The sequence below is a fragment of the Myotis nattereri genome (genome assembly GCF_964212035.1).
Source record: "Myotis nattereri genome assembly, chromosome: 14".
NCBI lineage: Eukaryota > Metazoa > Chordata > Mammalia > Chiroptera > Vespertilionidae > Myotis > Myotis nattereri.
In genome coordinates, this window is record NC_138089.1 from 16,745,830 (window position 1) to 16,809,381 (window position 63,552).

A 63,552-nucleotide genomic window follows, 5' to 3' on the forward strand; every position below is an offset into this window, starting at 1 on the left:
GCTGCTGCTCACTGGGAGCACGAGGCCGAGACGCCGGCCATGCACCACCCCACCCCGCCCGCGGCACGCTCTGTGGTCATCCTCCTAGTGGGTTACGGAAAAGGAGCCCAACAGGCCGTCAGCGGCACCACCAGAGCCCACCGGGGAGGCAGCATGCTAGAACCAGCCCCCTGGGCATGCAAAGTGGCCAACATCTGCCAGACTCAACATAGTTCCCAGGGCCCTACAGGGACCCCCCCATTGCTCAGGTTGGGGCAGGTCAGAGCCCAAGAAAATGGCTGCAGAGAGCTGTCTGTGTCATTGAGCCAGTTTCCTCACACCTCTGTTGTTCCTCACCTGCTACGTGTCAGCAACTAGGTGGCACTGGAGACACTGCAGTGAGGATACCCGGGCACAGTCCCTGCTCGTGGTCTGGGGTGGGGAGAGCAGACCAAAAGCAGCCTGGCTTGGGAAGGGCCACATTGGGAGAAGGACTGCAGAATCAGGGAAGGCGTCCTGGAGGAAGCTTCGGGAATGCAGAGGAGTTCGCCTGGCAAAGAGGGGAAGGAGGAGTGTGCCAGGCAAGGGAACAGCATGAACAAGGCCTGGAAGGGCAGAGGGCAGGTGATAAGGGCCGAGTGGGCAGGAATGAGAGCCTGAAAGGCCTTGTGGGCTGGGAAAAGGAGCTTGGACTTAGTCCAGGGGCCACAGAGATACAGAGATTTAAACTGGGGAACAGCATGATCAGATTTGCATTTTTTTAAGTCCCTCCTGGCTGCTGTGGGTAGAGGTAGTAGAGGCAGGAAGGCCAGGGAGGAGGCTGGCCTTACCCAGGGGGACAGGGAGGTGGCAGGGACTAGGAGATGGCATGGGGATGGACAAAAAAGGACCAGCCCTAAGGATATTCAGGAAGTGAAATGGGCAAGACTTGTGGAATGATTTTCTCATCATCAGGGTGGACATGTCATCATCTGGAATCTCTACAAGCTGCCCATGGTCTCAGAATGTGGGGCTAGTATTTCCCTGCCCTCCTGGTCAACATGCCTTTGCTGTCTGCCAGGGGCGTGAGGATGGGCGGGGAGGGTTCTCACACAGCAAGCGCTTCCCAGTGGCTGTAGTTCTAGACCTTGCCACTAGGTGGGAGCCCAAGATAGAAAGGGAAGGGCGGCCAGGTTTCCCCGCCCACCAGTTCTTAGGAAAGGTTTTGTGCTTAATGGACTTGCCAATGGACAGAGGGTTTACATCACTGTTATTAACAGCATCGTAACAGCAGCACCTGACTTCTATGGAGCATTGCTGTTGTCCAAACATTCTCTATGCAGAGTTTTACATGAATTACTTCATTTCATCCTCACAGCCCCGTGGGCTTGGGGGCCATTGTTATCCCCTTTATACATGAGGAAAATGAGGCTCAGAGAGGTCAAGTCACTTGTCCAAAGTCACACAGCCAAGGAGCCTCAGAATAAGGATTGGCATTCCAGTCGATCTCCATCACTCCAGGAAACAGACTTTTCAGAAACCCTTCCCTAAAACTATTCTGAGGTGAGCATTGACCCCAACCACCACCTCCTCCTTCTCCCCCTGTCCTTCCTCCTCTTCCTCCTGAATGCCGCTGAAGACATTTGAAAATTGCTCAGAACCTTTGAATCAACATTCTCAGTGCACACAGTGCAATATACAGATCTTATAACATAGAAACACACACCTGAAACTTATATGATCATGTTGACCAATGTCACCCCCCAATTTTTTTTTAATTTTTTTTATATGTATTTTATTGATTTTTTTACAGAGAGGAAGGGAGAGAGATAGAGAGTTAGAAACATCGATGAGAGAGAAACATCGATCAGCTGCCTCCTGCACATCTCCCACTGGGGATGTGCCCGCAACCCAGGTACATGCCCTTGACCGGAATCGAACCTGGGACCTTTCAGTCCGCAGGCTGACGCTCTATCCACTGAGCCAAACCGGTTTCGGCCCCAATTTTTTTTTTAAAGACAGAATCAAAGCACCCACCATCACTGCTTTGGGAGAGGTGGGGAGGGAACATCATTGAGAGATTTGGATCTCCTCTTCAAACCCCTCCCACATCTCTCAAGCTGGCTTCCTTCTACCAAGTCATGGGTCAAGAAGGAGCCGTTGTTTATCCCCATTTTGCAGATGGGGAAAAAGAGGCGAAGAGCTGTGCGTGGGCCACACGGTGAGACAGGGCAGAGCTGGACCTGGAACACCTGATCCTGGACCCTTCACCACCAACTCCGTGCCAGGCCCTAGACGAGGCTCCGAGACCGCCACCCCACTTTTCCCGCCCGTGGCGTCAAGTCCAATGTTGCATTTCGGACCCACATCTCGCCAAGAGCCAGGCTTCAGACTTTCAGCCAATGGAGGCCCCCAGTCAACCAGGCTTTCCGTGCAGCTCAGAAGTCATATTTCAGCAGGACTCCAAGCAGATGCGGGGGTGGAGGGCTTAATAAATATGAAATTCCTTTTAACTCCTCCCACCCCACCAAGAGCCAAGCTGGTGGGTACTTTTGGGATGGCTGCCAAAGGGGCTGGACCTTCAGGTTGACTTGCGGCATGTTTACTGCTGGTCTGACTGCCCATTCAGTCATTGCCCTTGACTACTGGGGGGGGGTGCTCTTCTTACTACGGGAAATCAAGGCTGGGCCCCAGCCATGACTGGAACAGAAGGAAAGGACAGGGCGCAGCAGCAGCAGGGGCTGGACCGGGAGAAGGGGCAGAAGGAAGGAGCCACGCTTTTGCTTGGCTGGAGGGGACGCGGGTGTGGAGGGACGCACAGCAACAACAATAACAACAGCAGTAGTCATGGCTGTGCAGGGAGCACTTGCGATGAGCCAGGGCTGTGTTAGGCACTCTCCATGCTTCGGCTGTTTTATTTAATCCTCCATCGTTTCCCATCCGCTCCACGGTGTTTACGGAGCGATGGCTGTGTGCCAGCCACTATTCTAGACCCAGGGGTAACCTGAGGAACAAGTCAGACCAGTCCCAGTCTTTGTGGAGCTGCCACGGCAGGTGGGGGAGAGAAACAGGAAACAGAAAAGATATCATTTCAGTTGCTGATAAATCTATGAAAAAAACAATAAACAGAAAGTCTGGGGAGCTGCTTTGCACTGGGGGTCAGGGAAAGCTTCTCTGAGGAGGTGAGCATCGAGCCTGAAGCTTAGAAAGGAAAGAATTATGCAATTTTTAAAAGATGGAGTCCCGGGAGAGAGATGGCAGGGAGAACCGCAAGTGCAAAGGGCCTGCGGTGAGGGGCCAGGTGGTATGACCCGGGAGCTATCAGGGAAAGAGGTGGCGGGAATGAGGTCGCAGGGCGATTCTGTGTGCGCCGAGAACACCTGGTGACCCCTGGGGCACGGGCAGAGCCGGAGCTGGTGTGCCTGCCCTTATCTCTACCACCAACGCCCATTTCACAGTCCTCGCGACCCCCCTGGACCAGGCCCTGGGCCAGAAGGAAGGGAAGCTCAAGTCTCCCCCGACCCGCCCAGCTCTTGGGAAAGTGTTGTGCTGAGTGGGTTGGTTCCCTTGGGCTTGCCTTGGGCCGCGGATTTACCACCACTGTTATTAACAGCTTCATCACAGCAGCACCTGACTCCTATGGGAACTGCTGGTGTCCGGGCTCTGTGCAGAGTCACATGATTTGCCTCATTTCATCCTCACAGCCCTGAGGGTGGGGCCATCCTATGCCTCTGTGGCCAAGAGGAAGGTTACAAAACAGGGAATAACATGATCCAATTTATGCTCTAACAAAACAATGGCGTCTGCTACACACGCCCTCCCCTCCAGCCCCAGAGCCACGCTGTGCGGTTGATGATCTGACCCCACACGCAGATGGAGGTCAAACAGGCTCAGTCATGCGCCCTGGCCCACACCACAGTGAGAAACAGCTGCGACCAATGGGCTTCCAGCCTTGATCTCGCCCCGTGTTGACGAGGGAGAAGGAAGGGGCTGGCGAGGGCGGAGGAGGGGACTTCCAGGGGGGACTCTGAGAACTTGTCCCCTGGCCTGGAATCTGGCCTCCAGATATGTCCCTGCCTGCACGCAGCCCACCCCGCTGGCCACTGTCCTGAATGGAGCGCTCGGCCCTCAGAGCGTCTGCCTGGGACAGCCCGGCCACAAGTGATTTCCATCTGTTACTAATGGGCTGTTTCGCCTGAGCCTCACAGCCCCACGCAGGCCGCCCAGCCCGTGCCCCGGCGCCCCACGCAGCCTCCGCCGTCTGGGTGAGCGGTGCCCAGCCTGCAAGAAGGCCAAGTCCTGCCCGCTGGGCCGGCCAGATGTCACCCGCTGCCCAGAGCTGCCGGCTGCAGTGTGAGAGGACTGCTTGCTTCTCCCCAACCCCAGCGGCCTCCGTTTCCTTCCTGAGAGAGGCCGGGGGCTGGTGGTGACGACCACAGAACCCCCAGGAGGGCATGTGGGCCGCCTCGGGACACCAGGCCCTCTGTCAAGGCCAATCGCCCTGAGCCCGTCTGAGGAGCTGCAGGCCCTGGAGCAGCTGTGAGGCACCGCTGTGCCCAAGGAGCATGATCCACGAGAGGCCAGGGGGCCCTGGCCCAGGGAACCCCTCAGGCCCCAGCTCCTGAGCTCAGCACCAGCAGGACCACCCCCAGCCTGGCCCCCGAGGCCCACCCAGGCCTGGTGCCCACTTCGTGCCATGGGAGCAACCCAGGGGAAGAAGGTAGGAGCTTTGAGGGTCCTTTGGGGCCCTGGACACGGGAAGGGAGACCAGATCTGCCAGGTGGCAGCCTCACACCCCACCTGCCAGCTCCTCAGAGCCTCAGCCAGGCACTGCCCACCCACCCCCTCCCTGAGCTCGCCGCCCGAGATTTGCATCTAGAAACCTGGCTGGGGCTCAGGGCAAGGCTGGTGACTGGTCTTTCCACCTCGAACTGACCTGGGGGCTGGCTGATCCCTCAGCACCCCGCTCTTACTCAGGACCCGTGAGCATGGCTCTGCCTCCCTGCACACGGGTGCCTGGCCCCCTCCCCATGTCCCAGGGCCTGTTGGTACCGGTGAATGCAGGGGCAAGATAAAAAATAGGATCCTTATCGTCAGTTGGCTAACCGGTTGTTACCAGATATAGGGCCGTGGGCAAGTTGTTGAAGCTTTCGGTAACTCCCTCCCTCCTCTGTCAGGTGGGGGAAATGGCAGTCACTGCCTCAGAGGCTCGCAGTGAGAATTAAATGAATTGAAATATGCAAAGTGTCTGAAACAGTGCCTGGCGCGTGGTGGGCTCAGTGTGCACTGTGCTCTGTTGTTGGTAGAATGCTTTGAGATCATTATCCAGCACCTTTAAAGCCGGGCTCTCGCTGTGGTTATGAGAATGTGGTGGGCAGACGCCCCGGGCCAGCACTAGAGATGGTGTGGGAGGGCCTGACCCAGACCTCCGGGGTCAGCTCTCCAGGGATTCTCATTCATGCTCACGGCTCACAGGGGCCCCAGCGGTGTGGGCAGGCCGCCCTGGTCCCAGCTCCTCCACCCGCCTGCTGTGGTGAGGACCTGAACCCTCTGTAAGTGGGGCTGGTCCCACCTCCTGGGAGACTCAATGAGATGATGCCCGACACCCCAAGGGCCCCAGGAAACAGGGCTCTCGCTTCAAACAACCCACGATGACCTGGTACATTAAAGTTGGGGAACTGCTCAGGGGAGGGGGGAGCAGGAGGCGAGAAGGGGGGGGAGGCAGGCTCTTGGCCCCGTTCTTCTTGAGTCCAAACTTTCCGCCAACCCAGAGCACCCCACATTTTTTTAAACTTGAAGTGGAACGCATCAAGGCCCCCATGGAGGAAGCTCTCTGGACCTCACTTCCCCATTTGCAAAGTGAGGGTGGCGGCCAGATAACAGCCAGGGGTCTCCTAGTGCTATCTCTGCTCCTGCTCCCTCAGCAGCCACCAAAGTCACTCTCCTCAAAGCTTAATGTCCTGGGACTCACTCCCTGCCTCACAATGCCCCCTGCTGCCTACAGGGGCCAGTGTGGGGCATCCAGCCCCACGGGAGGCCCAGCCCTGCCCCGACCGATCCACTCTTCCTGCTCTCCCTCTCCCCGGGGGAATGAGCTCAGTCTCCAGATCCTAGCTCTGCTGAACATGAATGTGGGGAGAGGGTCACCTTGGAGAGCAGCTTCCTGGGTCTAGGAAAGACCCTAACAAGGTCTAACCCAGAAATAGCAAAATGCGTCTCATGCACTCCCTCTCCCACTTCCCTCACCATGGCAGACATCACAAACCAGTCCCGGTACCCTTTCCCACTGCGTCCTGACAGCCTCAGAATCCTTCTCCACACAGCATCCCGAGGCTCCCCCGTCAGTCAGAACTAGCCCCCAGGGGGAGAGCCAGGCCTACCCTGGCCCCGTCCCGCCCCCGGCATTCAGGGAGAAGCCCTCCCGGGGGGAGCAGGGCACTGTGATTGAGAACATGGGCTTAGGGTCAGGCAGGCCCTACTCAGTTCCTCCGCATCCTCTGTGACCTTGGACAAGTCGCTGTACCTCTCTGAACCTCTGCCTCATAAGCTAAAGATAATAGTCCTCACCAGCGTGCTGCAAAACTTAAATGGCGTCATGCCTGGAGCAGAACGGGCGCCCAGTCAATGTTGTCCTTCCCCGAATGTGATCCTCTCACAACTGCACGCTCCCCTGAGCTCACCACTGCTATTTGGGCCGTGAGGGTATCAATATCACCCCAGTGGCAGATGAAAAAGCTAGTCAGTGGTGGAGCCAATGCAGAGAAGAGCTGTGAGCAAGCCCAGGCCAGGCCCCCTCAGCTCCCCTACCCATGGACCTCCCCTACCCAACCCCCCACCATGCCCATCTCTCTCCGGATTTCTGGAGGCGGCAGCTGGGTATGTCTGTGACAGGCCTGGCTGCGTGGAACAGAATGCCAGCTCCCAATCACTTATCCTCCCGGTAGCTTGTCCTATAAAGCTCACTCTACTGTCCTCGGACCCCATCCCACAGTACAGCTTAATCAGAGTCATAAAATAAAAGCTCTGGAAAACCCTCGGTGATAGGGTCCAATCCCCTCCCCATTATACAGATGGGAAGATTGAGGCCCAGGGAGAGGAAGGACTTGCCCAGGGCCATGCAGCCTGGGCCAGGGCATTTCCACAATGCCTGGCAGCCCCAGGCCAAACTGCAGAAGCAGACGGGAAGGCAGTGGTCTCCTTCCTCAGCACCGTGAAGGGCAGAACCAAGCTGGCCGTGGAGATGACCCGTGTCCACCAAGGCACTTTCTCCCGGTACATCACTCTGTCTGCCAAATCCTCGTTTGCTCCCACTCCACCCTCCCACCGAAAAACAAAAAAAAACGCTGAGTACGTGCCACCCTGTGCTGAGAGCTGGCCCAAGGGTGGAGAAGCAAGGTCCCTGCCTCACCGCCTTCCCTACTGGTTGGAGAGACTGACCATAAGCAAATAATGATCGTCATAGTGGAGACAGGGGTGGCTGGCCAGTCGAGTAGGGACTGTGTGTGAGGACTCCAGGTAGGAGAAGGCTGTGGAAATCCCATAACTCAGATGTTTGTTTAGGACGTTGTCCACTCTGAGGAAAGGAAACCCAGCTCCAGCTAGCTTAAACAATAAGGAAATGTACTGCGTTCTCTAACTGGAAATCCAGTGGCTCAGTAATGTCTCCAGGACTTCTCCCAGAAGCCCCCAGCCAAGGTTCCCCTGAATTTCCTTGGCTCAAATTAAGTCATACTCTCATTCCTGACTTGCCCCCTGGGGCCACTGGCTTTGCCTGGAACCCTGAACCTGTCAATGGCAAAGGATGGAAGTGGGACTGTGGGACCAGAGCCCCCCTTGAAGCTGGAGGTCAATTCCCCAATGGCAGGGCTACTGTTCCATGGGAGGGGTAGGCTGGATGCTGGACTTGTAACCATAATGCCCCGTCCTAGGAGAGAGGGGGTCGTGCCTCGGACCAAGGTGCGTACAGAGGGAATGGAAAGAACTTGAGAAGTTTGAGGGTGTGGGAGAAAGAGTAAAAGGCCAGAAATCGAAACACAGACATTGTTGCTTCTATTCATCCTGTTAACTTCCTTTGGATGTGGCATTTTTTAATCTGCAAAGTGGCACCCTGACCGCTCTCATGATTTTTGCAACAATCAAATGAAGATATGTTCCATACGTGGAAACAATGTCTCTGTCTGGAATATTCCTGAAGCTGCAAACATTGGCCAGTGGGCACGTGTTGATACCAGAGAAAGGAGTGCAGCAGCATGTCCTAGATAGAGCCTGTTTCGAGCTCTTGCCTCACCCAGCGGGGCCACAGCTCCTTGGGCACAATGGGACTAGGAAAAGCAGCTCCCCTGGGCCTCAGACACGAGCTGAACATTCAGAGACCGCAGGGTCTGGGTGCTGTGTCCCCAGCCCCATCAGCAGCCAGTGTCTCTCCCCGGGGAAGGGGACAGGCCAAGCTTCCATAGGCGATTCCTGCCTAAGTTCAGCACCCCAGGCCATGACCTTAATTCCAGCCTTAAAGAGGTTGATACCAAAAGAGATACTAAGTCATACCCTGACGCCAGCTTTTGCACTCATCCTCTGATTGAATCTTCCAGCAGCTCTTGGAGGTGGGTGCTTTTATTACCCAAACGACCCGAGGCCTGGAGAGAATGGTCAAGAGGCCAGGGCCACGCAGCTGGAGTGCCGTCTAAAGAGCCGACCTCTCAGCCAATGCGCTTCAGTGCCGGCGCTCGGGAAAGGGGGCTCCGGAGCAGGCAGAACAGTGGCCAAGTCCCGTCTGGGACCCCTTTTTGGGCAACTTGCTTAACCTCTCTGAGCCTCAGTCTCCCCTCTGTCAAGTGGGAGGATGACTTCGCCTTCCGCACTGGGACGAGGAAGGCGCCCGGGGACCGTGGGGGAGACTTAGTGCTGCTCTGGACGCTGAAGGTGGCCTTTCCGCCGCAAGGGGGCTGGCGGGGCCCCAGAGGCAGCTGTCTTATCTCCCTGAACCAACCCTGTGTTCTGCCTGCTGTTTGTCAAGACGTCATCGCTTTGCATCCGTCTTCATTAGCAGAACGTCCCCTGGCTGAAACAGACGGGAAGACCTACGGGAGAGGTGGCCAAGTGTGATGAATGAAATGGCCGGGGAGCGTGTCCTTACAGAGCCCTGGAGGCGCACAAATGGCCGGGCCCTGCTGGCCCTCCGAACGGTGAGCCCCGATGATGGGTGTTCCCGCTGGCTGGCACCCAGCTCAGTGGGGCGTGAGGACCTCGATAGGAGGCTCGCCCCGCCATGGACTGAGCCCTGCCCACCCCCTCAGACTGCTTCTCCAAGGGGAGCTGGGGCCAAGCACCCCACTCCTCAGCTGGGTTCCCAAAGGGCCTGGAACAGGAGGCTTGGGGACAAGAGGAGAAGGTTGTCGGGACCCCCCTCACCCCCGACAACAGCAGAGCTCAGGCCCCTCCCTGAGCCCCGTCTCCCCGTCTCACTCAGCCTCCCAGTCTTTACTCACACCAGGTGCCCCTAGACTGCCCACCCCCCAACGCCTACCCACAGTCCAGTAGGTCCCTGAGTCCCAGGCCCGGGGCCGCCCACCTGCTCCTGTAAGTGTTCCTGGACCAGGTGTGTCCTGGGCTCTGACCGCACAGCTAACAGATATTCCGTCACAAGGTGTGAGAAATGCGGGGGGGCGGTCTCAGCTAATGAGCACCCCCCTTGGCAGCCACTAAGCCAGGTGTTTTCACCTGCTTTCCCTCCAGGCACCCCAGCGAGGTAGAGGCTACCACCCCATGTCCATATCATGGCTGAGCCCTCTGCCCTCCCTGCCTGCTCTGGGCCTCGGGGCAGAGGCCTCGCCCCACCTGGCACTGAGCTCCACACTCCACCTACTTTCCTCACCGTCCCCACAGAGGCCCCAGGAGGAGGCTGCTGCTCTCATCCCCATTTTACAGACCAGGTCACTGAGGCTCAGCAGGCACCAGCGAGGACGTGGCCGAGCCGAAGCTGCACTGACATCTACCCGGCCAGTGGGCACTCACCCAGGCAGGCACGTTGCATCCTTATCCCAGAGCCTCCCACACCGCCCCCCCCACCCCCCGGCCCCATTCCACAGAGGAGGCAGCTGTGACCCACGTGTCGGGCTCGGGTTCCAGGAAAGCACGGGCCAGGGCGGAGGCCTGGGTGGGACTGAGGCTCTGCCTTCACTCCCTGGGGTCCATGCCCGGCTTCTCGTCTGTAAATGGGGGTGAAATGAGCACCGAGTTGGCGTGATGGTGTCAGGCTGCAGTGAGGAAGTGCCTGGCGCACCCTGGACACCTTCTTCTCTCCCTGGGTCTCACTTTCCCCGCATGGGAGCTGAGGGGTTTGGGGAAACGATTCCCAGCCCTGGTAGAAGCGACAAACTGCAGTTGATTTGGGGAGCAGGCGGGCCCCTTTCCAGACCTTGCAGCTGGGGGCAGAGATGGAGTTCAGGGCACTGACCTTGTCCCTTTGTCCAAGCAGGACTCAGTGCAGAATGAAAAGACGGGGCCCCTTGTGCAGAAGTTATTACGGATCATAAGACAGCGGCCACAGGGGATTAGTCCAAGCACCAGATCCTTCTGAGCCCATTTTCGAGGGCAGGGGTCCCAGGCCCGGGTCGTTAGTGCCAGCCAATCGGTAGACACTGTCTTTCCCTTCAGTGTGAGCTGTCCCCCCACCTCATTCACCCACCCTCAGAACAGCTGGCCAGAAACCCTGGGAGAAGTCGGAGTTGCAATGTCTCCCCCGGGGAAGCCAGGGACAGGGGTGGGGTTGGAGAGCTGCAGGGGTGCCGGCAGCAGCTGAGCGGGTATCCGAGGGCAGGCAGAGGGGCCTTTGGAAGCAGGAAAGGGCCGCTTTCCCGCCCCCGAGGCCACGGGGTGGGCTTTCCTTCTCCTCCGCCAGTGGCCTCCCCGAGGTTGGTCCAGGAGTTGGGTGCCCCGGGGCTGCCTCAAGCACGCGGACCGCTCAGGCCCTGCACAAAGCAGTGGCGGAGGGTGAGCAGGTGGGAGTCCGGGCACCTCCCCCGGGGGAGCCTTGGAGCAGGTGCTGGCCAGGTCTGCCCAGAGGAAGAAAGGCTGCTCTGTAAGCAGATAATGGCATCACTTACTCCCTGCAACCATCTCTTCCAAAAAAAGCTTCTCTCCATCCTTATGGCTGGAAGCCTGGCTGGGGAGGAAAAGAAATCAGAGGAGAGAAAAGAAGACAGAAGCCGGCTCAGCTGGCACCTCTAGGAAACCTTCCTGAGTGGATCTCAAATAGCTCCACGGGGGAGGGGCTTCGGTCCGGGGAGAGGGGGCACGCTGGTCTCAGAGGTGCGTTTGCAGAACTAGCCTCAGGTCTCACTGGGCCTGCAGATTACCAGGGGCGCTGGGAAGGGGCGGAGAGATCAGAAGCGGTAAGGCTCCCTCAGGGACCCCAGGGCACCACCTCGCACCCTGAGTTCCCCCGACGAGGGCAAATCCCATGATGATCTCAATAGGCTCCACCACTCCGACCACAGCTGTAATTTCGTCTGTAATTCTGTGACTTACCCATGAGGGAGGAGAGACTGCGTTTGCCTTTTGGCCCACCATGTGTCCCTGTACCCAGCACACAGTAGGTGCTCAGGAAGTTCAGGAAGAAGAAGCAAGAGAAAGGCGGGCTGGGCGCCCGGGAAGTAACATGGGGTGGAGTTAAAGACCACGCTCGTGCGAGGGCCCCCACAGGGCCTCCGGCTGGGGGAAGGGTGTCCTTTATCCACACGCCCCTCCTGCCTTCCCATAGCTTTCAGGCTTTGACCCAAATTCCCACCTGCTGACCACACACACATGGTTGTAATGGAGTCTGGAGCGATCACTGAGTTAATGCAGGGCAGCCTTCAGACTCCTCCAGCCCACACCTCGGGCTGCAGAGACTTCACGCAGCACAGCCCAGCCGTGGCCTACACCCACAAGAGGGACGGAAACCTCCCAAATGGTTCAGAAGCTTAAGCAGCCAATTCTTCTCAGGCCTCTGCCCTCATCTGTAAAATGGGCACTTCTTAAAGATAAGAATGCCTTCCTGCCCAGCTAGGATAGCTCAATGGCTGAGCATTAACCCATGAACCAAGAGGTCCCAGGTTTGATTCCCAGTCAGGGCACACACAGGAGGCATGCAGGAGGTAGCTGATCGCTGTTGCTCTTTCATCGATGTTTCTATCTCCGCCCCCCTCCGCCACTCCCCACAATCAATTTTTAAAAAACATTTAAAAAAATAAGGAGAATGCTTTCCAATAACTGAACCCCCACAGAAACCCCACCACAAACCCAGCCTCAGAGGTAGGAAGTCCCCATTCGCCAACGCAAAAACCCAGACAGAGAGGCTGAGTTCACCGCCCAAGGCCACAGTCAGCGAGTACCAGGGCTGGGGCTGGAGCCCAGATACATCTGGCTCCTCAGCCACGTTCTCGGTGACTTGTTTTTCAAATGTCAGGATGAAACTGTGCGTCTCAAGCCAGAATAAATCTCCACCTTGCTGGGTCGAGTCACTAGCCCGTGGTGGCTCCGGTCCCGCTGGGAGCAGCGCCGGAGAAGGGACTTAAAGTTCAGTCGAATTTAATTTCCATCGTGAAAGGGCTTGGAGGTGGGGCAGGAGGGGCCAAATCCAAAGCCGGCTTTTGAGAAGGCAGAAACCCAAAAACGCCCTCACTGGGCCCCAGGGATCCGCTTTCAGAACACTGTGTCTCCTCGGCCTGTGAACAGGGCCTTTGTTAGGGAGAGATCGGATCTCAGGGCCCGGGGCGGAGGGAACCGGCCAGGAGCTGGGGCTTTGCTTTGTGATCTAAAACTCCAAGAGGAGGCCAAAAAAATCAGCAGGCCTGTCCAGGGAAGCTGGGAGGGCCCGGCTCGGTCTCAAGGAGACACAGGGTGAAGCCTGGCACGTCCCGTGGGGATGTCACACACAGAACCTTTGAAGCTCAGGCAGAAACTGGGTGGTGATGCTGTTCTGAGGGACCATCAGGGCCTTTTCCTGATGCGCCCGAGCTCTGGGGGACACTTTGGGGTCGTTTGGAGTAAACAGTGCGGCAAGTTCATGCCAAATGGACGATGTGGCAAAAGCACACCTGGTGGATCTTCCCTGTGCCTCCTGGGACTGGCTCCCTCGGGGCTCATCAGAGAGGCCTCCTGACCCCCCAGCTAAAGGAACCCCATCTCGGTCCCTAGTCCTGGACTTGCTTCTCCAAACTGACCACCATTTGGTTCTTTAACTGTTTCACATCTGGTTTCCCCAACCAGCAGGGACCTTTCCTGTCATTCACTCTGGATGCTCAGCGCCCAGCACAGGTCTGACATATAACAGGCACGGGGGAACCCATAGCTGCCAGACAGGGAACTCACTCCTCCATTCCACAAATATTCCCTGAACCTCCACTTGGGAGCCAGATGCTGCCCCCAGCCTGGGGCACAGCGGGCAGCCCAGCCCCAGGGCCACTCAGCTGTTTGTCTGCTCAGGGAGCCAGACTGCACAGGCCGCAGGGAATGGCTGACAGGTGGGGGTTAGGAAAGGTGCCTACCTCACGGGCCTTCACCCTCAGCTCCCGGGAATCGTAAGATCACATTGTATTCACCGTCACTACGGTTGAGTGCCAGCATGGAGGTTCCCCGCAGACCAGCTGCCCCCTTCCTGGTGCCTCGGTACCTCCTGCCCAGGAGCCTTCTACCCTCAACAGCCCTGGGGCAGAGGAAGAAAAGGCAGGATCTCAAACTCGTGCCAATGTCGTTTCTGCCGAACAGCAGGCTGGGGACTTGACTGTCCCTGGCATCCCTGAGGAGAGCAAGTCTGGCCCCTGGCTCGCCCGTCACAGCCTCCAGGCCTGCTCAGGGCCACGGCGTCCATGCAGCCTCCGTTGTGGGCAAGCACCCGCTGTAAATCCCAGGGCCTGCGAGTTCCTGCCGGCAGGACTCTCCTGGGAACCGGCGTCAGCCCTGGCCCCGGGGAGGCCCCAGGGAGGCCACACCTGAGGTTAGTTCTTGTCTTTCTTTTTTTTTTTTTTTTTAAATATTTTTATTGATTTTTTACAGAGAGGAAGGGAGAGGGATAGAGAGTTAGAAACATCGATGAGAGAGAAACATCGATCAGCTGCCTCCTGCACAACCCCCACTGGGGATGTGCCCGCAACCAAGGTACATGCCCTTGACCGGAATCGAACCTGGGACCTTTCAGTCCGCAGGCCGACGCTCTATCCACTGAGCCAAACCGGTCAGGGCTAGTTCTTGTCTTTCTTCCAAAATCCCCACTTGGGTCCTTTCACATAATCAGGTCCAGGCTTTCCTGGGGAAAGAGTAGAGAATACACTGGTCCCCGCATAACATCTGTCACATTTTTCCTCAAAGATGGTTTTTGGATAGATAAACAAATGTGTGTTATAATTATTAAATTCTTTAAATCATTTGAACGAAATATTCGTTACAAAAGACTGCTTGGGAAATAACCATATCTAAGGTCCAATGAAGCGTGGCCAACAAACACCCGGGATCTGACCACTTAGCTAAAGGCAACAGCCCCTGAGCATCCCCTGGGAGGAGCTGGGCCCTGCCCACGCTTCCCCTCTCCTCCCTCTCGAGGCCACTGCCCTCCTGGCCTGGGCACAGAACCCTACAGCGCTGAGGTTCCCGCTCTGCACAAATGGGAGTGGTGTGTGCGTCTGCAGCTCCCTTTCTTCATGTCCCATGTGTTCCTGAGTGCCATGCGCAGTGCTGTGTGTGTGTGAAAGGTATGTGCAAGGTCAGACAGTGTCTCACTGTACAAACGTGCTGCGACCACCTAGCCACACCCCTGGGGGGGGGCACTCGGGTTGTTCCTGAACTTCATCATGAGAATGTTGCTGTGCACTTACTTCCCTGGGCCTGTCTCAGAGTGTCCACGTGTCTCCCAGGCGTGGGCCAAGTTGTGGGACCTGTCAGGAGGCCAGACGTTACCTCTCCCTCAGGGTCGGCACTGGGCCTGGGAATTAAATCACCCTAAGGCAGGTCAACAGGTAAAAAGCTTACAGAGTTTTTCTTATGTGAGAGTATGACCCCCACAGTGGAGAGGCCCAAGTTAGTATGCACCAGGTTGAACAAAAAATAGCAACTGAGGAAAAGTAACTGAAATACTGTCCTTCGCACCTTTACTAGAAAAAGCCAAACTGGTGATAACAAATCACCTCCCACTGTGCTGTCTGTATTCAGCTGCCCCACATTCTTAGCAACATTTTCTATTTTCCAAACATCTTCACTTTTTTTTTTTTAGTTGATTTTCTACAGAGAGGAAGGGAGAGGGATAGAAAGTTAGAAACATTGATGAGAGAGAAACATTGATCAGCTGCCTCCTGCACGCCCCCCACTGGGGATGTGCCCGAAACCAAGGTACATGCCCTTGACCGGAATCGAACCTGGGACCCTTGAGTCCGTAGGCCGACGCTCTATCCACTGAGCCAAACCGGTTCTGGCAACATCTTCACTTTTGTAAAGCTCATAGATGTATCTCATTATGGTTTTGCTTTCTTTTTTGAAAGCGGCAGGCTTGGTTTAAAAGATATATTTAGAAGCCTATACATTTTTTCAAGCACTCACAGAGCATGTACAAATACTACACATTCTAGGTTCCAGACTCAGTCCAGGTACCAAAGAATCAGACACATGTGTCAACAGCATGATTAAAGGCAACAACACAAATAAAAAAGAAACTGAAATATGTTTGGAATATATAACACTTGTAAAATGACCAAAGAAAATATTCAAGACGATATTTAGACCTGAATGATAATAATAATACCATAAATTGAAATGCGTGGGATGCAGCTAAAATGACATTTAAGGAAAAGTTTATAGCCTTAAATGCAGATAGAAAAGAAGGCTGAGATTTAATGAGCTAAATGTCAAAGTTAAGAAGTTGGTAAAATAACAACAGAATCAATCCAAAGAATACAGAAGTAAGGAAAAAATAAGAGCAGAAACTAAAGAAGTGGAAAACAAATGTATAATAAAATCAATATGGCCAAAAGTTGGTTCACTTTATAGGATAGTAAGAATGATGTGGCAGACTTTATGCCTGTAAAATTCTAAACTTTCTAGAAAATACAGTTGAACAAAACTGGCTTAACCTGAATAGTTACTAACATTTAAAGAAATTGAATCACTAGTTAATCTTTCTACCAAGAAACCATAGGACTATCAGGTTTATTTTAATGTATATATATTTTTAATTCTCACCTGAGGACATGCTCATTAATTCTAGAGAAAGAGGAAAGGAGATAGAGAAACATTGACTGGTTGCCTCCTGTATGCTCCCTGACCAAGGATAGAACCCACAACCTGGGTGTTTAACCAGCAACCTTTTTGGTGCATGGGATGATGCTCCATCCAACTGAGTCACCTAGCCAAGCAAGACTATCAATTTTATAGGTCGATTCTATTAAACATTAAAAGAATTCATCAATTTAGTTTTACAAAAAGTCTCCTAGATAATAGAAAATGAGGAAACACTTTCTGCCTCATTTTATAATAATACTAGGTCCAGTGCACGAAATTCATGCATGGGTAGGGTCCCTAGGCCTGGCCGCTGATCAGGGCTGATCTGTAGGGTGGCGGGGCAATCGGGGGGCCCCCAAAGACACCCACCTTGGCTGGCCTGGGGCCTGCATGCTGGGGGCAGCTCCTGCATTGAGCGTCTGCCCCCTGCGCATCATAGCGACTAGTGGCTCTGCCATTTGGTCAATTTGCATATTAGGCTTTTCTTATATAGGACAACTTTGATATCAAAATTAAACAAGGACAGTGAAGGAAAAGTAAATTACAGGCCAACCCACCCATGAACATTGATGCAAAAAATCCCAAGCAGGACTCCAAAACCCCACCCAGCACCTGGTGGCACGGGGACTGTTTTTAGCCCTGTCATCTGCCTGTGAGTCTGGTCTGGGCCCGAGCAGCAAGGGGTTCAGGGCTCCCTCTCCTCTGGATTTCGTCACTCCAGAGTGGCCCAGAGTCCATGGAAAGTTCCAGTGGCAGTTTTTCCAGGGATGTCTCAGCCAGGCTCAGCCAGGTGGACACTGGAGAGGGAGGTGACTTCACTGGCCTAGTCTGCAGCACTCCTCTGGCCCTGGCCTGCTCTGCCCCAGCCGGGAGCCTCTGGCCACAGAGCCCTGGCTGCCTCCCCAGGGGCCACAGGCTGCAGGGAATCATGGCGCCCTCAGGAGCTGAGCCAGAAGGCTGTCAGGTGTGACATGAAGACCTGGGACTGGCCATAAGGCCTGAAGCTTCCTGCCATCTGCCTCCTGCCTGGAAAAGGCTCCACCATCCCAGGGCAAGGACTTGGCAGCTGTGGAGGCTGAGCACCTTAGGAGGGATGGGGAGGGTCAGAGAGCAGGGCCTCCTCCAAGCTCACCCCACACAGAGGGGTAATGGCCCCAGGGCACCCAACCCTAGGCATCAGGGAAGGCTTCCCAGAGGAGGTGCCATCTGAGCGGAGCCCTGGAGGAGGGAGCCAGGCCAAGAGGAGGATGACAGCATTCCAGGTGGAAGGGAAAGAGGCCTTGCCACCATTCAGGGGACTGCAGGCAACTCTGGGCAGGGCCAGGGCAAGTGTGAATGCTGTAGGATTGAGAACAACAGGGGTTGATGGGGCTGCAGAACCAGGCCAGGGAGCTTGGTATGATAGGCCTGAGGTCAGCAGTTGGAGTCAGTTCTAGCATAGTATTAGGAGGCTGGGCCGTGAAGTCAGAACTATGGTTTGATTACTGGCTCCGCTACTCACTAACTTTGTCACCTTGGCCACCTCCTTGACCTCTATTGGCCTCAGCTTCCTCATCTGTGAAATGGGTTAATGAAAGAACCTATTGAACACAATAGGTACTTGGCACTCAGTAAGAGTTCAACCAAAGGCTGCTATTTCTGTTGTTATTTATCTGGCCAAAGAGTCAGCCGCTCGCTTGGGCTGGAATTCAGGGGCAGTCGTGACTGGTGATATGGAGCTGCCAGCCATCAGCAGTATGTGTCCTTCCAAAGACACTATAACTGAAGCCCAGAGGCAACGAGGGAATGGAGGTAGAGCCATGGAAACAGACCCCTGAACTCCTCCCACTGCCGAAGGGCGGGAGTGGAGGGTCACGCAGAGTTGCGGCCTCGGTGAAAACAAACCTGACCCCACACGGTGCAGAAAGGTGGGTGAGACTAGAGATGAGGGAAATAGGGATGAGGGGAAGGATAGCTGATTTGGTTTTTTTTCCTCTTTATTTTCCAAACTCTCTGCAATACTCCATTTCTCTCATTTAAAAAAGTAAACTTTGCTCCTGTCCTTTTTAAATACCTTTTTATTCTTTATTGCTCATATAATACATTTTTGTAGAAAAATCGGAAAATGCTGATCAGAAAAGAAAGAGAAGTAAAATCACCCATCAGCCTTCCATCCAATAAAACCACAGCCAACACGCGGCGTGGACCTGGCAGACCTCTGCCAGCCCTCAGCACCTGTGTTGTTAGAGCTGCGTAATGACTTCCTCTCCACACTCCGCGACAGACCGTGGTACCTTTCCCTTTCTCGTGGTTGTATTGTTTTCCACTAATTTGGACAGGTCACAATTTGCTTGGCCAGTCCTCGATTTGGGGGGTACTTGGGGTGTTTTCCTTATTCTTTCGCATCCTGGTAGATATATTTGGGTGCGCGTCCTTTGTCCTTTCCTTGGGATAAATTCCACGTTTAGGCTCATGGGTGGGTTTCTTTGGAGTTGGATACAAAATGCTGTGTGCACATGAGGTTGTGCAGACTTTCCAGGAAGAGGGAGCATGGCCAAGTCAGCTCTTTAAGGAGCTGGTTTCCCAGGTCTAGAACCTGCACTGCACAGGACACAACCTGCAGGATGTGGCCTGTGCCTCCCTTTCTTCATTCTCACACAGAGCACTTGGGCAACTCAGACCACAGGGCTCCAAACAACCTCGTTTCAAAGAAATAATAATTTCCCACTTAATTAGTAATTATTATGTGCCGGGCACATCAGAGTCCTTTACATGGACCATCTCACAGCAACGGCAGGAAGTCGGTGCCCCTGTGATCCCCACTTCACAGCTGGGAGACTGAGCTCAGAGAGGTTAGGTGCCTTGTCCACGGTCACACAGCAGGTCAGTGGTGAACCCAGGAGTCAGTGCCCGGGATCGAGCCCAGAAGCAGCAGTGCCCCTGCTTCTCCCGATCAAGTCGTCAAGGCCCTGGGCTGAGTTTCCCTCAGGGACCTGCCTGTAGCTGCAGAAACCAAGAGTCTCTGCCTGAGGGAAGGAGCCGTCCAGGTGGGCAGATGCCACATGGGCCTGGCTGGTCCTGCAGCTGCCCTGCTACACCTCCCCCTGCTCAGAGCAGCACCCTCTCTGCGAGGACAGGGCCGCCGTGAATAGCTGCCGGTTCCTCATACTGACAGGGAGGGGGAAGTAGAGTGGATGGAGCGTATGTTAGGGACTCTGGGGCACGACCCCTCTGCCCTGCCACCTCCTTTCACATTGGGGCCCGTGTCTGCAACAGCCTAGGCCAGTGGTCGGCATACTCATTAGTCAACAGAGCCAAATACCAGCAGTACAATGATTGAAATTTCTTTTGAGAGCCAAATGTTTTAAACTTAAACTCTATAGGTAGGTACACTGTTATTAACTTAATTAGGGTCCTCCTAAGGCTTAGGAAGAGCCACACTCAAGGGGCCGAAGAGCCGCATGTGGCTCGCGAGCCTCGGTTTGCCGACCACGGGCCTAGGCCAAGGGCAGCACAAAGCAGCCAACTCCACATTCCGGGAGGCCAGTGCCCGTGAGCTAAACCAGCCCCTTTCCTTCCGCACAACCCCTCAGGTGGCTTCGAGGGGGGACTCGGAGTCGGGGTTTGTCGCCAGAGGGCTGGAAACAGGAAGGAGGATGTGGCCGGTGCTGGGGCCCAGGGCCTAGGGAAGTGCCCAATACAGGTTTCTTGACCGACTCTATGTGAGGGTTCCATTTTCAGAGCACAGTGGCTCAGGCACCGGGCTCTCCCAGCCGTCTGTTTTATGCGTGCACAGAAAGAAGACTGGAAGGCCATATGCCCAATGTGAATCCTGATTACCTAATTGGGGAGGGGCATTGGGGGACTGTAATGGTCATCTTTGTGGGTTGTGGGGATTTTTTGAACTTTCTTAAACAGTGGTTCTCAACCTTCTGGCCCTTTAAATACAGTTCCTCATGTGGTGACCCAACCATAAAATTATTTTCGTTGCTACTTCATCACTGTCATGTTGCTACTGTTATGGATCGTAATGTAAATGTCTGATAGGCAGGATGGTCTTAGGCGACCACTGTGAAAGGGTCGTTCGCCCGCCAAAGGGGTCGCGACCCACAGGTTAAGAACTGCTGGAATGAACAAGTATTAATTTTACTCTCTGAAGAAAACACACTTTTCTGTGAGTTTAGAACTCATCCCATTTTACAGAAGAAGAAGTGAAGGCCCAGAGGGGTTAAGCCATCTGCCCAAGGTCCTACGACAAGGAGGGGGTGGCTAGGACAGACCCAGGTCTGCCATCCCGCTCCCTGCACCCCCAGGGAATGCGGGCCCTCAGGACTGGAGTCTCCTTCAGCAGCTGCCTGGTGGGGCCTGGGTTCTCCTTTTCCCACACCCACGCCCCAAAAGCGCGCCCTCCCAGTCCTGCCAGCTCCCCATCCCCTGAGAGCGGGATCCCTGCAGATCCCAGGAAGGCGCCCAGTGGAAAGAAATACGTGTGACCCCCCTCCAGCTCCACAGACGCGCTGCTTATTCATAAATAAAAGAATGCCCAGGCTATTTTGGGCACCTGTAATTTTCTACTTGAATAACCAGGGAAGTGGCTGCCTGCCCACTTCTCTGCCCTGCTCACGGTGCCGGAACAGGGGAAATGCGATCTCCCCTGGTGTAATGAGATCTGGGGCAGGCCTCGCTGCTGATTTCCTTGCCTTTGCCCCGTTCCAGAAAACCCAGGTGTCCCAGGCCACCTCCTCGGGGGTCTGGGGAGAGAGAATCCAGGCAGGTTTGGAGGCCATGGACTAAGTGGTTCCTTCCAGATGTAGGAGGCAAATCCCAGCTCTGCCACTTGTCAGCTGTGGGACTTTGGGCAAGTGACTCAACCTCTCTGAGCCTCCGTTTCTTCATCTGTAAAATGGGAATAATTGCATCACCTTGCAGATTTGGTACAGTTAAGGGCCTGGCTCTTTGGGTTGTTGTTGCTGCTGCTGCTGCTGCTACTTCAGGTATGAGGAAGGATTCTCAGGCTGTCAGCTGGCTCTAATGCTGACTAGGTCTGGGCTCTTACATAAGTCAACTCTCCCCTTAATTATTTTAAGAAAAATTATTTTTTTTCTATTTACCAAAGCAATCCATGATAGGTGTCAAAAAAAACTTAGAAAAATAAAGAAAATTCAAAATCATGATAACCCTTAACTGCTACTATTTATTGAGTACCTACTCTGTTCCAGGCCACATGCTAGGTGCTTTCCATCACTCGCTCCAATTCTCCCAAGTCTACACCTGTTGGTAGATGAGAAAACTGGGCTCAGAGAGGTGATGTGACTCACGTAAGGTCACAATGCTGGTAAGCAGGGCAGAAATCAAAGCCGGGTCTCTCACTCTCCACAGCCCATTGCACTGGTTTTCTACTGCGGTAACAAATTATCATGCTACCAGCAGCTTCAAACAACACACTTTATCATGATTTCCATGGGCTGGAGTCCTGGCCTGGCATAGCTGTGTCTCACAAGGGGCTGGTCCTCAGGCTGTGTCCTCATCTGGAGGCTCAACTGGGGAAGAATCTGCTTCTGAGCTCCATCAGTTTGCAGCAGGATTCATTTCCTGTGGTTGTGGGATAGAAGATCCCAGATGTTTGCTGGGTGTTGGTTGGAGCCTGGCCTCAGTTCTAGAGGCTGCCAACAATTCCCAACACTTGTGCTTCAGTTCCTGACCACAAGGGCTCTCAGCATGGCTGCTCACTTTACCAAGTCAGCAAGGAGAATCTCATGCTAGTGCATGCTGGCAAGACAGCCACACACATACACACACACACAGAGACACACACACGCACACACAAATGAAAACAAATCCTATATAATAAAAGGCTAATATGCAAATTGACCAAACGGCAGAACAACCGGTCGCTATCATACACACTGACCACCAGGAGGCAGATGCTCAACATAGGAGCTGCCCCCTGGTGGTCAGTGTGCTCCTATGTTGAGCATCTGCCCCCTGGTGGTCAGTGCGCATTATAGCGACCGGTCATTCTGCCATTTGGTCAATTTGCATATTAGCCACAAGGGAAACGCTCCTCAGCCAGAAGCTGGGATCACGGCTGGCGAGCACAGAAGTGGTGGCAGGAGCCTCTCCTACCTCCACAGCAGTCAGACCTCCCCTGAGGGCATCCCAGACTGCTAGAGGCTGCGGGCCCCCCACCCCAGTGCATGAATTTCATGCACTGGGCTTCTGACACTACCATAATTATGAGAGTGACAAGCCACCACCTTTGCCATAGTGTATTGTTAGAATCAAGTGAAAAAAGGGAGAGAGAGAGAGAGAGAGAGAGAGAGAGAGAGAGAGAGAACAAACCTAGGTGTGAGCTAGACTTTGACTTCTGGCCATGAATGAGGACCAGGTACCAGACCAGCCCTCCCACCAAAAATAACAACACTTTACAAAATAATAGGCAACTGTTGTCAGGCAGTGGAGAGCAGACCGTGTAGAGCAGGTGCTGTGATTCCGAGGGGAGGAAAGCTCATCGGTAAGCTCCCTCCTCACCTGGGCTCTCCTGGGATAATTTCACCAGCGTGGCACAGGGCAAGGGACACCCAATACTAGTTAGAGCGTGACAGTCCCTCTGAGCTTAGGAGGCAAAGATCAGAGTTTGGGGCACTGGGGCAACAAAAGCAGAAGGAATCTGTGGGAAAGGGGGACCCCAGAAGTCTGTGTGGGGTCCCAGGACCCAAAAGTCTTTGTCCAAAGCCTGGGCTACAATATGCATAGGGTGAGACTATCCAAGGTTTACCAGATAGCAGCTGTTAGGAGCTTGGGAGTGAAGTCACTACAGGTCAGTCAGTGCTGGGAGTTATTGGAGAGACCTTCATCCCAGGCATCGAGCTGAACCAGAAAGGCCTTAGGAGTGAGGACCACGCTCTAGTGTAGGGGCTGCTCTGGACCTGCCCTAAGAAAGCCTGAAGCCAAATCCTTCAAGATCTTTAGGGGGAAGAGTTTGGAAGTGAGTCCTGCCAAGTTAGGAAGGCTTGGGAAACAGCTTGAACTTTGCATGAATCCTCCCTAACGAAGTATAAAACTGAGCCCATGGGATTTCAAAGGGATCAGCCAGTAATTGTACTGCCTGCAAAAACAAAATGTAATCCTCTTCAGAAGAAGAAAACAGATTCCAGAGTCTCTACAATACGTCACATACCACATATCGTATATGATCAAAATTTTCTAGACCTACAAAGAAACAACAAAATGTGGTCTTTAGTCAAGAAAAAAAAAAGGTAGTAGAAACTGACCCCAAGATAGTCCCGAGGTCAGATTTAGCAGGTGACGAAGCTAAAGTCCCTAACCCCCGGTTTGGCACATAGTAGATGCCTAAAAACGTCAGCTGCTCATCTCCATTTGAGCAAAGTAATCATTTGTCCCCCACAAAGGCTTTGAAACCCAACGATGAATAAAGGGAAACACAGCCAGTCCTCACACGCTGAGCTCCTGCTGTCTCACCATACAGGACTCGGGGCAGCGGCTACCTTGTGCAGTAATGAGAGAGACGGATCAGGACCCCTCCACTAACTCACTATGTGAGTCTCCCAACTCCTTGTGCTTCCGTTTCCCCGTTTATGTGACCGGGAGAGCGGGCAGGTCATCCCAAAGGGCCCTTTGTCCCCAGGGTTCTGAGTTTGTCTCGCACAGAAACGTTTCCAGCCAGGATACGCTCCAAGCTGGGGCCCAGAAAAGAGAGTCAGAGAAGGAATTAGACCTACTTCCAACACCTGGCAGGAAACACATGCTGGATGTCTCTCTCCCAGGAGTAATACCTGGGTCTGTGGGCAGAGCCTGAGCTCATTTTCCAAAGGAACCTTTCTTGAGAAATGTCTCCTAGCAACCAGCTCTACCAACAACCTTCAGGGGCCTCTGCAGAAACGCAAAGGCTTTCTGTGGCTCCCTTCTTCAAAACCCCAAGTTGGAACAGCTTGTCAGCCAAGATACCAATGTGAAACACAGAGAGTAGATGGAGGGGCCACTGTGAGGATCCAAAGAAAGAATCGCATGAAGTCCCAGCCAAGGCCTGGATGCAGTATGTGCTCAGTGCATGGACCTCATGCTCCTCCTCATTCTCTTCATCGTTACTATTGTAACCACAGTCCTGGGATCGGAGGGGCTTCTAAAGCAGACAAGAGCTGGGACAGTCTTGCATTTAGACTGGCTACTACAGCTGAGACAGCGGCATCCGCTTTCTAAACTAAAATATTAACACATTACTTTTCCTATTATGATAGCAATGCAAGTTCATTGCCAAAAAGAAAAACCCTCAGGACACTTAAAGAACTAGAAAAATGAATTAATGACTAAATGAATGAAAAAATTTCCCACCATTTAAATATAATCACTAAGGAGATTTTCTTTCATGTCCTTCCAAACATTTACTACATAAATGCACATTATATACATCTATAGACACACATATACACATATATCTGTATGCAAACATATGTATTATTTATAAATCTAGAGCAAAACACTACATATGTAATAATACATATAACCAATTTTGTTTCCAAAAAATAGAACCACAAATACTATTCTACAACCTGTTTCTCCCCACTTCTGTGGGCATCTTCCATTTTAGTAAACACAAGTCTACAGCATCAATTTTAGCCACAGATTGCTATATTTTTTGGCGATAACACAGTTTATTTAACCAGCTCGCTACCTCTGGACATTTGCCTTGCGGCCAGTCTTTTTGCTGTGATGCACAATGCTGGATCATGCACATCGTTGTCCACATGTCCTTGTGCATTTTTTCAGTTATTTCCTTTAAGCCGTTTCCAGAGGTGGGATAGCAGCGACATGAGAAAGCCGAGTTTCCTGCTAGCGACCCTCCCTCCACGCGTGCCCCTGTGTGTCCACTTACCCACACTAGGCATCAACACTCCAGCACAAGGTACCATTTTGTTTTAATCTTTGCCCATCTGATAGGTGGAAAATAATACTCCATTGTTGCCTGAGTGTGCCTTTCTTTGGTTTCTGGGGAGGCCAAGCATCGTTTCTTACGTTTGTGGGCCGTTTGGATTTCACCTCCTGGGACCCGCCATTGTCCAGTCCTTGGCGAGGCCCTCTGGGTGTCTCCTCCCTCCCCACCCCCCTCCAGAGCCCCAGGCTGTGGCTCCCTGGGGTGCTATTTCACAAGCAGCAAAGCCCTGCTTCCTACTGGGTCGGCCTCCCAGGGAGGACAGTGTTGGCCCTCAGACCCCAGCAGCCAGCCAGAGCTGGGGTTAGTGGGGATCAGGTCCGTGACCTGCAGATGCCCCCTGGCTAAGTCCTCTCTCCTGGCCCTGTCCACATCCCTACCCCACAGAGACTTTAGAAACCAGAGCTGCTGAAAGAAAAAATCGGCTTTCTCCAGAACTCCACACCCACCCAACAAATACCTTCCAGGGGTGTCTGCCAGCATGACTTAAGGAGTCTTTTCAGAAGAACACCCTAGAACACTCCTTTAAAGTTCAGTGCTCCTGAGAGGTTTTCAGTGACATTGAACACGTGCAAAGATCTATTACGGTTTAAAATACCCCAGCCACTGCCCCAGGGGCTCTCCTGGCGAAAACAGCCCCTCTGGGTGAGTGCTCTTGCCCACAAACAGAAGGGCGTGTGTAAAGTGCTCCTTGAAACATCACTCGCAATAGCAAAATAAGTGGTTAACAACCTACAGGTCCAGCAGGAAGGACCTGCAAAATTAGTCATGAATGACCTTCGCCGGGAAGCCCTGTGCAAACAGGAAGACACCGCGGTAGAGCTGAACCTGCACGTGTGGGAAAATGCCCTCGAGATTTCTTAAAGTGACAGGAGCACGTTGAAGAATAATGCACGGAGTGGGGTCTCTTTTGTGCCTTTCAAAAGGGTCGATTGGAGTTGTTCTAGGTGTTTGTGGAAGCGGAGACATATCCTGGATGAGGGCATAGGAAACTACTTACAATGGTTTCATCTGGGAGGGGGTAAAGTATTTAGAGAGTTTCAGGTCAGGCTTTATACCAGCGGTTCTCAACCTGTGGGATGTGACCCCTTTGGCGGTCGAACGACCCTTTCAAGGGGTTGCCTAAGACCATCCTGCATATCAGATATTTACATGACGATTCATAACAGTAGCAACATTACAGTGATGAAGTAGCAACGAAAATAATTTTATGCTTGGGTCACAACATGAAGAACTGTATCTAAAGGGCCAGAAGGTTGAGAACCACTGCTTTATACCCATCGGCATTGTTTAAATTATTACCATAAATATGCTTTACCATTATATAATGAAAAAACATAAACGCTTAAAAGTGAGCCTATACTCCATCAAAGCAATTGTGGTAAGAGTATGACCACTAAGCAGCTTATTGAATGCCAAGTCTGAATTCTCCCATTTCATCTTTAAAAGCATTTTATACCTGAGGAAACAGGTTAAGAGACTTGCTGAGGCCACGTCTGAGCACGAAGCCCTGGCTCTTCCCACGGGCGTGGTTCTGGTGCCCAAAGTGAGAGCTGGCTGTGTGGGCGCTTTGTCAGGACCTCCCCCGTGGGTCCCTCCTGGTGGGCTGGGTGGTTTCCCACGAGGGCAGCAGCTCAGTCATCTGTGCCCGCAGCGCTTCTCCGCCCGACCTGACCCCTTAGAGTTGCCCTGTCCAATACAAGCGACTTAAATTAATTAGAATTAAGTAAGACTAACACTTTGGTTCACTAGCTCTACATTTCAAGTGCTAAACATTCTCCGGGGGCTAGTGACTACTGAATTGTCAGCACAGACATCGGACATTTCCATCATCGCAGGACATGCTGTTGGATAGCACTGCCCCGTCACAGCTTTAGAGCCAGCAGAAGGCCCCAACCTTGCTCTTCCACTCATGGGGTGAGCTGAGCAAGTTATGTAACCTTTCCGAGCATCCGTGTTCTTATCTATACAATGCGATCACAGTTTAGCTCCCTCACTGGGCAGTTGCAAGGATTCCTGGAGATCATGCCGTTGGCACGGTTAGCCCAATGCCTGTCACGTGAGCCACTTACAGGGTAGCGAGGAGGGTAGGACTCTGCAGGCAGGCAATTTCATGACCTTGGGCAGGTCACCTCTCCACTCTGAGCCCCGTCTCCTTCTCTGTAAAATGGGGTAAATGGCACCTACCCCGAAAGGCTGCTGTGAGCATACGGGCATCTAGTCAGTGCGCAGGGAGGGTCCAGCCCTGTTCCCCTCCTGAAAAGGGGGTTCCTCTGCCAGGTGAAGAGCTCTCCCAACACCCGGGAGTAAAATAGTCAGGAAGGAATCCAGGAGGCCAGTGTACCAACAGAAAAAGGCTCAACCTCCAAAATAAAATGACCATGGGATGCTATTTGGTCGCTCATCAGCTTGGGGGAGGGAGGAAATAGTTTGAACTTTTTATTGAAGAATAACATACATATAGAAAAGTGCTCCTATCACAGGTGTACCACTCAATGAGTTTTGAGAAACTGAAAATATCGGTGTAACCACTACTCAGATTAAGAAACAGAACATTAACACTACCCCAAAGCCTCCTTGTGCCCTTCCCATACACTAGCCACCGCCTTCTCCCCCCATAAAAGCTAATCCTGACTTCTAAATCCATAGATTCGTTTCTGGTAGACAAATGTAAAGATTCATGACACCGAGGGTGAGTGAGTGTAGACAGTCCAGTAACCTCAGATGCTGCTGGAGGGCGTGTGAAGGGATAGAGCCATTCTGGAAGGAATTCGGTTGCATCTACTAGAATTTATATACATGCCTAGCGTTTCCACTTCACAGTGTCTGCCGGAGAGAAGCACGCACATCCACGCAGAGAGGCAAGCACAGGGACACTGGAGCTTCGTGTGGGACTACACGCTGCTGATCACAGTGAAGTGGATTCCATGTGTTGACACAGAAATAGCTACAAGACATACTGCAGCATTTAAAGAGAAAGCCGTAAAAAAGCGACCACGTACACACACAGCACCAGACAGTGACTACACTAGGGAAGGGGTGTTGGGGGAAGGGGGGGTGCAGTGAGGAGAAAGGCCACTTTTAAATTCACGTGCAAAAATAAGACAAGAGGAAAAAATTTTAAAAATAAATTTACATGCATTTGGGTTGTTCCAAATGTTGAAAGCAGCAGTGGGTTTATATATTACTTGTGCGGACTATTTTACAAGCTTTTAAGGAGAATTAAACAGCCCACCCACCAAGTCCAGGCGAGGAGAGGGAGGCGCCTTCTGTTTCCTTTGGGGGTGAGTCCCAGGGGACTGGCAGGAATGACACAGTGAGAGACCCTGAGACCGGGATCAGGCGGCTTCCTCTGATGGGGACGGTGCGCTCATTACCGCACCTCCACTGAGAACGCAACCCCAGGGCGATGCAGGTGCACCCGGAAAGGAGCAAGTCGCAGGGGCTGGCGCCTGCTCCAAACAGTGCCCCGTACTTTAAAGGAAAGAGTTCAGGGTTTGGGTCTCTCTGTCCCCCGGATAAAAGAGAGGGAGGCCGCAGTTGTCCCTCACACAACACGGTGGCTTTGTGAGAATGGGGAGCGGAGGCAGGGGCTGAAGGGCAGCCCTGTGACACCCGGTTGCTCTGGGCTCAGGAACGGGAACAGGAGGAGGTGGCAGCAGTCACGGGTCCATGTGAAAAACATTCTGGCTTTAAGAATTAGCTTGGCGGGGAGGCTGGCCCAGCTGACTCCACAGAGAGGAGTTCCTTAACCTCAGAGCCCTTTTCTGTGAAATGGGGTGCAGCCCCTTGCCACTACCCACACACTCATGCACACACATGCATGCGTGCACACACACACATTGTGAATGGGATATTTTTTTATTAATACTTTTCTTCCCACCTTCTAAGTCAGTGATGGCGAACCTATGACACGCGTGTCAGAGGTGACATGCGAACTCATTTTTTTGGTTGATTTTTCTTTGTTAAATGGCATTTAAATATATAAAATAAATATCAAAAATATAAGTCTTTGTTTTACTATGGTTGCAAATATCAAAAAATTTCTATAGGTGACACGGCACCAGAGTTAAGTTAGGGTTTTTCAAAATGCTGGCACGCCGAGCTCAAAAGGTTCGCCATCACTGTTCTAAGTTCTTCTGGCTGGGCTGAAAAGCAAATTAACAGAGACAGATTAACAGGAGAAAATAAAAATTTAATACATGCGCATGGGAATTCACATGGACATGATAAATCCATAAAGATTCCCAGAGACAGGGAGGCAACACTGGGTGTATAAGACATGTTGGACAAAGGAAAAATGGGCGGGTATTAGATTTCAGAGCGAGAGCGGGCGATTTACCTGTTTACCTGTAGCGAGGCTCTGAGGCGGACTGCCTCCTGGTTGCAGTGCTGCCGCATGTCAGCCGTCTGTTAACCTGTCCCAGGCTCAGCTTCCTTCCTCATCTCTGATTCAGGAACCTCACTCCTCCCTAATCTCAAAGGACCGTTATGAGGCTTTAGTGAGACCCTAGGGGTAAATCTCACCACAGTGCCCAGCCATAGGACGTGCTCAATAGACGTTTGCTATAATTATTAAGTTGGTTTTCCTTGACTAGGCACCTATGTGCCAGCAACTATGCTACACATTGAAGACACCCTGAATAAGTCACTGTCCCTGTTCTCACAGTGTTTACAATTTACTGGGGGGCGAAAAAGACACCCGAGACACGCCCCCCTCTGATTCACTCCAGGTTACAAGGACAAACACTCTCAGATTCCCCCCTCATCTCTTCCGAAGCCAGAACTCGGGCCCATTTAAGTTCATAAGCTGTAACTTTGCTAATACCTCCTGTGTCTTCACCACCAATCCAAGGCATTGTGCACAGAAGTGACCTCAATGTTTCAAAAACAGAAATCTATGTTGTGAAGATATCAAAAGCACAACACGTAAATTGATACAATCACTGTTGACAGTATCTACCATAGCTGAACATTCACCGACCTTATGACCCAGCAATTCCACGGCTGGTGTTTGCCCAACGGAAACCACACCGTGTTTACCCAAAAACTCCTAGAAAGATGCTCAGCGTCGCGTTATTAGTCAGAGCCTCAACTGGAAACCACCCAAATGTCCATCCATAGGAAGACAGACAACCACACGGTGGGATGGGGCATACTCACCAATAAAGAGAATGAGCTGCTGATACAGGCAACAACATGGATGAATCTCCAACATGTTGTTGAGTGAAAGCAGCCAGACTCCAAAGAATAAGTTTTATGATTCCACTTATATGAAGTCCTAGAACTTAGAACTTCACAGAGGCGGGTCTATGATGATGGGAGGCAGAATACCGCTTACTCTGGGAGAAGGTGGGCAGTGACTGAGCAGGGGCAGGGAGCCCCCTGGGGTGCCGGGAATGTTTTGTGTCTCGACCTTGGAGCGGTCGTGTGGGTGAACACATATGGCTCACTCCACAGAGCTGCGTACTTGGAATGAGTACACTTTATGGGTGTGTGCTATACCTCAGCTGTTAAACGTTTACACACAAAGCCAGGTCCCGTATGTGTTCCTTGGTGCACGCATCTTGTAGGGAAGACTAAGGAGGATGTGTGATGGGTCCGTGGTCTCTGACGCGTCTCAAATAGAGGCATCAGCCTCCAGAAGCAAAGTGAAGCAGAGGAGGGGATAGGCTCATGGAAGGTCACCCAGGTCCAACCCCGAGAACGTTTCCTCAACAATCGGGGCATGAAAAGGAAGCAGGCGGTGGCCACAGGAAGGACAGGAGAAATGCAAATGTCTTTGGCCTCAGCCAACACTGGGTTGTGTGCAGACATAGTTGGGTCCATTGTACAATATACAATAGCATCTCCTCTGGTATTGTATTGTGTGTGCTACCTCTCACGGACCAAAATTATAACTAAGCCAGCATCTTCCAATCCCTAAACGCTGAGAACAAATGAGGATTGGCCGTATTTCACAGCACAGTCCTTAGAAAAGACTATCAATTACCTGTAATACGTCAGCAAAGATCCAGGTGGCTTTTCAAATTAGCTTCGCCTTCACAGGGGGCTGTGTGCAAGTGAGCATTTTCTCCTCACCAAGCTCCAGTCATTAAAGGGACAGAGGCCTCTGGTCACTGAGCTCTTACTGGACATAGGTTGACCTGATTTCCCAATGAGTCTTTCATGCAAGCAGGGGGCTGGGGGAGGGGGGTGCGGGGGTGCGGGGTGCGGTCATGCAAGGCACAGTTGTTCTGGGAGCTGCTCCTTCTGCAGTCCTGGCTTTGTGATGCTAATGCTGCCCTAGGGACCCAGCCCCACTCCCTAGGTCTGTGTGGGGAGACATGAGAAGAACTCTGGAGCCCCTCAGAGCCCTCTGAAGCAGGTCCTTTTTCTATGTCCTGGAATTTTCTTTCACAGATGAGGTTACTGGTCCTCTCAATCCCTTTGTTAAAAAACACAAAAGAGGCTTGGCCAAAGCCCAGAAAACACCCTCCCTCTTCTATGGCCTCCTCCGTAGCAGAGCTCAAAGTGGGAGCACCCCGGGAAAACATCAGGACCCCAGGCCCTTGCACCCACCCTGAGCATTCCCTGGGGAGGCAGCAGGCGGCCTCTTTGCCTACATAGCCCAGAGCTCCCCGAGTGCATGCATTCATTCATTCGCTCATTGCATTCATTCTTTCAGTACATTGTTATTGGGCATCCAGTCCAAGCCCAGCTCTAGACTAGGCCCTTGGGAGACAGTTACAAACAGGCAAGAACAGTCTAGCTGAGGAGCTGGGGCTCAGACCATCATAATTCGGTGGTGAATATGAATATCAGGGAAGTCCGGGGTGCTGCGGGAGCACCTGATCAAGGGGACCTCCTTGAGGAAGTGGCATTGCAGCCCAGCCTACAGGGTAAGGAGAAGCAGGCCGAGCTGCTGAGTGCCTCCTGAGTAGAGAAACCACTGTGTATAAGCAGGAGTGAGAGGCAGCATGGCTTTCAGGGAACCCAATAGTCCTTTTTTAAAAAAATATTTTTTTATTGGTTTCAGAGAAGGGAGAGGGAGAGAGAAATAGAAACATCAATCATGAGAGAGAGTCATTGATCGGCTGCCTCCTGCACACCCCACACTGGGGACTGAGCCTGCAACCTGGGCATGTGCCCTGACTTGGAATAGAATTATGACCTCCTGGTTCATAGGTTGACACTCAACCACTGAGCCATGCCAGCTGGGCCCCAGTAGTTCTTGGGACTGGAGTATGGAGGTGGGGGAAAGGAGCCCCATTTCCTCGCTGACCTTCCCTCATATGGCTGCTCCTGTGTCCCCTCCACTCCAGCCACCTTGGCCACCTTGCTGTTCCATGCTCCAGCCTCAGGGCTCTCGCTCTAGCTGTTCCCTCTGTCTGTGCACCCTCCCCAAGATAATCTGTTTGGCCGACTCCCCGCCCCCCCTTCCTCCGAGGTTAGTGCTCACCTCTCACCTTCTCAGTGGGACTCTGAGCAGCCATTTATTGTCCCACACGGCCCTTGCTTAGCACTGACGCCCCTACACCCGCCTCTAATTTTCCTTTGGTCCACAATACGTCACCTTCTAACATACTGTCCACTTCACTTACTCATTACTGCCTCTCTCCCCCACTAGGATGTCAGCTCCACAAGGTCAGGGTTGTTTTCTTCGCTGAAGCATCCTGAGCCCTTGAACATTTGAAGAAACAAATGGATGAGATCTGAGAGGCTGGCAGGGAGGGTCCAGGTTGCAGGGGCCTTGAAGGCCAGGGGAAGGCGTGCGAGTCTGGTTCCAAGTGTAAAAGGAAGGTACTAAAGGGCTTTGAGTAGGACAGGGTCAGGGTTTGAGTTACATTTTAAAAGCTTGCTCTGAAGTTTATGTGGACCATGACCTGAAGGAGAGCAAGCTACTGCAGGCATCCAGGCGTACGGTGGGGGCCGGGGCCGGGGAGGGGGTGGGCCTTGGCCAGGGTGGAGGCATCGGGAGGAGTGGATGGATTGAAGAGATCCCAGGTGATCCCACCAGGCCTCGGTGACCGGAGGACTGTGAGTTTCAGAAAGACAGGGCAAGGCAGACCCCCAGCTCCTGAGTGACAGGGCCGAGAGCCACCTGCTAAGCTAGAGGTCCGGGGGTGAACAGGCTGGGGCTGGAGTGGTCAAGGGTTCTGTTTGGGCCACTAAGTGTTGGGCCTATTAGACTCTCAAGTGGAGATGTCAGGTAGCCTGTTGGACAGCGTTTAAGCTCACAGTGAAAGTCTGGGTTGGAAATACACGTTTGGGGATCTTTGGCTTAGAGCTCTTTTTAAAGTCATGGGTGTAGAGGGAGAAAAGAAGGCGCCCAAGAACTGACCTTGAAAAGCAAACCCTGAAGCCTTCTGAGCTGACCCTTGAAGGAGAAGGAGTTAGCCAGGAAGGTGGGGAGAAGGCAGGCCAGGAAGAAGGAACTGTGTGGATAAGGTCCCAACATAAAGAAGACATGACTCTCAGTACTCTTCAAAATTGTCAAGGCCGTCAAAACCAGAGTCTGAGAAACTGTCAGAGCCGAGAGAAGCGTAAGGAGACATAGTTTTAATTATTAATAATATATCAAAATTAGTACGTTAATTGTACCCAAGTGCCTACTACATACATGTACAACTACATACATGTAAAATATTAATAATAGAGAAACTGGGTGTGAGGTATAAGAAATTCTCTGTATAATCTTCTCAATTTTTCTCTAAATCTAAAACTGTTCTAAAAAGTAATCTATTTTTTAAAAAGGGCATGAGTCTCATAAATGCCCCCGAACACACACACATGTGCACTCTGAGGACATAGTAATGTGTTTCTCTGAATAGTATGAGTGGACAGTAGGAGGATCTTGACCCTGACCAGTCCTTTCTGTAGTCAAAAGACTCAGGGACATCGACTATTTCCTCACTCCTCCCCTGCCAAGGAACAGAGGGGCTCACCTCCGCCTACTTGCTTTCTGTTCACAGAAAGAATACTCTCCCCGGGCCATATTTCATAGTGAAAATGAGAAGCAGAGACTAAAGGGCTCAGGTAAGTCAGATCCACCTAGGTTCCCTGGGGGAAGGGGGGGGCGGGGATCCAACCTGAGTTAATCCTCTGGGAATGCTGTCAATGCACATTCCTTAGCCACAACTTTCCTGAACACCCCCCCCCCCGCCCCTTGTTCAATCCTGGCTTGGTCCCCCCCCCCCCCCCCCCGCAGCCAAAGCATTGGTGCCGTCTGGGTTCAAATTCCAGTTCCACAACTAACTAGTTATGGGATCTTGGGCAACTCACTTGAGCCTATTTCCTCACTTCTAAAAGGGCCATAACCATACGTTACCAAAGAGTGGATAAAATGAGATGAATGGTAAACTGAGTGCAATTTCATCCTCTGAAGAATGGATATGAGATAGAGAATGCCAAATGTCTGGCATGGTGCCTGGCACGCATGGCGGCTGGTTGTTGATGACAGGCATGGTCAGTCTGGCCTATCAGTGAAGTCCCTGAAGATCCAGTGTGTCCCTTGGTCCCTGGGACCCAGGGTGCTGACTGCGGATCAGAGAAGTACAGGGATCTCTGAATCAGAGCAGAAGCTGGTACTGGGCAGTGGACAAGGGCCCGCCAGAGAGGGCTTTGCTGGCAGATGATGGCCTGGCAGGCTCCAAGGCTGGAGAGGACTCAGAGGCAGATGGAGGTGATACTGTGTGGCGGAGGCCCCAACAGCCAGCTCAGGATCCCCTGGCCCACTCAGGTGCAGCCTTCACAGATGCCATCCAGTACCCTGGACAGCTCCAGGGGGTCTGTAGGTTTGGGGGGCACTAGTGTGTGGGTGGAGAGTGGATTGGGTCTTGGCACCTCCATCTGGCTGTATGAGCAGGAGCCAGTCACCTCACCCCCTGCGTCTCAATGATCTCATCGACAACACCTGCCCTTCAGCGCTTTTGTAAGAGTCCATGAAAGAACAGCAGCCCATGTCTGGGGTCAGACCACTTGAGTTTGTATCCCAGCTCCACACTCTGTGATGGCAGAGAAATTGTTTAACCTCAATGAGCCTCAGTTTGCTCATCTGCAAAATTGGAAGGGTAACAGATGCTAATTCATAGGGCTGTGAAGATGAAACAAAATAGGACGTAAAGCACACGGCAAACGTTTGCTTTTTGTTTTGGAAGAGAGCACAGCACCCAACACAGTAGATAAGCAACACTGTCAGCTTCTTATACAGTCTCTTCCGAACCCGCCTGGGTGACTTCGCCTCTTCACTTTTATTTATTATTTATTTATTTATTTATTTAAAATATATATATATATATATATTTTATTGGTTTTTTACAAAGAGGAAGGGAGGGAGATAGAAAGTTAGAAACATTGATCAGCTGCCTCCTGCACACCTCCTACTGGGGATGTGCCCGCAACCAAGGCACATGCCCTTGACCAGAATCGAACCTGGGACCCTTCAGTCCGCAGGCCGACGCTCTATCCACTGAGCCAAACCAGTTAGGGCTGCCTCTTCACTTTTAGATTCTTTTGGTTGGTCCTCCCATCTCTACTGTTAAAGATTCCACAAAGCCAGAGAAATCAATCTTATGCAGTCCACAGGCTTCCCACCACAACCCTCTTCCCTGGTGAAGCCCCCTGCTTCTCAGCACCACCCACCCCAGTATACAGTGTTCGTTCCGTCCTAGCCACTGTTCTAAGATATATCCGTTACCCTCACAACCCTGTGAGATAAGTACCCATTTTTCAGATAAAAAAAAATGGAGACTTTGCGAGGTTAGGTAATTGAATCGTGGGGTCACACAGCTATGAATTGGTGGCGCTGGGTTCCGATCCCAAGGATGGCACCTCAGAACCCCACACCTGCTTGTTCGAGCACTGAGCGAGGCCAGCGGCCAGGGGAAGGAGGTGGAGGAGGTGGGAGACCACCTGGGAATCAGGACACCCGGTTCTCGCCTTGGACCTGGGACCGCGGGCCCAGGGGTCCTCAGACCAGACGCTTACCCGCCGCGCCCTGCCGGCTGCAGGCGGGGTATGCCTACCCTTGCCCTGGCTCCCGGTCCCTCCCCCGCGGCGCCTCCGCGCCCGGCCGCCGCAGCGCCGCGGTAACCTGACCCGCGGCGGGGTTTTGGCCTCCGCAGCAGAGACTTGCCGGCTCGGGACTGCGCTGCACCGAGCGCTCCCCGCCCGCAGTGCCGGCTCCGCTGTCGGGCGCGCGGGCGCATGGCGCAGAGGCTGGGCGAGCGGGCACGGGTGCCCGCCGAGGCCACCGGGCTCTACCGGGCGGTGCTGCTCAGGTCGGGTAAGTGCGAGCAAGGCCCCCTCCCGCCTCCGTCTCGGAGGAGCGCGAAGAGGGCGGGGTGGGCGCACCGAGTTCAGCCCCGGGCCAGCCCGCCGCGGCGCTTCGGTCCTTCCGTGCTCTGCTTCCCTCCTTCCCTCCCTTTCATTATGTTTAATTACTTTTCTTTCTCCCTTCCTTCTTTCCTTCCTACATCCTTCCCTCGGGGGATTTGTTTTGCTATGTGTGGGCGCGTGCACACACTAGGTCGCTCGCTCGCACTCAGGTCCTGACCACAGACGTCCTCGAGGTTCCTCTCTGGGCAGGTCGGTCCCTTACGCAGAGACTCGCGGGGCGCGGGCGCCGGGGCCGGAAGGAGCGCGTGGCGGACGGAGGTCCAGGGGATATTAGGTTAGCGGGGGAGGGCGGGAGGGGGGAGAGCAAGTTACTGGACGGCGAGGAACCCGTTTTCTATACGCGTCATTTCAGGAGAAGAAGATGCGTCAGGAAACGCGACGGCGGTCGTTTTGAGGTTGGGAGCTGAATAAGTGCGTTTTCTCCTATTTGTCCTTTTATTTGAAGGGAACATATTACTTTACCGCTCAGGACAGTGAGAGATGTTTTCATTTAGGAAAACGGAACCAACGTCATATGTGGTCAATTTGCAGATAATTCGGAAAACGGGAATGGAGAGGGAAAGAAACGCTTAAGGTCCGAACTCAGCGTTTGGAACGTTTCCTTCTGGACTTTGTGCTAGAAAGTGACGCTCGGGGAAGGTGAAGATCGGCCCGTGCCGGTTGGGGGTGCGCGATTAGGAAGCCTCGGGGGCCTTGGGCGCCCGGGGAGCGACCCAATGCGGCGGGCGAGGAGCGCCCCACCCAGCGGTCCCGCCTGCAGATCGCGGGAGGCAGCGAGGGGCCAGGGTTTCCCGCGGCGATGCTAGCCCCTGGCGCCGTCGCTCTGGGACCGATGGCCTTTCCCCCCGGGACTGGCTCCCGCCGCGCAGCCACAGCTCCGAGCCCGGGGACGAGGCTCTCCCAGTCCAAAAGCGGGGCTGGCCGAGCCTTCGGGGCTGGCGGCGCCTTCCGGGGGAGGGTCTTAAATCCGGCGGCGCCAGGCAGGCAGAAGGGGAGGCGCTCTCTAGTTAGAAGAATCTGATTTCAAATCCCAGCTCCGGCGATTCCCCCACCGAGCGCTCTCCCCAAGTGTCCCCGCCCAGTTCCTAGCTCCTCACGGAGATGAGGAGGGCGCAGCTCCAGCCCAAACGCTGTGTTCCCTCGAACTGCAGCAAGAGCCTTACAGCGGTTCTCAACCTTCCTGATGCCGCGACCCTTTCATACAGTTCCTCATGTTGTGGTGACCCCCAACCATAAAGTTATTTTCGTGGCTACTTCATAACTGTAATTTTGCTCCTGTTAGGAATCGTCATGTAAATATCTGATATGCAGGATGTCTTTTCAGGGGTCGCGACCCACAGGTTGAGAACCGCTGCTCCAAAGGCAGCATGTTTCACTCGCAGCCAAACTAGCAGACCTATTAGAGTCGTTCCGGCCACACACGTTGGCCTGGTACCTGTGCTACACACAGCGACGCAGCCAGGAGGGCCACCTACTCGGTGCTGGGCGCTGGCCGCTGGCCCCCTCCACAGCCCTACAGAGTCACCGCTGATTGTCACCCCCATTTAATGAGTGAGGAGATGGGGGCTCAGAGGGGACAAGCAGCTTGCTGGCCCATGGCCCTGCTAAGGAACCTTCTCTATCCCCCTAAAGCAGTGACGGCGAACCTATGACACACGTGTCAGAGGTGACACGCGAACTCATTTTTTTGGTTGATTTTTCTTTGTTAAATGGCACTTAAATATATAAAATAAATATCAAAAATATACATCTTTGTTTTACTATGGTTGCAAATATCAAAAATTTCTATATGTGACACGGCACCAGAGTTAAGTTAGGGTTTTACAAAATGCTGACACGCCGAGCTCAAACGGTTCGCCATCGCTGCCCTAAAGGGTAGAAAACACATTCAAACTTGGGTCCATGGATGCCAAAGCCTGCACACCTTCTGAGAACAGTAGTAACAACGGCAAATGCTTGTTGGTCGCTTGGTACTGCCGCTCTCCCTGCCAAATGCTGTACATCTCAGGAACGTCATTCATTTCATCGTCCAACCAATATGTATTGACCACTGTTTTATTTAAACATGAGGAAACCGAGGCTCAGAAGGCCACCCGACTTGCCTACGGGGTCACACAGCCCATCGGGGGTGGGGCTGAGATTCACACCCAGGGCTGCCTGCTCTGGCTGTCTCACAGGGAAGAGCAAGGAGTAGGACTGAGGGGAGAGGATTCAGTGAAGAGGCAAGATCCCCCTTCGGCAGCGACGGAAGACAGGATCGTAGAAACAAAGCCAGGATGGCAGCGTCTTCATACAGTAGCCTCAACTTATGCCCCAAAAGTACTACTCTGCTTTTAGAAAAATTGTCATCTCAAATTACTTCAAAATAACTTAATATTAGAATAATACAGGCTCCCCATGAATATTTTGGGAAGTCGAGAATGAAGAGAGGGACGTTCTTTCCCTTAGAATCCCACTCACCAGACGCAGGCACTGGTGACCCGGGATGTCTCCTTTTTCTCTGCTGTGCAGAGGTTGTGCGTGGTCGTGCGTGCTTGCTCTTCACTGCCGAGATTGCACCGACTGTAGTCTTTGACCTCACTTTTCTCACTTGGATGAAAATCTTTAATGCTCTTCAGTGAGTGATGGAGAAAACAGCTCCCGCCTTGGAGCCCAGACTCTGGGGCAGGTACTGTGTGAAGGGCTTCCCACCATGTTGCGTTTCCTTCTCTCCTCAAAAGGATATCTGCCCCCTATTGAGGAAATGGGGAGTTGGAGGTCACCAGGTCACCCAGCCTGGAGCCAGGAGTGGTGTCTGTGCTGACACCAGAGCCCAGGCTCTGACCCCCTGGGCTGGAAGGGTCCCCTCGGGGGGTCACGCATGCTTGGCCATGCCTGGTGGGCTGTGCAGGGCTGTGCAGTTGGCTACCGGCATCCTACCTGGAGCTCAGGCCAGGTTCCTGGCAGGGAGGGAAGCCTGTCTCTGTGGCACAGACAGAGCCTCCAGCCCTCCCTGCCAAGTAGGGTTGCCAGGTAAATACAGGGTACCCAGTTAGATTTGACTCTCAGACACACAACCAATAATACTTTAGAGTCTAGAAAATCATTCATTGCTTATCTGAAGTTCAAATTTAACTGGGCATGCTGTATTTTTTGTTTGCTACGTCTGGCGACCCCACGGCCAGGAATCATGGAACTTTGCTTGGCTTGACAAGCGATGGTCTGCCCAGGTTCCTCTGTACACACACACTCACCCCCACTCACATCCCTCTCCCCATCCCTAGATCCACTGTCCATCTCTTGTCTGGCTACAAGTGAATTAAAATGCACCGGGAGTGGGGCATCCCAGGCCCTTCTGCAGCTGAGACCAGATTAACTGCCTAATTGCGGCCGGGTCGACAGCCAGCTTTCTGAAACAGGGTTCCGTTCTTCCCCCCTCCCTCGCACTTTCCTGTTTTCACGCTTGAAATCCCTCCACCGGGTAAATTCTTCCTAGTTCGAACTTGTTGTAAAGGCAACTCTCATTACTTTTATAATCTCTCGTGGATCCCATGACAAGTTTTTCTGCCAAAAAGCTCCTGCCCTCCCCCATTCCTTTCAGCCCAGCATGTAGGGGGGAGGGGAGGTTGGATTCTAGGCTTGTTGTGTGGGTGGCTCTCAAAACCCTCATTGAGGCTTGAAAAGTGGCCTTGGAGATAGAATGAATACAGGGCTGGGGAGGAAGTTTGGAGTTGCCATGGGAACTTCTTGTCTGATGTTTGTGGGCCCAGATAACTGCTCCTGCGCCTCTCGGCTTGGAGAAAAGGGGCAAAAATGAAAGGAAAGGGGGTTTTGGAGTTTTTAATGACAGCTGTAGCCACCGCCCACCATAGATGCAGGAAGATTGCCAGCTCCCACTCTCCACTGCCTCTCTGGTCTTCACTGCCCTCCCATTTGCACCTCTTGTTCTCCAGAAAACAAACTTCAGAGGGGCAGGGAGGACCTGTGGAGGGATGTGCTCAGCACTGGGATCCCCTTCAGGCCTCCATGGATTGAATCTGACCCCCAGAATGGGGAGGCCTTGGGGAAAGCCACACTGATCGAGGCAGGAGGCAGCACCTGGGGCTGAGTTCGGCCGGTGCCTGGAGTAACCGGCTGAAAGGTTCATTTTCCCAGAAGGCCCTACTTTCCGACATGGCTGAACCAGATGTGAACCGTAGCTACAGTTAGTTGGAAAAGGTTGCTCTTTTTCATGTTCCTTCTCTTTATTGCTTTTTTCTGACAGCAAAAGAAATCTCTGCTTACTTGTCTTTTTTAAGCCACAAACACTACAAAACACAGTGACAGAGGAGAAGAGCTTGTCATTTTATGCCATGGAATCGTGGTTCTCAAAGTCCCAAATATAAATCCAGGCTCCTAGCCCCTCCCTCATAGGTTCTAACACAGCAATGGCCCAGTAATTCTAAGTGACGTCTGGCAATGATGTTTGAGATACATTGATCTAGAACTGACCTCCGTTAGTAGGTTAGTTAGGGTATCTGCACCCAGGTTGGTTCTCCATGTATATGCAGTTGACCCTTGAGCAAGACAGGTTTGAACAGCACAGGTCCCCTATAGGAAAATTTTTCCAATAAATACTGTAAATGTATTTTCTCTTCTTTATGATTTTCTTACTAGCACTTTCTTGTCTCTAACCTACTTTATTAGAGTAATAATCTCTAACCTATTTATTTATCCCTGAAGCCCACAGTTCCTTTCAAGGTATAAGAATACATTATATATATAAACCCTAATATGCAAATAGACTGAACAGCAGAACAACCGAAAAACCAATCGCTATGACGTGCGCTGACCACCAGGGGGCGTGCATGGAACATGGCAGGTATTGGCTGCGGCGGTCGCTGTCATTGCGGTGAGCCTCTGGTGGTTACTGAAAATCCTTTGCTCCCACACACCGCAGTCCCACCCGGCGCTTGCACCTGCTGCCGTCGCCTGGTGCCAGTCCCAATTGCTCAGTGCCGTCAGCGGGTGTGAGCAGTGGCTGCTGGCCCCGATTGCCCCTGAGGACTTCTCCACTTCCCCGTGCTCCTAAGGGGCGATCGGGGCAGCAGCCGCCACTTGCACCCGCTGACAGCACTGGCCCGGCTCGCACCCACTGCTGGCACCGGCCCCAGTGGCTCTGCACTGTCAGCGGTTGTGAGCGGGGCCCACACCATCAGTGCGTGGGAGCAGCAGCAGCAGGAGCAGAACTGATGGCAGACAGGGGACTGGGGGCCGCAGCGGGAGGGGCCAGGCAGGGGTGCAGAGGATGGGCCAAGACTCACCCCTGTGCCCACCACAGCCTAAGCCCACAGTTTCTTTCAAGGTGCATGAATTCGTGCACTGGGCCCCTAGTATAATACATATAACACAAAAATATGTGTTAATCGACTGCTTATGTTATCAGCAAGGCTTCCAGTCAACAGTAGGCTATTAGTTTTGGGGAATCAAAAGTTGTACATAGAATTTTGACTGCACAGGGGGTCAGTGCCCTTGACCCCTTGTTGTTCAAGGGTCAACTGTACTAACTTTGATTTGGGGAAAGAGGAGGGGGGAGTTATAATACATGTGGTTTTGCACTTTGATTTTTCACCAAACATGAAGTGGACACCTTTTCAGCTCAATAAATGCGCATGCTATGGACTGCATCCTGTTAGGGGGTGTAGCCTGCTCTCCTCCCGAAGGGGTGTGGCTGGGGAAACCGTCGATCACCGATCGCACACAGAAGATGGTGCTGTGAGGAGCTCGGGGATGTCAGTGCTGTTGCTGAGCAGGGTGGCCTGGGACAGGCATGCTAAGGAGGATAGGGGAGGCCCTGCCCCAGGCTGGCAGTCTCGTGGGGGAGCCTGATGGGTTGTAACAGGTTGAACCGTGAGAGGAGCTTTAGTGGGGAAAGTGCACCCAACCTCAGGGAGTGGGGGGTTCACGCCCAACTCTACTTGGCTCTGGTTGCTCTGGGGCTACCGTTGGAGTCTCTCAATAAAGGGACACGAAGTCGGCCGCAGGGCGAGCTGGCATGGGAACCGTCAGCGTCTCCTCTGGACGGAGCTGGATTCCGGGGCTGTCTTCTCCAGGTGGGAGCGGAAGCTGTCGGCGGTCCCACTGCCCCAGGACCCCTTGTGTTGCTCCAGCTGTCAGCGGGCACTGGGATTGGCTCAGGAAAATCACTGTGGGCCCCCGGAAAGGCCCACATAAATAGGCATTTGTGGGACCAGGGGCAGAGGAGTGGTCTGACAAGGACTTCGCTGTTGTCCCCCTGGTCAGAATTTAGTGAAATGAAGCCACATCAGAGTGGAAGGCTGGGGTGGCTGCCACTCAAAGTACCTCAAGGGAAGCAGAATTTAGGAAGAAGAAACAAAAAGGGATATTCATTGTTTCCAGAAAATTACTTTCTACCGGAGAGCCTGTGACCCTTAAGTGGCACCGGCAGGGCCAGCGTGGCCCAGGCTCCCGGGACATGCCTGACCTGGCCCCCGCCCCCTCTCTAGCCCCGTCTCCCACCTCCTCCTCACACCTCCATCACCCCAAGCTCATTCCCACCCAGGGGCCTTTCCACTCGCTCGTCTTACTCCCTGCAATGCTCTCCCAGGTGGGCAGACTTCACGCTGTGACTCCTTCTCTCCGTTCAGCCTCCCTAAAACATCACCACCTCAGTCCACGCTTCCCAAGCCCCAGCCCCTCCCTCTCACCTCACCCAGAATTACTCCCATCGTAGCATTCAGCGAAGCGCAGCGTTTTCTCGGCTCCTTATGTTTTGTCTGTCCCCCACCCCCTGGAATGTAGGGTCCCTGAGCACAGAGCTACCATGTCCCATGCACACAGGGAGCAGTGCCAGGAACATAGTCGGGACTCAACAGATGTGGTTTAAATGAATGATCGAGGCCAGAGAGGACAGACTCCTCTGAGAAAGTAAAGGTGGGAAGAGGGCCAAGTTGAACTGGTAGATGCCAGCTTCCTTGCGAGGGGATGGCCTCTGGCATCAACACCCATTCCTTATTTTTGCATCCACACGTTTGTTTGCTCACTGAGCCAGGACGGTGGCATGCACTTCCTGCCGGGCCCACGGCTGCATGCTGGGGCCCTCCCACAGGTCACACGGAGTCCAGTTCTCTCTGCAGGAAAAGCCCCACTTGCTGAGCATTGACTCAATGCTTTCACTGATGTCATCTCATCCGTGTTTTCTCTCATCCACCCTGTGATTCTCCACAAACACAGAAACCAAGGCTCAGTGCCTGCCAAGGGGCTGGTGCCCAGGCCAGGGCTGACCCGGGGCGGGGGTGAGGGGAGGGGGCAGGGGGGTTGAGCTTCCACTCCCCCACACTCCCCTGGGCGATGTCCTGTTGGTGCTTATCTGAAGTTCAGAGGAAGTTCAGGGTACCGAGTTTTGGAGCCACCCGTGGGAGGCCAAGAACTGACCCAGGGCGGTTCCCCCTCCCTTCACCCCCGGGAGCCCCGGGCACCAGCAGGAAGCCGGCTTCCCTTGCACCAGGCGGTGCTGGCTGCACTCTTGCCGACCCTCCCATTAGAAACGGAAATGCCTCCTCACTCAGAACAAAGCTTGGCATGTTTCTTATTCTGCAACAATCTGACAAAATAGGTATTTATTTGTGTCTCTCAAACGTGTGGCCTGGACACGGTGTTCCGCGTTGTGGAAGTGGCTGTGCACCAAGTGAAATACTTGTTACTATAGTAACAATTCCTTTTTATTGATACCAGAATAAACAGGAATGCAAAGCTGCCTCACTTGCTGGCACATTTCAGCCGCCTGGCCCGTGATCCCGGGGGTTTAAGAACCGCCCTGAGGAGGCGGCGGCCCTGCAGCCAGTCTGGGACTTCTAGGTGGAGCGAGGAGGCCAGCAACACCGTCTGAGTTCCCGCAGGACGTGGGCAGAGAAGTAAGACCATTTCTCTTGGGTTTCACCTGCTGGGAACTGGGTGCTGGGCCAGGAGGAGGTGCGGGGTCAGGAGGGCAGCCCCAGAGCACTGGGGTGGGCTGTGGGGAGTGGAGCTATTTAAGCTCCGGTACCCAGGCTCTGCCCCATCTGTGAAATGATGGGGAGGTGCCTCTGGGCTTGGGGAAAAGATAGGAGACAACGTGGAGGGAGCACGCGGATACAGCCCTCCGTTCTTGCTGATCTGTCTTCCTCAGACGGATCTGAGTTTATACAGGGTCTGACTCGCCCACATCCATCAGCAGCAGCGTGGCGGTTTCTCTGCATCGCTGATGGACAGGAGGCCGCAGGGTGGCACCTGAGAGAACACAGGTCTGGCATCCGACAGCTCGGCTCAGATTCTGGCACCTTCACCTGCTGGCTGTGTGATCTGGGGAAATCACAAGGCCCCTCAGAGCCTCAGTTCCTTCGTCTGTAAAAAGGGATGACGATAGTACCTGCCTCCTCGGTCTGTTGTAGGAGCTTCATGAAGTGTGGCTGTGGGGTGCTGAGCACGGTATGTGGCTCACTGCAACGTTGACGTGCCACCCTCCTGCCTCTCTGATGCACTTGGCTTTTGCGTTTGGCGGTACGAGGCCAGAAGTCTGGGATTGGCCAGAAGCCAGGCGTTATGGGATTGGCTGTGTCACTTTTCGGCTGTGAGGCAGAAAACCTGTGTCTCCCGGTGGCTTGGACCCCGAGTGTCACTTAGCTCTGCTGGTGGGAAGTACCAGCCAGGACCTTTCCCCTGAGGTCTCTGCCTGGTGGAGAGGTGGCACCGTGCCCCTGGTGGGCCAGCAGGAACGCCTGGCCTGCTCTGTTCCTTGGTCAGCCGCACAGCCTCTCCACCGGCCTTGCTAAGGGCCTTGCAGGCCAGCCCTGGACCTGGGAGGTCCGAGGGGCCCAAGCAGAGTGTTCAGGAAGTTCGTCTTTGAGTCCTTTTTTCATGGGGTGGGGAGGCTGCAGCCAGGCCAGGGGCTGCTGGGAGACCTGGAGGTGGCTCCCAGATACACGGTTCTTTGGTTACCAGCCAGTGAAATACAAACTGGCACTTTCCCCACAGGGAGGGGGAAGCGAGGCGCGCTAGGAAACCCGGGGGCCACGCCGGTCACTTTTACTGAAGGCCTCTCTCTCCTCTGCCCCTCCGCCTCGTGACATGGTGAAGCGCGAAGGTCCGATGGGTGTGTGCTGAGCCCAGCTGCTTGAATAGCAGCAAGGAGCAAGGGCGAGGGAGGGAAGGCAGAGGAGTGTAGGCTCTGACCCACACCCAGGGAGGGAAGGCCCCAGCCGGTCCCCTCCCAGACTAAGGCCGGCCGTGGGCAGACAGCCTGTGGAGTCTGTCAGCCCAGCCCAGAGCTGGTATTTTGTATGGCTTGGATGTCCTCCAGGTACCAGGCCTCCATTTCTCATCTATAAAATGGACTCACACTGCCTCTTCATTGGGTTTCTTGAGTACCAAGAGAGAGAAAAGAGATGTGAACCTACTTTGTGGACTGAAAGATAGTGCGCCTGGAGGAGTGGAGTGATTAGAAAGAGCACTCGAGTTGGAGTCTGCAGGTCCCAGTTTTGCCATTTATTCTGTGTATCTTGGGACCAGTAGCTTGAGCTCTCTGAGCCTCGATTTTCTCATCTACAGAATGGGAATGATAAAATAGTAGCACTGGCTGCCCCCTAGGGCGATTGTGAGGTCCAGGTGGAAGTGGGTGAGCTTTCTTCAAATGCTGATGCTCACCCCAGGGGTCAGGGGAACCACAGTTTGCCTTGCGAGCACCACTGTGCCAGGCATTGGGCCAACCACATCACCCACATTGTATCAGTTTACTCTCCACACAGCCCCGTGAGTAGGTATTGCTATTATCTCCACTGTACAAGGGCTCAGAGAGGTTAAGCTATTCGCCTAAAGTCACACAGCTAGGAAGGGATGTGGCCATGGTTCAAATCCAGTCTGTCCCCTCCAAAACATCTGCCTTAGCCATGTTGCTTTTCTGGTCCCGGTTCCATTTGTTACCATTGATGTCATCAAAGACGGAGCCAGAACCTCCAGCAGGGGAAGGCAGGTGAAAGAAGGGGACGGTAAAGCCTAGATGGCCAAGGTCCTGCAGCTGTTTTCAGGATGAACTGCGTGCGACCTGGGTCTCCATGGGCGCCACTTTCCTCCGTTGCTCCCCTGTGGGGAGGCGAGGGAACTGCTGCCCCGCCTGCCCCAGCAGCCTGGTGAGCTCACTGGGGAGCAGTTAGTGATCCCAGCTGAGCCGTGTCTGGACTGGGGCTGGCATCCTGCAGAGCTGTGGGGGAGGAGCTGTGGGACCTCTCGGGTCATCGGCAGAACCAGGGAAGAACCAAGGCCAATCTCCCGACCTCTCCTCTGACCTATTATCACCCCACCCAAAATGTGAGGTCCGTCCCACAGTCTGCATATTAAGGGATTTGCCCATGTTGTGCTCATGTGAAACACTCCATATAGCTGTCGCCTCCTGGCTGCCTCTACCCGCTGCCCCACACGTCAGCTCATCCAGTCTTCACAGCATCTCGATTTCACAGAGCAAGAGGGTTCCATCCAGGTCACAGAGCTGCTAAGAGCTGTGGCTTCAACCAGGGGCATCCATGACAGCAAGGCCAACAACTCGACTGAAGTCACTCAGGCCCCAGCGAAGCAGCTTGATTTGTAACCCTGGTTTACAAAGTTGGCTGGCGATTGGCATTACCTGGGGAACTGCTTTAAAATTCCAAAGCCAGGCTGCCTCCTGGGCTAATTAAGCCAGAATCCCTGGGTGGACTTGGGCATCGGTATTTTCCAAACGTCCCCTGGTGATGCCCGTGTGCGGCCAGAGTTGAAATCCCTGGTGTCACCAGTGCAGTTTTTAAGGAAGATGAGAAAGCTCAATCCAAGACTAGGAACGGGATTTATGAGCGGCCACTGCTAATGGCTATCAGGTGGCCACACTGTGCAGTTCCAGGGGCGTGAAGCCGTGCCCTGCCTCGCTGTGTGTGGCTGCCCTGTAGCCAGCACGTAAGCACCTTGTAAGTATCACCTCATTCACTTTGCAACAACCTCAGGAAGACGACTGATCAAGAGCGGCTTCCGTAGCTACTCAACTCTGCTGTTTCCCTGGAAAGCAGCCATAGGCAGTAAGTGATGAGTGGGCAGCCGGATCCAATCCAGGTTCTACTGGCTCCAACATCCGTACACCTAAGCTTCATTCTGTCTTTCTTTACAACCAGCGAAGGGTATTCACTAGCCCCTTAACTCTCTCCTAGACTGCCTCTTCCTCCCCTCCAGCTCTCCCCTGGGACACCCACCTTTCCTCTTTTCAGAGACGAGCTGATGCTCAGCTCACCTCACCTCACCTCACCTCTTTGCCCATTATGGTCACTTCCCAGAGTCTCGGACCTCTCAGGACACCCAGCAGCCTGAGAGACTGGCCAGAGCAGCCCTGGGAATGGCCCCACCGCTGCCCAGGAGGCCGGCTGGCCCCCGGAGGGCCCAGATGTTTTGAGTCACCAGCACTTCATTGAGCAGCCCCTTTGTTCCAGCATCTTTGTAATCTTTTCCACGCAGAGACCCAGCAGCCGTCTAAACCCTGCCCCTGCCCCACACGTGTTGTCTGCGGGAATTCAGCGCCCTAACTGGGGAAGGCAGTGGATTTCACAGCCTGCAACTCTGGGCTGGAGCACCAGTCTCATCCTTCAGGATCCCTGTCCCAGCCACCACACCACCCAGACCCCCTGAAAAACACCAACCCTGCAGCTCACCGCGATTTCATTAAAAAAAGAAAAAAGTCTGGAGCAGATCTTTGAGCCAGAGCTGCTCACTGATTGGACCTGGGGTGCAGGACTAGCTACCTAGTTTGCAGGGCTCAGTGCGAAATGAAAACGCAGGGAACCCTCTTCTCCGCAGACGCAGACGCTGAGGGCTGAGGGCTGGGCCCCACCCGCACCATGAGCCCCCTATGGGTGAAGGCTCTCCGCCTGGCCAATCAGACGTTTCCCCCTGGAATTTAACGGGAGAGACGGCGACCGCCCACGGGCAGTGAAAGAAAACGAAGTCGGATAAAAATATTCTTCAAACCTGCTGACAGTTTTCCCACACACAGCAGCGAGAATGGCCTTTTTTAAAGCCAATCAGATGCGATCTTTCCCGGACTTGAACCCGCCCGTCCACCCGCCACTCTCCCCGTCGCTTGCTCACGCCACCCCGGGGACACTGTGCGTTTTTGTTGCCTGAACAGACCTAGCTTGTTCTAGGTACGGGAGTCAGACATGCTGTTCCCTCTGCCACTCACAGCCCCCGTCAGGTCTTAAATGTCACCTGCTCAGAGAGGCCCGGCCCCTGCACCTGGCTGAAGGTGGGTGCAGCCCTTGGTCGCAGCCCCTCTGGCTCCACCAGCAGGCTCCTGGCGAGTCCAAATCGTTTCTTTTTATTGGCCTTGTACTCGTTTACTGTCTGCCTCCCTAGTAGATGTCCGCCTGTGAGAGCAGGAACCCCGCTTGCTCAGTTCACCTCGGTGTGTCCCGTGTCTACCACAGAACCTGGAAAATTACAGGAATCCAAACAGATTGCAGAATGGATGTCTATTATCATGTGCTTTCTCAGTGGTCGTTCCTGTTATGTGGGAGCTCTTGGTTTTGTGTAGTTACTTTGTGTCTGACCACATTATTGAACTCTCTCATTAGTCCCAAATGCTTTTCTGTTCATACATTTGAGAATTCTGGGTAGATAGTGATAGCTTATGTAAATAGTAATTCTGCCTTCTCCTAAAGTTATACAGCTATTTCTGTGTCCTGCCTTATTGCTGTGGCTACATACCATTCGTTGTTTTGAAGATGGTGTGACTGACTAAAATTATGAAGCACTGGAAGGTTTGAGGCTCAAAGGGGCTAAGGGAGCTGCAGAGTGAAGTGTGGTGATAGCAGCCTGCGTGGGATATATAGCTGAGAATTACTCAGATAAACAATTGATGGGACTTGGTAACGGGAATGGGCATCATGGGGGAGGGGGTGACTTCCAAAACTCCAGTCTGAATCAGGGTATTCTAAGGCATTGGCTCCCAGACAACTTAATCCCATCGGCTAAGAAAATATTCACATTTCTAAACAGGGGCGGTGGGGGGGGGGGGGGATTGCTATAGCCAACTGTTTATTTTGCCAAGTGTAATAATAATTTTAAAAAACTGTGTAACGAAAAAAGAGAAGAAAGGAAGTTCATTAGAATTCTTGTTTTAGAAACAGTTCTGAGAATGTGAATTCAAGAAAAAAAAATAGCAAATGTGTCTCTATGCTCTGACACTTAATCTGACTAAATCCAAAATATCTTATAATAATTAACACTTTCCCCAGCTTACACAGCACTTTCACCAATGTGGTCTCTCTTCATCCTCCCAGAAGCACCCTGCGGTGGGCAGTGATAGCAATGCCACACACGTTTCTGGTGTGACACCATTTGCAAAGCATCCTCCTCCCTTTGATGCCTCATTCCCTGGCATGGCACCTTGCAATTCACAGCCCATCAACCCCCTGCTGTGTCCAACCCCCCTGAGCTCTTACCCACTCCCAGGTTTTTGCACAGACCGCCAGCCCTGTCTAGATTTCTTGGAGAACTGTTCATCCATACAGCCTGTCAGGCAGGGAATGGCTTTCATCCTGCTCCAGTAAGGGGGGAATGGGAGTGTCTGTCCGAGGCCAACACGGTGGCCCTCAAGAGAGGGGACTGACCCTGGTGTGTGCAGTGGGGACTCACCCCCTCAGTGGCCGCATGGAAACCCCATGCCTTAAGGCGCTGGTTCCCCAAGACCAACCTCCGTGAGCCTTGGTTTCCTCGCCTATACAACCTCAAAGTTTCTATTTTCAATTTCCAACAAATATTAATTGTCTACTATGTACCAGACCAGACACTGCTAGTGCCTGGCATGTAGCAGAGGCTCAACCTCAAAAAGCCGGACTCATGAAGGGGGCAGAGCCAGTGCCCACATTTTCGCTCTGATTACTGTCAGCATCTAATGGGCCAGGCTGTGTCACCCTCCTGACACTTTTCCTTAAGAAATCTCTCTCTCTCTCTCTCTCTCTCTCTCTCTCTCTCTCTCTCTCCATTTGCTTTTGAGCACTTCAAGGACATGTAGCCAAGGTGTAGAGGAGGGAGCCCTTCTGCCTGAATTTCAAGCAAGTTAACCAATCTCAGGCTGCTCTGGTGGCACTGAGGCCACCGAGAAGCCAGGCATCTGCTTACATATGGCAGCCCTCCCTCCGTAATCGGCGGCACAGCAGTCTCGGGATTCCACACTCTGTCTCTGCTCTGGAGAAAGAGAAACGCCGGTCACGTCCACAGATGCCCTCGGAATGATGGACAGGGAGTTTGGACAATAAGGGGTGATACTTCCCTTTCATTACAGCATTCATCCAATTGTCTTCAACAATTAACAAGTACATATTGCTCTTTTTACATAATTTTTTTCTTTTCTGGACTTATTGAAAAACAGAAACTCTAGTGTAATCCCTTTCATAGGAGGGAAAATGTGTGTTTTTTTCCAAAGTCAGGCTAAAACCATTTGCACATCGACCCATATTTTGTGGCCCAGTAGCTCTTGACCTCTAGACCCCACTTTACAAACATCCTCTCCAGCCCTTACCGCAACCCTGTGCACAGGCTCCGCTATTTGCAGCTCACAGTTGAGGAAACTGAGGCTCAGAAAGTCAGCTAGCCTGCCCAGAGCCACACAGTGGCGGGTGGCCAAGGTGACCGAGACCCTTGCCCTTCGCTGTGCCCACGGGGGTGGGTGAGTGTGTGACCTGCTCTGACCAGCTCCCCCCCTCCCCATCTCTACAGCCTCCATGTACTCAGAGATCCAGAGGGAACGGGCAGACATCGGTGGCCTGATGGCCCGGCCCGAGTACAGAGAGTGGAACCCAGAGCTCATCAAGCCCAAGAAGCTGCTGAACCCCGTGAAGGCCTCGCGGAGCCATCAGGAGCTGCACCGAGAGCTGCTCATGAACCACAGAAGGTGGGGACGGAGCTCGGCTGCCTCAGCCTGGCTAGCACCTGCTCAGGCTGCTGGGGCCTGAGGGGCTGCCCCTCGTGGAGAGCAGGCCTGGGGGTAATCCTGGGGCTCCTGGGAGCTTGAGGAGGGCTGAGGGTACCCCCATGGTGACCAACAGAGACTGTGAAGGTCCAAAAGCCCTGTCCTCCCATCCAGCTACCCGCTGTGTGCCTGACCTCCACATACTTGTACTGAGCACCTACGATGGGCCAGGCACTAAGCCAGACCCTGGGGTTCACGAAGGAATGTTCCTGCCCTCACAGAGGGGATGGATGCATAGCCAGGTGGTAGGATGGGTGGTTCCATGGGGTATGTTTCCAGCAGATGGATGAGCCCGGAAACTGGACAGGAAACACCAACCGCTCAGTGTGGTTGGAGCATAAAGTGTGAGGGAGGCCAGAGGAACCATGCCGTCCTGGGAAGGGGCTCAAGCAGGAGTGTCCCAACCCTGGAGGGGTCATGAATGGAGCAGGGGGTGGGGGTGCAGTGAGAGAGGCAGGCCTGGGGCAGGGCTAGAACTCGCAACTGAAGGAATGTGGAGAGGGGAGAGGGAAGCTGGGCCTCTGTCCCCTCCCAGGCCTGGAGAACAGTCCAGGCTCACCAGCGCCAGAATGGAGGCGTCGGCGCCTCCGCAGCTCCCTCTCCTGGCCACTTGTAGGATTGGCGCGGGCTGGGCTTCTCACCCTTGTTTTGAGCTGTGTGCGAAGGACCCTCCCGCGGATATGTTTGTATCGGTGGTGGTGGTGGTTTTCCGCGTAGTATATCAGAAGTATTTCTCTGGTTGCCTCTTAGAGTCATCCCTGTTAATGCCAAAAACCACTACCACAGGTTTTTTTAAACTAAAGACAAATCAAGAGAGATATTTGCAATATAAGTCACAGACAAAAATTAATACATACAGACCTCTCATAAACCTGTGAGGAAAAAATTAGCAAAAGGCAGGTATAGTTAGTTCACAAAGGAGGAAGTGCAGACAGCTGGGAAACAAGTCAAAGGCTGTTGGATATGCTAATAGTCAAAGAAACAAATGAAAACCAGGTGTTATTTCTTGCCTACCAGGTTCACAAATACAAAAGGGTTGGGTGGTGATGGTGGGGAGAAATAGATGCCCTGGTACCCTGTGGACAGAGTATAAATTGGAGAATCTTTCCTAAGGGGCAGATGGAAATGCGTCCAAAATCTCTTAAAGGAGACTGACCCAGCAGCTCCACCCTTAGGAACATATCCCGAGAAACTAACCTGAGATAACATAAACCTGGTCTCGGCAGTCAGGCAGGCCCGGGTGCACATCCTCACTCAGCCCCTTCGTATCTGTGACGGGGACCGGCGTCTGAACTCCTGGGAGCCTCACTCCCCTTCTCTGCATAAGGGACAGTGGGGGTTCCACACGCCACACCCGGGGTTGCCGGGAGGATTGCAGGAGATAATGGTAGCGAGAGGCGGGGTGGGGAGTTGGGGTCTCTGACGCCCCCCCCCACCCCCCGCCCCAGGGGCCTGGGTGTGGACAGCAAGCCCGAGCTGCAGCGCGTCCTGGAGCACCGCAGGCGGAACCAGATCATCAAGAAGAAGAAGGAGGAGCTGGAAGCCAAGCGGCTACAGTGTCCGTTTGAGCAGGAGCTGCTGAGGCGGCAGCAGAGGCTGAACCAGGTGAGTGCGGCCAGCAGCCCCGCAGCCCCGGCCCGTCGCCCCCTGAGGCTGCCCGTTGGCCCAGGGCGATCTCTGCGTGTGGCCGCCGCCGGCCAGTGGAGCAAAACGAGGGCTGGACCGTGAGTCCCCCGCTGGCCTGAGTCCTCACTCTGCCACTCGCTTCGCTGGGTGACTCTGGGCCCTGGCGTCCCCTCCCGGAGCCTCAGTTTCCTCATCGGCCCCACCTATTGCGTGTTGATTCTGATTTCGTCATCACAACTGCCCTTGAGCCAGGTAGCATCCCCATTTGAGAGACGAGGCCAAATGAGGTAAGCAATTTGAACGAGGCTTCACAGGGGGAACTGGGTCTCATGGTCTGTCCCCCCAGCTACCAGGCTGGTGGCAAAACTGGTTCTGTTTCCCCAGAGAGGACCCTTGGGCCAAACCCAATGGCTTTTGAGCCTCGGAATCCCCCTGGCCCCACCCGCTCACGCCTCCCCTCTCTCCTTCAGCTGGAAAAACCACCGGAAAAGGAAGAGGACCATGCCCCGGAATTCATTAAAGTCAGGGAGAACCTGCGGAGAATCACCACGCTGTCGAGTGACGAGCGGGTGCTGTAGAGCTGGCTGGGGGAGCCCCGGCCCCCCGCAGCCTCCCCCGGCCCCCACACCCTCCTCCAGCCCTTCTGTACCTGGCAGCCCTGAGCCCCAGGTTTGGGGACATCTGCTGCGTTCATGCTTGCTCCTGTAAACTGCGCTGTCCCAGAGGCCCTGCCTGTCCCTCCCCCCCACCCCCAGGAGCTGGGGTCCCGAAGCTCACAGGAGCTTCCTTCTGAGCACTCACCCCTCCTGCCCCAAGAGGAAGCCACCTGGGAAAACTTTCACAGGGCACCTCCCTGGCCCGACAGCCCTCCATTCTGCCCAGGCCCCACGGGACCCTGAGTCTCTGGGCAGCTCCACTCGCAGGTCTCAGAGAACTTCCCTGCCCGCGGTTTCACCTGCAGCCAGGAGTGAGGCAACTAGTCGGAGCATCTCAGGACACCTGTCTTGAAAGCCAACCAAGGGGAGAAGGTTCAAGTGCAGTTGAGCCTGGTGAGGAAGGGCAGGGCGGCCCGCAGGTGGCCTGGTGGCTCCCACCATGGCAGGTGGGAAGGGTGGTAACAAAGACAGCTGCTTAGAGTTTGCCAGCCTCCCCCTACACCCCCTGTCCCCGGCCCCCTGGTCCAGGCTCGTAAGCACTCCCAGCCAGGGCTTCAGCCTTCCTGCTCCCAGGGTCTGCAGCAGCGCTGCTCCGGCTCCATCCTGCCTACAACTCACTGGGGTCTTGTTAAATTCCGGCTTCTGCGTCAGCAGCTCTGGGGTGGGGCTGAGAGTCTGCGTTTCCATCAAGCTCTAGGGCCACACTGAGCAGCAAGGCTGGAGCGCCAGGGGTACTAAATATTGGAAACGTCACCCCTGAAGCCAACCTGCCCCCCAAGTCCCTCGGGCCTGTGCCCTGGGGTTCCCCCTTCCCCTGCAGCCTTCAGGGCTCTCTGTGTCCAGCCCACCCAGGGCCCCAGGCCCGAGAAGACTTAAAGCCTAGCAGGTCGTTCCAGGTTTATGACAGATTCTCACCAGACATCTCACAGTCCAGGACCTCCAATCTGCATTTCCACCGCACTGTTGTGGTGCAATTCTAGCCAAAAAAAATACATATTTTTTTTACCTAAAGCCCAGGGAGAGCACATACAGTGGTTTCCAATAGGTTTCTGGAACTAGAAACAGTGATTGCAGACCCCACTGCCACCCTCGCGGACTGGCCCCTGTGAGTCCCCATTTTCAGCCTCTGGACCTGAGACCCACCCTCCTTGGCTTCTGTGCCCGCCCGCCCCCCCCCCCCTCCACGGGGCAGCTCCAGAGACCTCACCCACGGCTTCCCCAAAGCCCTCCCACGCAAGACCAAATGGTTTCACCTTTTGCTCCCATTTTTCAAGATTTAAAGAATAAACCAGGCCTGTTGCTTTCTCCCCTGAAGAGCAAACCCTGCCTCTGGCTTTGTAAGCCCACCATTTACGGGGAGCATTTCTTTGCACCCAGAGACCGCTGCCATGGCGATGCCCTAGATGCTTGGCCAATGGTGGGACCTGCAGGAGAGAGGCCATCCCGGTCTCACTCCTGACTGTGTACTCCGAGCGTAACCGAAATGTGGATAGCGACAGGCTGCACGCGTGCGTGCATGGGTGTGTGTGCACGTGCGTGCGTGGGTGTGTGCGCGCATGTGTGCATGGGTATGTGTGCACGTGCATGTATGTGTGTATGCATGCGTGCGTGCATGCGTGGGTGTGCAATCCAGCTCTAAAAGGCTCACGGAAGTGACTGTCCTTGCGAGGATGCGGTACCGCTGTTTTAAATGTCTGCCAGGTGAGGTGATGCTCAAAACCCACCCTCCCTCATTAAGACCGCTGCTCCCCCCAAGAAGCCACCTCGGGTTGATGTGTTGTTCAGATGTGAAGAGAAGCAGGAGGGGGTGTCTAGCCTGGAATAGGCCCCTTAGATTTCACTCAGGTGTTGCCAGGGGTGCTTCAGGGAGGCGGCAAGGCACGGAGACAAAGGCCCCAGAAGCAGAAGGGACCTCCAGTCCCACTGGTCCAGTGGAGCCACGGGGGACACCCATGTTCACTCCCCAGTGGTCAGTCCCAACGCCTCTCTAGTCACCTCCCACTGTTGAGAACCATCCAGACCCTCCCTGTTCCAGCCCCTTCGCAGCTTGGGGTGAGCACGTGCCCAGGGATGGGCAGTGACATGTAAGAGGAAGTCTACAGGAACTTCTGGGAAAGCTGATGCTCTTCTGATAAAAGACGGACATGGGTCCCAGCTTCTTCCTGCCTTGATTGGGGATGTGATGCCTGGAGCCACAGCAGCTCTCTCGCTACAAAGAGAAAAAGGCCAAGAGAATCTCAAAGACATTGACCTTATCGTCATTGGACCAAGCCAATGCCTGCAACCTTCCTCCTACAGAACTCTTGTAAATAGAAATAAAGCCCTCTTTGGTTAAGCCATCGTTGGCCAGTCTCTGTTATTTGTGGACAAAAATATTCCTGACACAGAAAGCCAGCCCTGCTGCCCAGAACTACCTGCAGACTAAACTGCAAACCCAGCTCCCTCTTCCCATCAGAAACCTGTTGGGTCCAGACCCCCAGCAGCAGTACCGGGACCTGCCCTTCCACACCTCCTCCTCGTGGCCTACAGGGCTCCTAGCATCGACACCACGAATCCCCACACCATTCAGCCCTAGCAAGTATCTGCTGAGTGCCTGCCCTGTGCCGGGAAGCAGGTCATGTGCTGGGGGTGCGGTGGGAAATGAAACATCTGGGTCACGGGGGTGGCCTCCTCCGAACTGGTCTCCCTGTTTCTGTCCCTGCCCTACGCACAGTCTGTTCTCGACAGAGCGGCCAAATGACCCTGTTAAAGTCTAAGGCAGATCTTATCCTTCCTCTGCAGAGCCCTCCACGGCTCCCAGTGGAGTCCTTCCTGTGACAGAGAAGGCCCCATGTCCACTCCCTCTTCACCTGTGGCCTGTTTCCGCCTGCCCGCCCCCTCGCTCACGCAGCTCTCCAGCCTGGACTCCTCACGCCCACCAAGCACGCCCCACCTCAGTGCCTGTCCACCTGCTAGTCCCTGGCCAGGAATGCCCTTCCCTCTGGGAGCCACGCGGCCTGCTCTTGCTAAACAAGACCCTCCTCGGTCACCCCATCTAAAACCTCAACATCCACACATTCCCTCCACCCTCCTCCCCTGCCTTGTTTTTCCTCCTCACCATTTATCACCATCTAATGTTATGCAGCTCACTTGCTGATCGAGTGTCTCTCCTAACAATAATGTCAGCACCGTGAGGACAGAGACTTTAGTCTGTCTTGTTCACTGCTGATTCCCAAATGGCCTCCCCCCTCCCCTCCCCCTCCTTCTTGGCCAGCAGGTGGCTCGGCTCAGGTAAACCTGGCAAAGTGGGTCCAGGGACCAGAATCACAGATCATCCCACTTCCAGCTTTGAGAACAGGCAGTAGGCCAAATAGGGCACAGGGCACCCAGCAGGTGCTCCATAAATGTTTGTTGAAACCATTTCTTCCCTCCCCGGAGCCTCTTCCCAGGGCCAGCCCCTCCCATCCCCATCCCCCACTGCCTCCTGCCTCCACAGTTTTGACCCTGCCCAGAGACATCAGCTTGGTCCCGAAGCTTTCCTTTGTCAGGACACCGGGCCCTCTGGCATTTGTGCCTGCAGGACCCGCATGGAGCTGGAGACCTTGGAGACGGAGCGGCCCCGGCGTCAGGCCTGCCCAAATGGAGGCCGAGAGCAGCAAGCCCTGTGCTCACGGAGGCCACACTCCCTCCCACCCACAGGACCACAAGCTGGGTTTGGGTTTGGGTTTGGGTTTGGAGGGCACCCTCTTCAAGGGTGCACCAGCACCAAATACAGAGCCCAGAGGGAGGGGGACAAAGGGGCCTCCTCCCCCACCCCCTGTTCTGCAGTGTGTGCTCCTGGGGCCTCGCCAAGCTCAATATTACATAATTCCTGGGCTATGAGGGCAGGGTCCCTGTCTGATGGTGCTCACCCTTACCAGTCCCAGCCCAGGGCTCTGTACACAGTAGGTGTTCAGAAAGGTTGCGAATGGGTGTCAGTAAAGATGACTGCATTTATGGAAGGCCAGCAATGCCCCACCATGACAAGTCAGTGTCGTCATCACCCGTTGCCGATGAAGAAACCAAGGCTCAGGACAGTTTAAATGAAGGGACCTGAGAGCAGTCACAGAGCAACGCCTGGGGACGGGAGGCTCACGCCGAGCCGGCTGTCGACACAGCCTGCCTTTTCCTGTGGACGCGGGCCTGGCTCTTAGATGCTCACCGGAGGCCCCTGTGCCATCCTGACCTTTGGCCACGAGATCTGAGAACCTGTTTCACCTTCCGAGTGTGATTTGTCCATCTCAACTTAAGGGACTCACCTCCACCTGTAAAAACAGACTCAGGCCAACTAGACCAACATGAATCCTGGGGTGAGGACCGTCTGCACACTGTCATGGCCCCACCCCTAATGGCACCCCCAACCCCCCAGGCCGGCAGTCTCCGGGTACAGCCAACAGGTCCGAATCTACCATCGTGTGCCACTCCTGCCCCCTGCGGGACTGGGCCTACAGCGAGCAGTGCCTAAAGGATTTGATGTGTCTGCCCCCAAAGACCCACCAACGCCCCGCCCCTTGCTCCCCAGGGCCTTGCCTTAAGGCGCCCCCTTTCCTGGCTTCACAAGAACAGATCCTCATGCTTCCGGGATGAACTGCCCACATCTCAGCCTGTGGCAGCTATCTGAGCTGAGGGTCGCTGGCGCTCACCCTGAGAGGACATGGGGCTGGTTTGTTTTCCGAAGCCGGGCCTCTCGGTCCGTGTGCCCATCTGCTCCCCAGAAAGAACTGTCCAGTCAGGGGCCCTGGCAACTCTCCTGGACAGCAGCCAACCCAGTGGGGCTCCCCCCGCCCCTCTAAGGAAAGGCTTCCCATGGGACCGGGCACCTAACTCTCCCTTTGGGGTGCCTGACCTCACTTGGCGTGCCCTGGGGGAGGGCTAGTTCTGTGCCCAGGCCTGGAGTCCACCCCCAGCTCCGCCAGTCAGTATTTGTCACAAGCCGGCCAACTTGCTGGACCCCATTTTCCGGACCTACTAGTGTGATGCAGGCAACCATATCTGTGTCTACTGAACCCTGAGTGTCTTGCCCGGGGGCTGGGCTGAATATATGAACTCTCTCATTTTCGCCCCCAGGACTGTCCTTGCCTCTATTTTACAGGTGAAAGATCCAGCGTTTAGAGAGGACAGCCCCTGCCCAAAGCACACAGTCAGCAGGTGGCAGAAGCCAGAGGGCAGCTCATGTCCATCCGTCCATCTGCCTGCCCGCCCGCCCGCACATTTATCCTGGCAGCGTTGCCGGTGGGGGCTGTGGGAGGATGTTTTGCAAAGCGCCCACACTTCAGCTTTCCCATCTGCCCGTGTGCTCAGGCCCAGCAGCCTTCCCCCTCGTCCCTCCTTCCTCCTTCCCAGCCAGCAGGTGGCCTGGCCCAAACCGACCTTGTGGAGTGGACCCCAGGGGCGAGGCTCCCAGCTCCATCCCCTCGCAGCTTTGACAAAAGACAGGGGCCAAATGGGGTGCAGGGGTCCACGTGCCTGCCCTTGGCCCAGGAAGTCCGGGAAGGAGCAGGATGGAGAGACACGTGCATCGAGCCCCCTCTGTGTGTCTGGCAGGTCCTGGAACGTGAGTGAATTGAGTGCCTAGCCCAGGGCCTGGTACATTTCAAGGGGTGGCAGTTCCTTCCCCCCTCTTTCTGTCTCCCCTTTAAGGACATCTTGACAGGTGGCACAGGATGTCAGATTGGGGCAGGGGGCGGTGGGCGGCTCTGCCACTCGCCAGATGGGTGACCTTGGACAAGCTCCCTAACATCTCTGAGCTTCTTGTGCTGCGTGAGGGTCCGATCGCACCAGCACCACTGGCTGTCGGGAGGACTGAGTCAACCAACAGAATGTTTGGCAAGAGCCAGGCGCACGGCCAGCGCTCAATACAAGTTAATCATCTTCCCGGTCCTCCGTCGTTTCACTCTGTCACATCGGCCAGGACCTGACCCCTCCACGCCCTGTTTCCACTGGGTTATTCCTCTTAGCCCCTAAGCTCGCTGGACATCCATCCTTTCTCATGGCTGGTTGCCCCCGGCCCTCTGCCCTTCTCTCGGTCCCATACTTTCTCACACCTCATCCCTTCTCCATCCCCATACTATCGACTCCTTCTCCTGCCATTTCAAAATGACTCCTGAGAATTCCTTGTCTGCTTTCATCCACCGAGGCCTCTCCAAGCCCAAGGAGGCCGAGAGCACCCGCGTGGCCGGCCTCCGTGGCTTCCTGGGCCCGGCCCGCCTCTGCCCTCTGGGCTGCTTCCTGGCCCCTTCCCCTTCGGCAGGGCCCTGTGACTAGTTCTGGTCGGTGGGATGAGGGAGGAAGGAGAATGAGGGTCCTGGACTGTGGCACACCAGCCGCAGACGAGGCGCGAGGAAGAAGCAAACCTGTGCTCAGCCTTCCAGATCCGGGTGGTGCATGACCGCAGCACAGGCTGCCGTGCTGCCGAACGCTCGACCCAAACCAAGGCCACAGAAGTCGCGACGTTCCTGTCGTGAAAAGAGATAATGTTACAGGTGATGTTTTGAACAAGTAAATGACATGGATGCTAATTTAACTCAAAACGTAATTCATTCCAGTAAATCATTAAAACACTGATAGGAACAAATGGGTGAAGATGGAGACAGATGTGGTCCTGTGAGCTGGGAAGATGGATTGCTATTGTTTATATTAATCCAGGGAGATTGTCATCTTTACTAGATTTTAAATCCCCAGGAGATACCTGAGACTTTGACAAATCAACTGTACTAATCAAGACTCTTTTGGTGGCGGTAAAAGAAATCCAACTCAAACTGAATTTAAGAAGAAAAGGGAATTTCTACTTCAAAAGTATAAAGTCAAGCCTCAGATATGGCGGGATCCAGGACTCAAGGCATCAAGCTCTCGTTTCCTCTCTCTCTCTCTCTCTCTCTCTCTCTCACACACACACACACACACACACACACACACACACACACACACACATAAGCTCTCTCTGTGTGGGGGGTGAGATGACTGACTCTTGCTAGCCTCTGACCCTCCTCCAACTAAGCAAGCATAGCACAAAGTGTCCCAATTAGGAACCATTTGGGGGAGTGGGTGGTGAGAGAGGAAGGTTTCTGATTGGCCCATCTTGGATTATGTGTTCATTCTGGAACCAATCACTTTCGACCAGGGAGATAAGATATTGTGATTGATCATGACTGGGCCAGATGCCCACCTGCTGTCCCCAGAGAGGCAGGAGCAACCTCGCCTAAAGCATACAAGCTCTTCACAAGAAAGAAGGGTTTTCTTACCAAAATAAGGGGGAGGGTGGCTGAGCAGGCAACAGCACTAGATGTTCACTTCAGAAATTCATCTCGAAAAATAAGCAAGCAGGGAGGCCAAAGGAGGGAAATTGAAGAAATTACACATATACACAGAAATATATTGGGTGTCCTCCAAAATTGTATACACACACTTAGAATAATTATAAGGCAGTGTTTATTAAGATAGATTTCATTTTCAAAATTGAGCTATCGGCTGTTAAAGTGTGTATACATTTTTGGGACACCCTATATATATATGTATATAAATGATGGGCTCAACTCTACCAACTTTTAAATTTCAAAATATAACAAAAGGATAATTATAACATCATATGATATCAAACTAAGGCAGAAATAATGAACCACTAACACAGAACTGATATTTCCAAATTAGAATCAAGCAAATATAAGAAGTTACTATATGAGGTACTAAGAATAACACAATACTCCTCAATATTTATTCTTCATTCAGCAAGTGACTTTGTCCTACAATAACAATAAATGTCTCTGTAAGAGAATAATGATACAAAAGGGATAATTTAGACCCACACCTTATACCATACACAGAACACGGTGCAAATGAAAATTAAATATTTTTAAACTATAAAAACAAGATCCTAAAACAGCACTTTAACCTTATCCATACGGAGTTAAACTTCTGTCGGCAAAACAGGATGCATTCAAATAAAGAAAAAAAATGTTATGTACACGAGACATGAAAAAGCAAATAAAGGATCATCGAGAGCCTGACCTCCGAACAAATTCAACTTGAAGCACATTCTAAAGAAACAGCTGACCAGGACCCTTCAAAGCACCAAGGTTATAAAAGACCGTGACTGAGGAACTGACCAATTAGAGAGACGGGACAATTACACGCCATTGGGATCCTGGGCTGGATGCTGACCCACAAAAACGACATGATTGGGAAAACTGGCAAACCCAGTGTGCAGTACGTGGCTCACTCAGCGGGATTTCAAACCCCGCACGTTCCCAAGAAAGGCTGGCCTGGCAGCTCCTGGGAGGTGAGCTCTAAGCTCGTGGCTTATCGTTTCTGAAAGATGTTTCTGTCTGTGTGGGGCTGTGGGCCATGCGGGGAGATTTACACTAACAGTGTGGTTCACATGAGGCCGTGGGCCATGCGGGGAGATTTACACTAACAGTGTGATTCACGTAGGGCCGTGGGTCATGCCCAGCAGTTTATAGTGACAGTGTGGTTCACGTGGGGCCGTGGCCATGCGTGGAGATTTACACTAACAGTGTGATTCACGTGGGGCCATGGGCCATGTGGGGAGATTTACACTGTCAATGTGGTTCACGTGGGGCCGTGGGCCATGCGGGGAGATTTACACTGTCAATGTGGTTCACGTGAGGCCGTGGGCCATGCTGGGAGATTTACACTATCAGTGTGATTCACGTGGGGCCATGGGCCATGTGGGGAGATTTACACTGTCAATGTGGTTCACGTGGGGCCGTGGGCCATGCGGGGTGATTTACACTGTCAATGTGGTTCACGTGGGGCCGTGGGCCATGCGGGGAGATTTACACTGTCAATGTGGTTCACGTGGGGCCGGGAGCCATCCCGGGAAATTCACATTAACAATGTGATTCACGTGGGGCCGCGGGTCCTGCTGGGAGATTTATAGCAACAATGTGGTTCACGTGGGGCCACGCGGGATCAGTGTGGCGTCGGCAGGGGCGGGAGCCGTCGCTAGGCCGGCCGCACCAGCATGCCAGGTCTCCGTGGCCCAGGCCCAACCACTCTGGACACCACGGCGCTGTCACACGGAGAAGGAGATGCTGTCCACACAACTCCACGGGAGAGGACAGCGGAGATCGTGCCTGAAGCTGCCTGGGGCCCGGCCAACGCCATGAAAGGCCGTCCTCACGGAGGAGCCCTGCGGCAGCACTCAGCGCCAAGGCCAGATGCCTACTTCTCATTATCCACAAGGCAAGGGCGCGGAGTCAGAACGCAGGCCATGAGCGTCTGCTCCACCTGCGGTGACTTCCCCAGCGCGGGCGCCTCTGTGGTGGGGTGACAGGTGAAGAGGAGCTGGACAGGTGAGCGGGAGGGGCCGGGGACGCGGGAGCCGGGAGAGGGGGCCCGAGGCTTCCCGTGGAAACAAGTTCTAAATTCCCGTCTAGGTTTTCCTGCTCGGCCCTCCTGTGACTGTCCGTCTCCCAGCAGCCCCCAGTCCCAGCCGGAAGCTTCCCCAGGGCAGGGGACTAACCCAGCTCAGCTTAGTTTAGTTTTGCTTCGCTTCTGCAGCATGTGCATTGTGGGCACGCAAAGCTGTGTACGGATAAGGCAACACATCAGTGCCTCCTGTACAGCCTAGGGACGCACGCCCCTGCCCATAAACAGCTCACCAGCAGACCGCCCCGAATCAGAAATCCCACCCTGACACCTCACTCTGGGGACTTGAGAAGTGTTCTCATGGGGAACCAGGAAAGCCGTAATAATCTCAAATTAAAATGCGTGGGGCTTCA

General features: G+C 53.7%; 1 protein-coding gene across 7 annotated transcripts; it reads left to right on the plus strand.

Moving 5' to 3' along the window:
- Positions 1 to 3,822: 3,822 nt before the first annotated feature.
- On the plus strand, positions 3,823 to 56,133 carry FAM107A (family with sequence similarity 107 member A). Of its 7 annotated transcripts, XM_081105459.1 has the most exons (5): positions 43,868 to 44,105; positions 44,225 to 44,403; positions 51,260 to 51,434; positions 52,961 to 53,117; positions 53,609 to 56,133. In XM_081105459.1, the coding sequence occupies exons 3-5, from the start codon at positions 51,265 to 51,267 to the stop codon at positions 53,714 to 53,716; spliced, it is 435 nt and encodes a 144-aa protein (XP_080961585.1). In that variant the 5' UTR covers positions 43,868 to 44,105; positions 44,225 to 44,403; positions 51,260 to 51,264; the 3' UTR covers positions 53,717 to 56,133. The 7 variants fall into 7 exon arrangements, with proteins under 7 accessions (XP_080961586.1, XP_080961589.1, XP_080961584.1 ...); XM_081105460.1 differs by lacking the exons at positions 43,868 to 44,105; positions 44,225 to 44,403 and adding an exon at positions 3,823 to 4,678; XM_081105463.1 differs by lacking the exons at positions 43,868 to 44,105; positions 44,225 to 44,403 and adding an exon at positions 34,093 to 34,150.
- The last annotated feature ends 7,419 nt before the right edge of the window (positions 56,134 to 63,552 follow it).

Coding starts and splice junctions, on each gene's coding strand:
- FAM107A (XM_081105458.1), top strand. CDS start 36,320: ATGGCGCAGAGGCTGGGCGAGCGGGCACGGGTGCCCGCCGAGGCCACC. Junction 36,399..51,259: donor GGCGGTGCTGCTCAGGTCGG/GTAAGTGCGAGC, acceptor CCATCTCTACAG/CCTCCATGTACTCAGAGATC. Junction 51,435..52,960: donor CTGCTCATGAACCACAGAAG/GTGGGGACGGAG, acceptor CCCCCGCCCCAG/GGGCCTGGGTGTGGACAGCA.